This window comes from Rhinopithecus roxellana, chromosome 5, assembly GCF_007565055.1.
Source record: "Rhinopithecus roxellana isolate Shanxi Qingling chromosome 5, ASM756505v1, whole genome shotgun sequence".
Lineage (NCBI taxonomy): Eukaryota > Metazoa > Chordata > Mammalia > Primates > Cercopithecidae > Rhinopithecus > Rhinopithecus roxellana.
The window spans coordinates 67888324-67950640 of NC_044553.1; the positions used below are offsets into that span (position 1 = coordinate 67888324).

At 53.4% G+C, this 62317-nt stretch overlaps 3 protein-coding genes and 1 pseudogene across 8 annotated transcripts; 3 read left to right on the plus strand and 1 right to left on the minus strand.

Moving 5' to 3' along the window:
- The first annotated feature begins 4656 nt into the window (after nt 1-4656).
- CCDC9B (coiled-coil domain containing 9B) lies at nt 4657-14220 on the plus strand. Of its 2 annotated transcripts, none has more exons than XM_010359773.2 (11): nt 4657-4810; nt 5606-5716; nt 6010-6117; nt 6742-6897; nt 6985-7110; nt 7744-7913; nt 8215-8273; nt 8855-8908; nt 9000-9090; nt 9841-9883; nt 9967-14220. In XM_010359773.2, the coding sequence occupies exons 1-11, from the start codon at nt 4667-4669 to the stop codon at nt 10507-10509; spliced, it is 1605 nt and encodes a 534-aa protein (XP_010358075.2). In that variant the 5' UTR covers nt 4657-4666; the 3' UTR covers nt 10510-14220. The 2 variants fall into 2 exon arrangements, with proteins under 2 accessions (XP_010358075.2, XP_030787108.1); XM_030931248.1 differs by having other exon boundaries at nt 4698-4810; nt 5940-6117.
- Nucleotides 14221-18973: 4753 nt separating this feature from the next.
- INAFM2 (InaF motif containing 2) lies at nt 18974-21982 on the minus strand. Its single transcript, XM_030931185.1, has one exon. It carries the CDS (start codon nt 21640-21642, stop codon nt 21175-21177), a length of 468 nt encoding a protein of 155 aa, XP_030787045.1. The 5' UTR covers nt 21643-21982; the 3' UTR covers nt 18974-21174.
- Nucleotides 21983-22305: 323 nt separating this feature from the next.
- Nucleotides 22306-33919, plus strand: LOC115897654 (annotated as a pseudogene).
- A 3435-nt stretch (nt 33920-37354) lies between these two features.
- On the plus strand, nt 37355-58159 carry PLCB2 (phospholipase C beta 2). 5 transcript variants are annotated; one of them, XM_030930636.1, is made up of 32 exons: nt 37355-37742; nt 41240-41317; nt 41934-42002; nt 42681-42821; nt 42941-43020; nt 43102-43155; nt 43259-43334; nt 46741-46841; nt 47005-47171; nt 47262-47408; nt 47588-47745; nt 48012-48094; nt 48366-48450; nt 49062-49212; nt 49335-49447; nt 49576-49672; nt 50739-50823; nt 50965-51089; nt 51581-51735; nt 52275-52439; nt 52963-53062; nt 53538-53642; nt 53822-53916; nt 54056-54131; nt 54370-54414; nt 54533-54755; nt 54837-55002; nt 55225-55301; nt 55390-55485; nt 55988-56045; nt 56683-56769; nt 57119-58159. In XM_030930636.1, exons 1-32 carry the CDS (start codon nt 37659-37661, stop codon nt 57320-57322), a joined length of 3546 nt encoding a protein of 1181 aa, XP_030786496.1. In that variant the 5' UTR covers nt 37355-37658; the 3' UTR covers nt 57323-58159. The 5 variants fall into 5 exon arrangements, 3 of the variants coding, with proteins under 3 accessions (XP_030786496.1, XP_030786494.1, XP_030786495.1); XM_030930634.1 differs by lacking the exon at nt 54370-54414; XM_030930635.1 differs by lacking the exon at nt 54370-54414 and having other exon boundaries at nt 49062-49158.
- The last annotated feature ends 4158 nt before the right edge of the window (nt 58160-62317 follow it).

Consider the following 62317-nt stretch of genomic DNA (forward strand, 5'->3'; position numbering starts at 1 on the left):
ATGTTTACCCATGTTATTTCATTTCCTCTCCAGATGATCCTGTGAAGCAGGTACAGCTCATTTTATAGATGAGGGCCAGAGAGAGAAGGGACACAGCCAGTAAGGGGTGAAGTTCATTTGGAATCCACCCACTACTCATGCCATCTTCTGACAAAGCTGAGGGGAAGGGCAGGGGCCGGCTTGCTTATGTTTCATTGGTCCAGCTGCAGGGGCAGCATTCCGGAAACAGAATGAGGTCTGAGCAGTGCGGCTCTCGTGGGTGCAGCCTCTGCCAGGTCTGTGCTCCCAGGGGCGCAGTGTCTCCGTGTGTCGTTCGGAGGGTCTTGCCTCGCCTGCAGCCCCCTTCCCTCTTTCTCCTCAGTGAGAATCCCAGCTTGCAGCCATCTCGTCCTGAGGGCTGGCCCCAGGTCTGTGCTCTGAGGACCACGAGTGGGGTCCAGGTACGTCGCTTCTGGACCTCAGGGGTATCCCCTGAGCCAGCAGGTGGCCTGGGAGGGTGGGGGACCACAGGGAAGAGCCTGTGCCCGAGGTGCTGGGACACCCAGCCCAACCCCAGGTGGAGAGAGGGAGGGCACAGAGGGAAGGATCAGCAGAATGGCATTGGCGGGGCAGCTGGTGAAGGCGGCCTTGGCAGGAGGCAGTGCTCAGGTGTGTGGCCTCAGTGGCGTCAGAAAGGCTGTGCCACCTGGGCAGAGGGCAACACCTCTTTGGGCTTCAGCTTCCTCATCAATAAAATAAGTCTTCTACAACTGGATGGTTTCTCTAGTCTGATGGAGTTGGGAGGTGGAGGTTACAGGGACTTGGGGGAGGACCTGCCCAACAACAGAGGAAGGGAACTGCCTCCCGCACCCAGAAACAGGCTGTTGTCACTCTGCTGCCCCTTAGTGGCGACACAGAAAAACAGACACACAGTCTCATGGGGATGGCAAGCTGATCCTTCTCCATCTCTTCTGCTTCCTGTGGGCTTCTCCCCAGGACAGAGGGGGGCACTCTTAGGGCGTCTTTACCACCCACCGGCTCCCTGAGGGCTGCGTACGTTCTAGGTGGACAGAAAGGCAGTCACAGCCTATGCACAGGATACCCACAGCTATGCACAGGATGGCAAGCACAATTCACGCATGTCTTCATTCTGCAAGCCTGCAAGCGCTGATGGAGGTTCTTTAGTATGCAGGGGCACCGTGCCAGGGACTGGGGATCCAGAGGCACTTGGCATGTCATTGCTGCCCTCAGAGAGCCTCTGTGTAATGGAGAGCAGACAGGTCAACCGCAGACTCTGGGGAAAGTGGGAGACTGTGGGGGCTGCTCAGAGGTATGACGTCTTGTGTGAATAACACTGGGAAACACACAGCCAGCAGCTGCTGGTACCCCCCGTATGACTGTTGGTTTGTCTTGGGCACATACCCCTCCAGCCTGATGGACCAGAAGGCCTTTGCCCTGGGTGAGGGGAGTGTGTTCCTGCAGGCCCTTCCAGAAGAGCTGAGTGGCCATCCCATAGATGATGAGCCTGTGCCCATACCTTTACTCCCCTGCTGCTCTCTTGCCCCTGCTTTGTCTGGAAATGGGGGAGGTGGGTACACAGACCTTGCCTTATCCCTGTAGCTTCCTCCATCTACACATCTCCTCCCCAGACCTGGTCTGGGCCTGAGTTCTGAAGAGGCTGGAGAGCATTAGGTCTCCCTCCCCAGCAAGTGCTCCGCAGGCCTCCCACCTCCAACACAGTGCAGGGCACGTGAAGGGAAGTTTGAGGCCTCTGGAGGCTTCTGAAGCCTCCTGAGGCTGCCCTGGAACTCAGTCCATGTGTGGGGCAGGACGCAGAGCGGGTGGGAGAAGAAGAGAGAGAGTGTGTATATGTGTGTGAGAGAGGCACAGGGCACAGAGCCTGGGTGCGTCATGGTTGCTGGGAGAGGTTGACGAGTCTGACTCAGTGGGGACATCCGGCAGGAAAGGAAGGGAGAGCGCAGTGGCATTTGCAAGCAGGATGGGAACTCTGGGGTGGTGGAGATGGGGTGTGGGGCCGGGGTGCTGTGCGAAGGCCTGGACAGAAAGGAGGCTAAGCCTGGTGGAGCTGGGGGAGGGAGTGGGGAGGAAAGGGCAGTTCTGGAGGGGTGGAAGTTGGACCTCCAGCTGCCTGGGTGGGTCTGGGAAGAGAAAGAAGGCAGCAGGGTTTCTGCTCTGGAGACAGAGGGGACAAGTTGTGGCGTCTGGGAAACTGGCCTGGTCAATCAGGGATGTGGGGAATGCAGGGGCTTCTGATTCTCACCTGAGGGCCTGGAGGTCAGGGCCTTGTAGCTGAGGAAACAGACTCCACGAATTCCTAGTCCAGAAAGACCACCCTCCTCTCAGCACCCCCAAGCCTTGAGTCCCAGAGGCTCTAGGGTGGTACTGCCAGGCAGACCCTCCCCCTCATACCAGCCTCAGCTGTATGAGGAAGATATGGGGGAGGTGCTTTCCTGAGAAGGGCTGATTCCTTTGCTGGGTTCAGAGAGGCTGAAAAAGCCAGTCTTGGAGAGCAAGGCCAGGAAGGGCCCAGACATAGGGCCCGAGGGAGGAAGGCTGTTGACCAGCTCTGAGCTGCCATAGCAAGGCCCCTGGAGGAAGGCCTGGCTTGCCATACCAAAGGGCTAGAGACCCAAACAACAGAGCCTCCTGGGAGTGGCTGTGCTTTAAAACATAGTCACGCGTCTCCTAATGACAGGGCTATGTTCTGAGAAATATGTTGTTAGGTGGTTTTGTCATTGTGTGAACACCACAGAGAGCACTTACACAAACCTAGATGGTACAGCCTACTACACACCCATGCTGCATGGTGTAGCTATTGCTCCTAGACTACAAATCTGTACAGCAGGTTACTGTACTGCATACTGTAGGCAGCTGTAACACAATGCTAAGTGTTTACATATCTAAACATAGAAAAGATATAGTAAAAATATGGTGTACAAGGTTTAAAATGGCACACCTGTATAAGGCACTTACCATGACTGAAGCCTACAGGACTAGAAGTTGCTCTGATGAGTCACCGAGTGAGTGGTGAGTGAATCTGAAGGCCTAGGACATTACCATCTGCTATGATAGATTTTATAAACACTGTACACTTAGACTAAATTTATAAGAATGATTTTTTGGTCAGGCATGGTGGCTCACGCCTGTTATCCTAGTACTTTGGGAGGCCAAGACAGGAGGATCACTTGAGTCTAGATGTTCAAGACCAGCCTGTGCAACATAGCAAGACCCTCTCTCTACAAAAAATTTGAAAATTAGCTGGACATGGTGGCATGTGCCTGTTGTCCAAGCTACTCAGGAGGCTGAGGCAGGGGGATCCCTTGAGCCCAGGAGGTTGAGGCTGCAGTGAGCCATGATCATGTCACTGACCTCTGGCTTGGGTGACAGAGTGAGACCCTGTCTCAAAAAATGAAAAATTAAAAAAATATATTTTTCTTTCTTCAGTAATAAATTAACCTTAGCGTACTGTAACTTGTTTTACTTTATAAACTTTTTAATTAAAAAAATTTTTTTGACTGTCTTGGTAATAACACATAGCTTAAAACACAAACACATTGTACAGCTATACAGAAATATTTTCTCTTTATATCCTTATTCTATAAGTTTTTTGGCTATTTTGAAACTTTTTCTTTTTTTAACTTTTTAAATTTTTTTCTTAAAAACTAACACACACACATTAGCCTAGGCCTACACAGGGTCAAAATAATCAGCATCACTGTCTTCCACCCTACATCTTGTCCCACTGGAAGGTCTTCAGGGGCATTAACAGGCCTGCAGCTGTCATCTCCTATGATAACAATGCCTTCTGGAATTCCTCCTGAAGGACCTGCCTGAGGTGGTTTTACAGTACACTTTTTTTTTGTTGTTGTAAGTAGAAGAAATATACTCTAAAATAATGATAAAAACTGTAGTATAGTAAATACATAAGCCGGTAACATAATTGTTAATTATCATTATCGGGTATTCTGTACTGCGCATACTTGTATGTGCCATACTTTTGTATGACTGGCATGCCGTAGGTCTGTTTACACCAGCATCGCCATAAGCACATGAGTAGTGCCTTGTGCTATTATGGTATGATGGCTACAATGTCACTAAGCCATAAGAATTTTTCGCTCCATTATAATCTTATGGGACCACCATTATATATGTGATCCATTGTTGAGTGAAATGTCGCTATATGGTGCATGACTGCACAGAGAAGACAATGTCCAACCTAAAAGAATGAATGACTAGTGTTGTCATTTTAGGGATGTGGTAGTACTTGGTGGTCTAGGGGAGGTAAGCTTCTTGATCCCTTTGAATTACTTAAACCAAGGTTGATGAGGAGAAGGAGCAGGAGAGGGGAGCTGCGTTTGTGTGCTGTAGGCCTTTTCTACTCATGGGAGGCACAGAGGCCTACGCTGGCTGTCCATCTTGTCTGCAGGCAGGCCCAGGCTAGGGTCCTGCTGGGGCCCAGGCAGCCAGGCCCCCTGTGTGGGCTTGACCCACCAGGGAGAAGTCCTTACCAATCTGTCTGGGGACGCTGGGGTGGGGCAGGGAGAGGTGCTAGACAGGACCAGCCAGCTGCCAGTGCCCTGGTCCTCGCCCTCTGAGAGTGGAAGGGTGGGGGTGGCGGCCCGACGTTCCTGGCGGGGAGCCCAGAGGAGTCTTTTGTAATCACAACATGATCTCGTGTGCTGAGCAGCGAAGCCGGCAGGGAGAGGCCGGCAGAGGCCCGGCTCCGGTGGCTCCAGCTTTCTTCCCACTCTGGCTCCCCAGGGGCTGCTCTGGAATTCTGTCGGTGCCCGCTGTTGCCATGCACTCGGCTGTGAGTGGCAGTCTGCCTTTGGCAGGGGGCTTCTTGGGACTGGGAGGGGGCTGGGATACCAGGCAGCCACCCTTTGGGGGCAGCTGGGGACAGCTGGGGCTGGGAGAAAGAGGGCTGTGACTAGATGGGTCACAACAGAGACCCTGCATCCAGACAGGGAGGAACCTGGAATCTTGATGCAGAGACATGGCTTGCCCAGGGTGACTCCCGGGCTGGGGCCGCCAGGGGAGCTGGCTTTCTCCGCCCCGACTACCAGCAGCTTTCGGCCTGGAGAGGCTGGGCCTGTGGGAGCGGCTCTTTCCTCCAGGCTGGGCACAGGCCTGGGTGTGGGGTCCAGGGCCTGAGAGCCCAGGACGGAGCCAGGGCCTCTCCTTTTTCTCTGGTTGTGGATCTGGGAGTCAAAGAGCTCCCCCCTCGACCTCCCGAATCCCCTGGCAGCTTCCCAGTCACGGCAGGTTCCGCTGCCAGAGCCATTTATAACTCCCATTCCAGGCTCTGCTTAGCAGTGAAGCTCCCTGGAGAGCTGGGGGAGGGGCAGCCCAGTGCTGGGAGCTGTGGCTTGGGGTATGAGGCCCTGACCTGAGCCCCCTGAGGAGGCAGGGACAGGCAGACAGGCCTAGCTGGAATGGGGGCTTGGGGCCTTCTTTGGGCCATCTCCCCGAGCAATCCCCTTCCTTCCTGGGTGACCTTAGCTGTGGGTCTGGGATCTGTTCCTTGGGTGGTAAAAATGTGAAAGCTGGGGACTGGTGAGAGGGGGACCCGGAAGTCAGGGGCTTGGGTTCCCTGCCTCTGCAGGGGCCTGCCAGAGCTGAGTCCCCCATGAGCAGGCAGGAGAAGGACGCAGAGCTGGATCGGAGGATAGTTGCCCTGCGCAAGAAGAACCAGGCCTTGCTCCGCAGGTACCAGGTGAGTGGGCTGCCACAGGGCCGGGAGGACCCGCTTGGCTGCCACTCCCTGGTTGCCGCACACACACATGATGGTCTCTCCCTGCAGGCTCAGGAATGCGCCTCTGGGGCTGGGGCCAGGGGTAGGGTGGGTATGGTCCCTCTTAGAGGCTTGGTCAGGGTCCTGGGGATGTGTGATGTGGCGCCTCTGCCCCCTGGTGTCCCACTGGTGTCTCTCCGTGTAGGCCTGTCAGCGTCTGTGTCTCTGTGCACCTGGGGGGCCATGGCGTGTGCTGACCCCGGGCCCTCCCACAGGAGATCCAGGAGGACCGTCGGCAGGCAGAGCAGGGGGGCATGGCTGTGACCACACCAGCACTCCTCCGGCCCGATGGCCTCACCGTTACCATCAGCCAAGTTCCTGGTGTAAGCCTCACCCTGGGAGACAGGGCTCGTAGCAAGCAGGTGGAGGCCCAGACCACGTCAGGGGAAGACAGCTGCCTCTGTTCCCTTCTTCTACTAACTGTTCCGGGGTGCATCCGTCAGCTCCCAACCTCCTGCAGTAGAACCACTGCTGTCCCCACCAAAGGGCCACAGCTGAAAGCTCCCCTACCCCCAGTAGAAGCCTCCTTATACCCTTTTCCCGTCCACAGCCCTGCGCCTACGCCACAAAGCACAGGCCACTCAGCACACGTCACTCCTAAACCTCAAGCCCCAGGGGCTAAAACCCTGCAGGAAGTGGGGGACAGAGAAGTTGGGGCTGAATGCCAGGAGCAGTGTCTGAGGGACAGAGACCCATTGTCTGAGTGCTCTGGGTTTCCCAGCTCAGAGATGACGGGGGCCACTGTGGCATCTTGGGCCTCTGGGTGGCCCTGGGCCCTGGATAACCTCATGCCATTGGCATGTGAACAGCCTGTGGGAGTCAGCTCCTCTGTGGGGAATGCAGGGAGGGCTGGGGTTAGAACCCAGGCCTGGGGAACCACCGAGAGGACCCAGTACCCAGGTCCTGCCCAGCACTGCTCATGTGGCCTGAGGGTCTTCGTTCTGCAGGAAAAGCGGGTGGTTAGCAGGAACTGGGCAAGGGGCACCTGTGGACCCGGAGTGACCAACGAGATGCTTGAAGATGAGGATGCTGAGGACCACGGAGGTACTTTCTGCTTAGGGGAGCTGGTGGAGCTGGCTGTGACCATGGAGAACAAAGCAGAGGTGAGCAGGGTGGGTGGGGAGTGCAGGCATCGGCGGGCAGCCTCTTCTTCCCTGACTCTGCTGCACTGCCCATCTTCATCCTCCCAGGCCAAACGAATTGTAAGTGAAAAGCCCATCAGAGCAAGGAACCAAGGCACAGAGGGGTCACCTGGAGGGCGTGTGACCCGGAGCCCCCCCATGCAGGTGGCCATCAGCTTGGATTCTGCACGGAAGGTGCGTCTTCAAGAGGGGATGGGGACATGGATCTGAAGGTCCTCACTTAGGGGAGGCAGAGAAGCTGAGTCAGATATGTCCCTCATCTGCAGGGATGTGACTGAGGGAGCACCTGCAGGAGTTCCTGCTCCTCCTTCCTTTCTCCGGCCAGTCTCTACTTTGGGTGGGCCTTGAAGTGGGAGACAGTTTAAGCCAGAGATGTGATCCAGCCCCCTCCCCTATCTAGCCCTGCTGGTGGCACGGGAGTGGAGGAGGGGCCGGAGGGTGGAGTTGACTGGCCAAGTGCCAGGTGTGACCTCTAGGTGGCAGCAGCCCCTAGTCCTTGCCCTTGCTCACAGCCTCCAGGGCCCCTCCCACTCCGGCTCATCTACATATCCCTGCAACAACCCTGTGGGTTGGTGCTATGGAGATCCCCATTTTACAGATGAGGAAATGAGACACAGAGAGGTTAAATTACTTGCGCAAAACACACAACTAACAAGTGGATGGAAGCCATTTCCATGGGAGAGCTGGAACACATCTAATTTTTAGCTGGAGATGTGGAAACCTTGAGAGAGGAAGCACCTGAGTCTCCAGACCCCACCCCAAGCCTCTTCCTGCTTCTCCCTTTCGCTGAGTGTCTTCTCCCTGCAGGGTGCTTGGGAGCCCCGGAGCCGGCCGGTGGGGGAGCCCCCAGAGGCGGGCTGGGACTACGCCCAGTGGAAGCAGGAGCGGGAGCAGATCGACCTAGCCCGCCTCGCCCGGCACAGAGACGCACAGGGTGACTGGCGCCGCCCGTGGGACCTGGACAAGGCCAAGCCCACGTGGGTGGCTGGGTTGGGCAGCTTGCTGGGCTGGCGATCCTGTGGTGTGGGGTGGAGCTGGCTGCGGGCACTGCTGGGAGGGCTGCAGGGACTCTCCTCCGGGTGGAGAGGACCTTGCTGGGCTCTCTGGTCGGGCCCAGAGTTCAAGGCTCTGTGTGCACACTGGGTCTCCCATCTTTCTTGGGCCCACCATCTCCCTGCTGCCTTCAATTCTGGGCCTGGGCTTGGGGGAGAGGGGTGTCAGGGTGGGGCCCACAGCAGCTTCTGTGCACCAGCAACCTGACTCCATCTGTCTACACAGGCTACAGGACTGCAGCCAGCTGACCGGAGAAGGCCCAGCCAGGGCAGGCAGCAGAAGGGGTGAGCTCACACCTCCCTCATCCCTCCCTCCTTGGCTTTGTTTATCTGTCACCCCCTTGTCCTCTCTTTCCTCTGTCTCTCAGTTTCTTACTTATTTTCAGAGCTGAAAGGAAGCACTGGAGAACATCTTCCTTCCTCTCCCTCACTATCAGAGGAGGGCACCAAGATCTCCCATCCTCCCCTCTGAGCCCACAGCCCTTGTCCAGGTTCTGACCAGGAGGCCCCAGAAGGAGGCTCAGTGGAAGCCTGCCCAGGGGTCTCTTCGAGGCGCTGGTCCCTAATGGGTGAAAGTCCTGGTGGTCCTTCCCCAGACACACTGTAGAAACAACTGTGGATTTCTGGTCCCCTTGTTTTGTATATAAAGAAGCTGTGGCCTGAGAGTTGGGGCCAGACACCTAGCCACAGAGTGGCAAAGCTAGCACAGGACCCGACTCTCCTGACCCCCAGGCAAGGGCGCTTTTGGGGAGGCAAAACCCATGACTGGCCCTGAGGACTGACAGCTTCCTGAGGCTGGAAGGACCAGTGTTCCTGTTTTGGATCCTTTGTCACCCCACTTTTCCCCACTTTTTTGTCCCTGTCAGGTCCCAGGAGCCACCGGAAACTACAACCCCCACCATTGCTCCCTGATGGAAAAGGTGAGTTGGAGAGGAGGAGGGGCCGGGTCTCAAGATGGAGCTGGCTGCTATGGGCCTCTTCTCTCCTTGGCTTGTGAACCATCTCTTGCAGGTCGGGGCAGGCAAGCCAGCAGACCCTCTGTGGCACTAGCCACAGGCAGCAAAGCCCGGGGCAAGGAGAGGCTGACTGGCAGGGCCCGAAGGTAACAGGTGGCGGGGACAAAATCAAAACGGGCATCTGGGTGTCCCAATTTCCTGGACCAGTACAGGCCCAGGTGCCAGCTCCATCCCTGGGGCCCCTGCCTCCTGGCTGACTGCTGCCTGGCGAGAGGTTAATGAGATGCTGGGAGAGGCCATTAGCAGAGGCTGCAGCGAGAGCCTGGTGCCTGGGGAGGCTGGTGGTAATTACAGCAGCTCCCTTCCCCTGGGAAGTGAGGTATGCCTTTCCCAGGCATTGCAGGCAGGGACACGCCTGGAGTCCCCACAGAACTCAAGGTGCTGCAAGCTTGGCCATAAACAGCAGCTGGGGACCCAGGATAGGCCCAGAGTGCATGGCATTCAGAGGAAATAGTTGGATTTAGGGAACAAGGTCAGGCTTGGGAGGGAGAAGCATCCTGCAGCTACATTCTGGCTCTGATCCCAGTCTGAGACCCTTGGGCTTTGGCTTCTCCCAGGGATTTCTTTGGCAAGGAGATGGAGGCCCAGAGGAGGTGGAGGCCCCTCCTCTCTGGTCCTGCCATGGCTGCTCCTCTCTGCTGAGAGCTGTGGGGCTCTAGGGAGAGTCTGGATCACCCCTGGGATTTCTCCACTGCTCAATGTGAGGCCTAAACCGTGAGGTCCCAGCTCAGCCTTCCGCGCTGGCTCTCAACTCCACCCCACCCCTATATTCAGGCAGGGGGACATGGCTCTGGAGTGAAGTGGGGTGGGGTGTGCCATGAGCTGTGTTTCTACAGGTGGGATATGAAGGAAGACAAGGAGGAGCTGGAGAGTCAGGAGGTAGGTACTTGGGTATAGGATGGGGCAGGCTGGGGACGCGAGCTGTAGATTCATCAGCCACTGGGGCTGTTCTCTTGTTTCAGGGAAGCCAAAGCACCAGAGAGACTCCCAGTGAGGAGGAGCAGGAACAGAAGCAGAGCAGGATGGAGCAGGGCCGACTGGGGAGCGCCCCTGCAGCCAGCCCAGCCCTGGCATCCCCAGAGGGGCCAAAGCGGGAATCAGTGGCTTCCACAGCCAGCTCAGTCCCCTGCTCACCACAGGAGCCTGACTTGGCTCCTCTTGACCTCTCTGTAGGAGGGGCTGGCATCCCTGGGCCTAGGGAGAGCACGTGTGTGCTCAGTCTGAGGCCTGGAGCCCAGGAGAGCCCTGTGTCTTGGCCAGAGGGCTCTGAGCAGCAGCCCCTGGGGTGGAACGATCACCAGACTGAGCTGGAAGTCCAGACTTGCCCTGAGCCACAGAGAGGAGCAGGGCTCCCAGAGCCCAGAGAAGACAGGTCTGGCAAGGCTGGGGCCCAGCAAGGCCTGGCCCTGAGAAGCCGGCCCCCCAGAGGAGGCAGCCAAGGGCCGAGAGGCACAGCAGGTATGAGGCGCAGGACAGGGCGCCCTGGCCCTGCAGGAAGATGCTGAACACAGCTCCTGGGAGCTGCGGAGCCCCGGGGGAGAGGGAGAGGGAAGCACTCCGTTAAGAGCCCTCCGCATGACGGCCATGTGATTGCTGGTGGCTTGCGCCATTGTCACTGAGCAGTGTGGCAAAGTCTCCAGCACGGCGACCATGTGAGGGCAAGGAGTGGCCTCCCTGCACCTCACATGCTCATCCCCATGCACATGTGGGTTTTCACACACGGGCACAGCCCCTGGTGTATTCCCCTGGCATCTGAGGCTGGTGCACCCTGACCTGGGCCTACCGCTGCCCAGGCCACAAGCCCTCTCCACTATGACGAGAGAACAAGGCTTGGTGGCACCCAGCACCTGGCTCCCCTGGCTCCCTGTCGTCGCCCCAGGGCCTGGCCTCCCTCTCCAGCTGCAGGCTTTCACCTCTTGCCCGGGCTGGATTCCCCCAGTCCCAGATTCCCAGGATGCCCAACCAGGGGAATCCCAGTAGCCACGTGCTAGTCTCCTGCCTCTCCTGAGTGGTGGCTGAGGCCTGGAGGAGGGGAGGCCACACAGCTGGCAGGGTCTGGCCTGGGCAAAGAAGAGTAGAGCTCACGTCTTCTCAGTGAAAAGGAGGATCTCTGGAAAGTCCTCTCTGAAATGGGGTGGGATGGGGAGGGACAACCTCCTCTCCCACTGCAGGATGGGAGAAATTACTCCCAGGCCCCCACACCCAGGTCAGACGTCACGTGCACCCTGAATGGAGGCAAGGGCCTGGCCCTGCAGCTCAGGGTCATTTCCTGCCCTTTCCACTTCCTCTTTCCCCACCGCCCTGCACTAGCACCAGGGCCAGGCCAAGGCAAGAATCAGACAGGGACTCCACAGACAGAGAAACAACTTCCAGCTAAGTATGACATCAGGACGTGTCTTTCCTACAAAGCCTCCATCCCCACCCCTCCCCTGAGGCCCACGTCTGCTGAATTATCCGGACTCCGCACAAGCTGTGGCTTCCTCTCAGTTCAACAAACATTTCCTGAGCACCCACTACCAGTAATCCAGCCGGTAGGCGACGGAGACTGCCAGCAGGAGGGAGGGAAGAAAGCCAGTCATCCGGCAGATCTGGGCTGTTCTGGGCGGGAGCTGTTCTGGGCCATAGGTGCCCTACAGGGCTGGGGGCAGGATGGCAGTAGGAGCTCCAAGGGACCCTCCCACCTCTGCTTGGCACAAGCAGGTGCCCTTCTTTCTTGTTATGTGTGCCTTCTGCTCCTGAGCCCTGGTGTGGACCTCACCGCATGGTCCCCTTTGCCCCTCCTCTCTGGTCCTGCCATGACTGCTGTTCTCTGCTGAAGGCTGTGGGGCTCTAGGCAGAGTCTGGACCACCCTGGGATTTCTCCACTGCCCAATGTGAGGACTAAACTGTGGGGTCCCAGCTCAGCCTTCCTCACTAGCTCTCAACTCTACCTCACCCCTCTATTCAGGAAGGTGAGGGGTGTCTCTTTAGCAGACCAGACTGTTTTGAGACGTGTCTCTCATATTTTAACTGAAGAGTCATGCAGATTCTGATGGTCTGGGGAGGGTCTGAGAGTTTGTCTTTTTTTTTTTTTTTTTTAAGTTAGGGTCTTGCTGTATCACCTAGGCCAGAGTGCAGTGGCGCAATCAGGGCTTACTGCAGCCTCGAACCCTGCAGGCTCAGGCGATCTTCTCACCTCAGCCTCCTGAGTAGCTGGGACTACAGGCGTGCCACAATGCCTGGCTAATTTTTGTATTTTTTGTAGAGGCAGGGTTTCACCATGTTGCCCAGGCTGGTCTCCAACTCCTCGGCTCAAGCGATCTGCTCACCTTGGCCTCCTAAACTGCTGGGATTACAGGTGTGAGCCAGCACCCCTGGCCAAGAATTCATATTTCTAAGAGGCTTCAGGTGAAGCCCATGTTGGTTCCTGGACCATGCTTTTGAGTAGAATATATGTGTAGAATATATGCTTTTGACTAGAATATATGAAGGGCTGAGAGTGAAGACAGACTCTAGACTCTAAAGGTTGGTGGCTGGCTATGTAGGGGATGGGAGAGTGCTACCCCTGTCAGGTGGTGGGGGCTTCCTGGCTTCAGAGTTGGGTGGGAGACTTGGGGAAGATGCTTTGGAAGGCAGTGAGTGGGTGGTGTCAACTTCTGGTAGTGCAGTGGGAGAGCTGGTCAGGGATGGGGTGGGATGGAGTGAAGGGGGCAGAGGCATTTGGTATGGGGTTACTCAGAGGAATTTTGGAAAGGCTTGGAAACATTCCTATATACGTGAGACACACCTATGCCAAGGCGAAGACTCCAAGCTCAAGTTTTTCTCTTGCCTTCTAGTCACAAGAACATGGCTTTGGAGTGTGACACTGGCCTAGGAATCCATGACTCCCAAAGGATGGGGCCAGGGGTAGAGGAGGTTCAGACAAAGACCTTGGATTTTGGAGACATCAGGCAGATGTCTCCAAAAACGATTGTGATCAAGAATCTGAATTATAAGATTCACAATCTGCTCCCCAACCCAGTGCTGCCAAGTCTACAGCTGCACCTCCACGAAGGGGCATACGCCAGGCTTGTCTGACCCTGCGATGAGGATGTAGGAAGCAGGCAGAGCTCCGGTTCAGCCCTCACAATGGGACTGAAGCAGGAGAGAAGGCTGGGCAGAAGGGCTGTGGGGAAGTAGGGCTTGTCTCCGTGGAGTGACATCCAGAAGGATGTCAGGAGGAGGGATGTCACAGGAGTTATAGGCATTGGAGGGAACAGAGACTGGCACAGGACCTCTTCATTGCAGGAAGATGGTAGTGCAGGCAGGTAACTTTGAGCTCTTCTCAAAAAAGGAGAGCTCTTCTTCAAGATAAGGGAAGTGGTAGTTATGGTGGTAACCCCCAGCTATCTGTCCAGATGGTTGCCACCCCTCCTGCTCTAGGATGGAAGCAGCCATGGAGTGGGAGGGAGGTGCAGTAAGACACCCCTCCACAGACCTTGTCATCATGGGAAGCTGGTTCTACCTCTTCCTGGCTCCTTTGTTTAAAGGCCTGGCTGGGAGCCTTCGTTTTGGGTGCCTTTCTCTTCTCCAATGAACAGACAAGACTACTCGTCCAAGGTGGCGGGTCTTCATGAAACACAGCTGCCAGGAACCCAGGCATAGGGCTGGGGGCCCAGAAAAAGGAGGGCACACAGGAGGAGGGGAGGAGCCAGTAGGGAGATGCTGGCTTCACCTAAGGTCTCGAAACAAGCAGGGCAGAACAGGCAGAGGCCTCTCCATCCCAGGCCCATTCTTGACAGATGGCGGGAGGGAAATGCAATAGACCAGCCTGCAAGAAAGACATGTGTTTTGATGACAGGCAGCGTGGCCTGGTGGAACAAGCACAGGCCTTGGAATCCGATGGACTGAATCAGAACCCTAGGTCTGCCATCTGTCAGCCGGGTGACCTGGGTCAATTTTAGCCTCTAAAAGCCTCAGTCTCCTTATCTGCAAAATGAGGCTTGTGATACCTACATTGAAGGGTTGCTGAGAAAATTAAAGATAAGAGTATCCAAAATAGTCTACGGCCATACCACCCTGAATGCTCCCGATCTCGTAAGCTAAGCAGGGTCGGGCCTGGTTAGTACTTGGATGGGAAGAGTATGGAAAATATACCTGCCCGCAGTTGGAGTTGGATTCTCTCTTAACAGTAGCCTGGCACACAGAAGGCACTCAGTGAATATTTGTTGAATAAATGAAGTAGCGATTTGGTGTGATCTCTGTGTTCTTTGTTTTCTACCTTTTCTTTACGTTCTCTTCTAGCCTCATCTTTGCTGGGTGTGGGGGTGGGGGGCGGTCAATGCACTTTCAGGGAAACAAGGAATGGTCTGTAAAGTTTATCTGGCCCACCAGGTGAGCTTCCTTCAGTCCCATGGGGGGGTCCAGTGGAGTCGCAGCCTCGAGCAGTGCCCCTGCTTTACCAATGAGTGTTCTTTGACCTTCCTCACTGGCTCCATCACACTTACCCCCCTTCACCCTGCACGCTGTGCTGCGCTGGAGGCTCACAGGGGTTCCTCCTCTCTTCTGTCTACCTCAGTAGCAACCTCACACACTCACGCCACCGTTTCTTGCTTATTTTCCCAGAAACAAACCCCCTTGAGGAGTTTGCTCTGTGTGTCCCAGAGTTGTTTTGTCACCCAAAGGAGTAGCATGACTAGAGTTTGCTATGGTCAAGGGACAGGAACTGGGGATCCTTGGAAGCAGGAGAGCCTAGCTATCCAACAAGGCACAAGTTCGGAATGTTGGACCACCAGTCAACTCCAGCCCCAACCCTGTCAGGGACAAGAACAGGAAAAGATTGCACAAACCCCCCAAAAGAACAAGGAACTGTCAAAAATCCTAATATAGCTGTATTTTCTTATTTTAGGGACTAAATCAAGGGGAGGGGCCAAGGGAATAGGAGAACTAAAGACACCACGTCACTTTAGTTGCAAGTCACTTATCCATGTCCACACACCCCACACACATCTCTTTCTGAGCAAGGGTTATCAGGGCTCATAAGGAAGGGCTGACAGCGGTTGACCACAACCCCACCAAAGGGGGAGAACTCAAGGCTGGGAGAGGGAATGAAAGCAGCCAGCAGAAAGCATGGACTGCAGCTGCTTTCTCTCAAGTCTGCTGGGCCTTACGTCACAGCTGCTCATTAAGCACCCACTTGACGCCGGGGAAGTGAAATAGCACAGACCTGGCACCAGAGAGAACAAATGTGGCACCCAGTGCTCCTTTTAAGGACTGGCTCAAGAAGCAGCAGGCCTCAGGGCAGGAGGTGAGGCAAACACAGCAGTACCTTCGCGGGAGAGGGACGGGACTCGCTCAGGGCTGCCTTTTTAACAAGCTCTCCAGGGCAAGTTCTGCGGCAACTGTCAAAAATAATGGACAATGCAGCCTTTTTCCCTTTTCTTACAAGCACTAGGGACACTGTCTCCTCTTTCCCCAGCAGGGCAGCTGGCTTTAACCAAGAGAAAGGGTCAAAAGGCACCTCGATGACCATCTGTCAAAACAGAAATACCCTACCCCTAAGTTACAGCATCAGAGGAAAAGGCTGGGCCAGTGGTTCTGACTTCAGTGTGTACCAGCATCACCTGGAAGGCTGGTTAAAGCAGAATGCTGGGCTTTGCTTTCTGAATTTCTTCTTCAGTTGGTCTGGGATGTGGCCTAAGCTGTCATTATTCTAACACATTCCTGGGTGACGCTGATGCTGCTAGTCTGGGCACACTGGTGTAATGTTTACCACCTACCCCCTTCACATTTCTTTCTGTGCAGCATCATATTGCCCAAGGGACAGACATTCCCTTGAAAATATATTACTTCATGTGTACACATTGTACTTTTATTCCCAAGATCTCAAAGCCCTTTCAGATCTATAACCTCCATTTGCTCTCAGGAATTCCCATTTATTTAGCAGAAAAGAGAGAGGTCAAAGGCCTTAACCAACACCATTGTTGAGTCCCCAGGCTTCCCATCTTCCAGTTCAGGAGTCCCTCCCAAGAACACACAGTCTCCCTGCCCAGGGCCTTGTGATGCTGTGAGCTGTCTACACCTCTAAGCCTGGCTGCCGTGACTCTACACTACCCAGGCTACCAGCAGGGAGCTGAGGGAGCAGGTGGGCCTCCAGGACACAAGTGTGGGGAGACCTCAGCTAACGACTCTGAACACCGAGGTAGCAGAGAAAGGTATATATATTTCAAAGGAAATCCTTGGTCATCAATGCAATTTTTTTTTTTTTTTGGACAAGTTGGTTTTCGGAGTTTTGAGGTTCACTTAGAACACTGTAGACACCAAATAAAGATCTAAACTAAACTAAAATTCTTGAATTAAAGGTAATGGTTCGTGGAAAACATCCCTGCGGATATTAGCTAAAATCTTACTGCTATTTTACTGATAAGCTATTGCAAAAACAGAATACTGAAGAAAACAGGGTAGTTTGACAAGGGGAGTCTTGCGGGCATGACTGTAAACTCCTTGCGGATAATTTTCTGGTCCTTTAGTGGTAGCTTAACAAATGTTTATAGAATTGAATGGGGCACAGGATCCAGTGAGGAGCGCTGACCAGGTGGCTCCCATGCAGGGTGTTTCTGCACTGAGGGTGGAAAGCCTGGTAGAGTCTAGGTGAGTGGGAAAGAGAAGTTTGTTTGTTTGCTTTTTCAATTAGCCACTGGAGGGGACAAAAAGCATAACACAGGCTTTCTGGCAGCAGAAAACCACAGGCTATGTCAGCAAGTAAAACAGAGGTAACCAAAAAACTGTCGACAGAGCAGGCATGTTTATAGCTTAACATTAGGCTGCAGGGCTGGCACCTAGGAGACAACGAACAGGTCACATATCCTACGGCATGTCCATTAAGCACCATATGGAATACCACCGTGGACTTCCGGCAAGAAGTCCCGGAAAGAACAGGAAAGCCAAGGCTGAGTCCTTCGACTTGGAAATAAAAAAACTGAGGCCACAGAGATCAGTGCAGCTACAATTTGCAGGGGTTTTCTTTAGCAACCCACCTTCTTGAACCAGATTACGGGCTGTGGATACGGGCATGCAAGTAGATTACGACAGGGACACCACAGTGATACTAAGGTTGATTCCATCAGCACCCAGCACCCACTGGGTGCTGATCAACCCAGAGATCAACAAATTCTGAGTACCCACTGCCAGGCACTAAGTGAGTGCTGGTCATGAGAAACAGGCAAAGTCACTGCAGTTTCTCCTTCCACTGAGGGAGATGGAAAACAAAAAGTACAGCTGTGGCCCTTTTGTTACTGAATTGCAATTCCAGAAATACCTCCATTCTCTGTAGACAGGAAAGAGAGGACAATTATTACCCCTTTTAAATAGCTGTGGTAGCCCTAAAGCTTGTGACCTGACCTTTCAGCTCTCCTTAAAGAAACATGTAGAAACAAGTAGATGCTATGCATTCAGCATTTCAAGACAGGATATAAATACTCCACGAAAGAACACGCTATCTCAGAATTCCCCAGTGAAAACTGAAAAACAAGGTAGACAGAAAAGCTTCCAAAACATGGTCTCATACCATGTGGAAATCTAGGGCTGTCAGGAACAGAAATATTTCTTATGCTTAAAACCTCAGAGAAACACTTCACCGTACCTTAACATTAATGGGGAAAGTGAAGATACCCTCACAAACTCAGCCTAATGGGTTCCTTCCCTGATCTTCCACCCCTAAAACCTTCACTTTCAAAACAGGCTTCTCTCTCTTCAAGTTCAGGCTGTCAGGGAATAAATGAATGCACACCGTAACTTCCAATATAAGCAAACACCTAGAAATGGTCCTGGTAGTCCCGGTGCAAAGCCATGGAAGGAAAGTAACCCCGTTTGCACAGATCTCTTCTTCCCAGCTTAAAACTTGATGGACAATTGTGTAGCTGATTTCTAACCCTTGGAAATAAAGCTATTCAGACCACTGCTCCTCGGCCAACCAGGCTGTCTCGTCCGCTAGCAGGCTCCCACTGTACATATTGCTGTATGTGCCCAACATGTGAAGCCACCGTGGGCAGCTGTAGAAGCCACATGTCACTGTCTGCAAAAAGGAGGGGCCGACCAAAAAGAGCCTTGGAAACTCTCACTCCCCTTCTGCTCTGCCTTACCAAGCCCTCTCTCAGAAAGTCATTGTGTAGGCTGAAGAGGGAAATAAAAGAAGGGCGGACTTTTTCCATGCCTCCCCGCAGACTACAAGGTAATGTAAAAGAACAGTAGCTACCCCCCAACAGCTCTGCTGAAGTGCAGGCCTCAGGGGGCCCCAACGACACTGGCTTCTCACTCCAGATTTGTACCGGGCAGCATTGTCTAATAATGAGCTGAGCTCAATTGCTTACCATGTATTTTGCAGCATAACTAATCCCTTATATTTGTGCTTTTCACCCACATCTTTTTTATTTGCTTGAAGGGAAGAAAAAAGCCTCACCTTTGAAGCAACCTACACCTCTCAGCCATTTGGCTCTCTTACCTCCTCCACGGTAGACAAAACTCTGACCATGCACCACAGATGCACACTTGCCTTTCAGGTGTTAGCACTTCTTGAGTTATCTAGAGGCCAGTGGTTGAAAGGTGAGGACAGTGATGCTATCAGGCAGCTTATCCTCACCTCAGTGCTTAGCCAGCTAAATGTTTGCAGTAAATCTTAATATTCATGCTTACTGGGCCCTTAGCTTTGTCAGCTAGGCATTCGCTCCTGTAAAGCGGAACTTTTTCTCAGCCTGTTTAAGGTTGGCAAAAGGTGGCTGAGCTAGAGATCACTGTTCTTCCCACCCCAGGATTGCTTCCCAACTAAGATGGATTCTGCCATCCTTCACTAATCAATGCATTCCAGCCATCAGGCACTGAGAACAGCAGGGCAATTGTTTTTTCCTCCTCAACCTATTCATCACCATCCATCCATCACATCCCAGACCAGTTACTCTTCCACCTCTACTCCGTCCCCTTGAAGCACAGTAAGAGAAATGATCAACTTACACAGGCTTAGGCAGAGTTCTTAGGATGTATTTTTGTTCACCTGAAAAATAAAACTTTTAAAAAATATACAGGACTTTTTGAGTACAGGTATATCTTAAATGGCTGAATTATAAATAATGTCTCTGGTCATATTCACAGCTAGGGCTGGAGCAAATGTCCCAATTCCAGTGAAGGCTTTGGAGAGTCAGGAGGCCAGCAGCTGGAACTATGAGTGGCCTCTCTAGACTCTCTGATCCATCCCAAAGAGGATTTAAACAGTCAAGAAAGCAGGGATCAGGAAGAGGACAGGGAAGTGGATTCCCAGATGTTCTACAAGTTCAAAGGAGTCTTGGAATAAAGATCAATTTACAAATTATTAAAATATAGGACTAAAAATTCACACAGTAAATATAAATTACAGGCTATTATTGAAGTTATAAAGTGGCATTTTATGTTTCTTCCCCGTCTCACACCAAAAATGTAAAGGCCTCACAGGCTTCCCAATGACTGAAGTCCTAGTCAGCTGCTAGGAAATCTGCTATAGCCAAGAGACCTTGGAGGTGTTACCAGCCTGCTGGTAGGCTGTGACAGCTCAGTTGCTATTATCGTGCCCACAACAGGACATGGCTTAAAGCAAGGCTGTTGTCCTGTAAACTTGGATCAGAGCTAACCAGAGTATAGGCCAGAAAACTGGAGAGACAAACTGTTTCAGGACTCAGGTGGGTAAGTTGTCTTTTTTTTTTAAAAAAAATAGTGCCTCATTTCCCAAAAAAGAAACACTAAGGGGTTTGATATCTCATCACTACCCACACTCAATTGCCTAAAAGCAAGTGGCAGAAGGAAATGGAATCCAAATTGACGAAGTCTAGTTCTTGCTACCCCAGAGCTACACACATGTCCACATATTTCTCTTGATGTTTCTCATCTCCTTTACACAATTACAGGCTGCATTTAAGTAGGGCTTATCAGGAAAGGTAAAGACAGCCAATTCAGCCTTCCCTTGGCTAGTCTATTAGCTGGCTCTCAAAGCACAATCCTGAGTGTGAAGCCCACCTTCCAGCCTTTCTGATTCTGTAGCATTACTCAAAACCAGAGGATGTGTGTGTGATCAAAGCTCTGGGGTCACAACAGATTTCATCCCAAATCGCAGGGCTTTGTCACTACAGGCTCAGGAAAGAGGGGGGGCAAAAGTGATTGCCGGAACAAGACAACATTTTGAGGAGCAGAAAAAAAAAAGATAAAAACACTTGCCAGTCACTCTACTTACAAAAGCTTGCTCTTCCTAAAAGAATTCTGTGAGGGGAAGGCCAGGATTGAAGCACAGCAGCATTGCTCTTTCCCTTCCTTCCTCCCTGGCCCATATCCAGATACTGAGGGCTGCAACAAGCCTCTTTGGTGGGGGCACTACGATGGAAAGGGGATGAGTACATTCCCCACCCTCCCTAAATTGCTTCTACTTCTCCTAAGGCTTTCCACAGCCATGTCAACAGTCTAAGAATGATTATACTCTTTTGTGAAAGAACGTCATAAACTTATATTTCAGAAATAGGAGAGGAACAGGAGAACGTGAGTGATTTAAGAAGCCGTGTTTGTGCCCTTCCGGCCAGGTGTACTTTGGGGGACAGCAAATAGCCCTTGCTTGACCCCTTCAGTCAGTAGCTACCCAGGGTGTGGGAGGATATACATAGAATTCTATGTGATTATAGCTTCTAGTGCATATGTCAACAACTATATACAGGGATCTAGAAATTTAATGCATCTCTGGCCACTGCAACTAGGTTGACGTACCTGAGCTCCACTACTTTTGGTGCTCTCCTCCTTTCGAGAGCTTCAGCTTACTTAAAAAGAGCCCCTACAGCTCCATCCTTCCCCTGAGTCTTGGGGGAAAGCCCCAGTCATCCCTGCATGTAGGATACACCAGAGCGAGCAGCGCAGAAGGGTTTGGTGCCGGGATCTCCCCACCCCTCCCCCCATCCCCCTACGGCTCAGGGCCCTGGTGCAGCACGGTCCTGGGCAGCAAACCCCCAGCCCCCTGGCGAATCGTGGTCCCTTGGCTGAAGATCTGGCTGCGGGCCTCCCGCTCCGGGGCCAGCCGGCGATGGTGGGAGTGTGGGGGGTGTTCACTCCCGTGGGGGTCACTCCCGCGGGCTCTCCACCCCATCCTGCTGCGAAGTCCTGCCTCTGGGCTTGGGGAGGATGGTTCCCGGCTGCCCCCTGCGCGGAGGGCTTCAACGACTCCCGGGCGCCTCCACCGCTTCCTCCTCGTCCTCGTCCGGCCCCCGAGGCCGCTCGAGCGGCCCGGCCAGGGAGCTGTCCGCAGGGGGCTCCGGAGGCGCCGGCCGCGCCGCCTGCAGTGGGGGAGCGTCGCGCGGCGCCTCGCGGCGGGACGACCCGGTGGTGTTGGGCCCCGCCGCCGCCGCCCCCGCGCCCGAAGTCCCAGACGGGCCGGTGGCGTTGGAGCCGCCGGGGGGCGGGCCAGCGGCTCCCCCCGAGGTCCCGGCGCCCACCGGCTGCCAGATGAGGCTGTAGTAGACGGCGAGCACGATGGCGGCCAGCGACACGGAGAGCACGTAGGCGAACACGGTGGCGAGCCGGACCCACTTCTTGTTGGTCTTGGCCGCCATCTTCGCCTTCTTGTCCCCGGTGTAGGTGGCCGGCTTGCCCCGCTCGGCCGGGACCGCGTCGCGCTCCTTCATGGGGGGGCCCCGGCCTTTGCCCCGGTGCTCCACGGCCCCGGCTGGAGGGGGCCTGGCGGCCTGCAAGGACTGGGCAGGGGGCGGCCCGGCGCCCTCGGTTCCCGGCGACCCCGCGTTCCGCCGCCGCTCCTCACGCTGCCCGCCCGCAGCCCGCCACAGCGTCGCTGCAGCCGCCGCCGGGGCCTGGACCAGTCACCGCCGCCAGCGCCGCCGCCGCCGCCGGCCCGTCAGCTGCTTCCCTGCCGCCGCCACAGCCACAGCCGCCCGGCTCCGCGTCCCCATCCGCCGCCACGCCGCCGCGCGCTCCGCCGCCGCCTGCCCGGCCGCCGGCCGCCTGGTCTCCAGTGGCCGCGCGGACCGCGCGCTCGGCTCCAGCCCGGCTCCCCCGCCTCGCGCGCCGGCAACAGGGGGCGGGGAGAGCGCTGCTGGGGGCTGCCTCTTAAAAGGGCGACGCCGGGGTCCGGAAGTGCCGCGAGGGGAGGTGGTTGCTGCCGGGAGCCAAGAGTCCCGCCGGGAAGCCCCGTTAAGAGAGAGTTAAGGGAGGGTGGCTCTTAAACGGGCGACGTCGCCGCGGCCCCTTGCGGGCTGGCGCGGCGTAGACTGGAGCTCCGGGCACTTCTTTAAAAGGGGGAACGGCGTTGTGTTAGGCGGAGTGCGGAGCTAGAAGGGGGCGGTCGGAGCGCGAGCTGTCAACTCTGGCGCCTCCCAGTTCCGCCCCGAGGCTCCGAAGTGACAGGTGGGATAGCAGCCCGGGCTTCGGACCCCAGGCCTCAGTTTATCCTCTGGGAGGGGACGGTAAGAGGGAGAGGGAGGATACCACGCTCCAGCTCCCAGCTCGCGCCCTGCTCCACGTACCCCCTGGGCGGGTCCCCCAGGCCCATTCACAGCTAAAGAACCTGGTTGACGCCAGGGTCGGCAGGCGGTCCTGGCACCTGGAGCACCCACTGGGGCCGCAGCTGGTTGTGTTCCTTCTACCTGGTCCATGTTGGGCTTCGGAACTCTACTGAAGTCTTCCCAATTTCGTACCCCAGCCCGCCTCACCCCCCAACCCTGAGCCTCCGGGACAGAGCCACGGGACTGAGTTCTCCAGACTTGCCTAACACCTTAGTCCCGAAGTTCGCAGCAGGTCGCAGATCCCGCTTTTTGGGTCTTCCAGTTCCTGGATTTGGCCTGGATTTGGACCCAAGGGGCTGCACTGAACCTTGAGGAGTTTAACTCTCAGGGATCCTACTGCGTTTTCACTCTCAGATCCCCTCCAGACCCCAAGGCTTGGGTGGTTGTCCCATCCCCACTTTCCCATGTGAGGTTTGTCTTCTTTGGCTCCAGGCCAGGGGCCAGGCAATGGGCTCTGTGCCTGGTCTTGGGACCCCCTAGGTGCTAACAACCCTTCATGCTCAGACTCTCCCTTGCGGCTTTACTTGTGCCCTCCCCCTCCTACCGCTCTCCTGCTCTCCCTGCCTTCTTTCCTCCCCGTTCCCTCTCTATAAGCCTTTCCAGAATTCTGGTTCCCTCCTCCTTGGATGCTACTTCCTGTGTTCCCAGAACTGGGCATGTGGACTGCCTGGGTGTCTGAATGAGTGAGGGAGACTTGCCTGGGCGTGTATTGGGGAAGAGGACTGTGGTTCTGATGGGGTTCTGTAGGTGAACCCTCTCTCAAGCCCCTGCAAATGTGAGCCTGACCTGGCTTCTACCCTGTAGGGCAGGATCCCCTCTACCCTTCTCACTTCCCCCCCTCCTCCAGGAATCTTTGGCTTCCCGAGGACCCCCCTACACACACACACACACACACACACACACAAACACACGAGGAAGCCCTCCCAACACTTCTGCCTTGCCACCTCAGTAGCACGGAAGTGGCTACCAGAACTGAGTGTGCTAGTGGACTGCTGGAATCACAGGCCTTTAACCCAGTCGCAGTCTCAGTCCTGATCCAGGCGCAGGTGTGGGGCTGCCACTACTAATGCCTAGTCAGATGCTATTTAAAGGAAAAAGCTGCTTTTTTTACTTTTCTGAGAAATGTCAAGGATATTGGAAGTGTGGAGTGTTTATGGCCTTTTGTGGGCTGGTGGGGAAGAGACAACTCACTCCTCCACCCTGCTCCTAGGTCAGCCAAGGCAGCCTGTTGACTTAAAATTCTTGAATTGTCTCTGGAAGTTGTCTCTCTTCTCTCCCCTGCTCTAGGGTTTTCCTGGCAGGACACATCATACAACTATTCCATGGTGAATTATTCTTAACTATTCCAGGTGAGGCCAATACAAAGCTTCCTTCACTCCCCTTTCCTGAATGCACTCCATATTGCTTCGCCATATTTCTGTTGCAAATTAAATGCCTTTCTTCTTGCTTGGTTCCCAGTGGAGTGGGAAAACAGCATGTCACTCTTCTGTACCAAAGAATAATATACTTGAAGCCTTTATTCAATTCCTCTCACTCTATCTTCACTAAACGAAACAGTGCCAGATTCTTTAACCTGTCATCAATAATGTCTATTTATTATCTGGATTTACATAGTGTCTTTTACCCCAGGAACTAAGAATGCTTTCAGATATAATTGAGCCTGATCTCCCTGGTGCCTGAGCCATTAAGAAACCATTAGTGTTCTCCTGTTGCAGAAAACTAAATGGCCCCCTAGTGGCCTGAAAGTGAATATGCCTCCCCCCACTAAGAACAGGCAGGGATCAGAGAAATCAGAGAATCCAGGCAGCTTGGGGACAGAATGGGCCCAGAAGGTCATCTTTTGTGAATACCCCTGTGGACCCTAGAGCCTCCTCCACAAAATCCCTGGGGAGCACTCAGCAGCATCAGTCCAAAGACCATCTGGGATGGTGGCATACTTATTGTTTGCTCCCTGAGGCAGCCCTTTTTGGCTTTGCAAAGTTCTGACCAATTATGACGATAACAGTGCCCTTAGAATGTGCTATAGGCATTAGACCAAGCCCTTACATTCCTTGTCTTATCTGTCTCCCAATGACCTATCAAGTAGTACTGTTTATCTTCATTTCATAGATGAAGTCCCTGCCTCCGAAAGGGCCAAGAACCTGCTCAAGGTCACATAGCCCTAATGCCTTGGAATTCAAAAGCCCTAATGGAATTCAGACCCCTGACTCTAGGGCATTAGGCTCTTGATCCCGGCTCTGCTCTGCCTCATAGGCAAAGCTAGACTTTGTCTCTTCTCTGGGACTTGCCTTCTGACACCAAAGGAAGCTGCCTTTCTCTCCTGGCCTACGAGCCCAATACATAGAGCCAGATCACAATAAAGCCCAGTCAGAAATGTGCAGGGGCCCACTAGGGAAGAAGGCTAGACCATGAAGTCATGGTGGAAGTAGCCAATATATACTGGCAGGATCCAGGAGCAAATGTATAGGCTAGATCAAGGTGGGGTGTGGTGCCAAACATTAAGTTGAACAAGGGAGACGTTGTTGTTATAGGAGTATTCTCCTGTGAATCAGGATGTGAATCAGGATGTGATATCCCAACAAGGATCCTGGGAGACAGGAGAAAGGCAATGGCTACCAGAGTGTAATGGAAATGCCAGAACTACCACAGCAGAATGTGGAAGAAGGGTTCAAAAGCTCAGAGAAGTGGGTATATTCTGTGTAAGGCCAGAAACCACTTAAGTTCTGCAGGAAGGCCCAGAGGATACTCTGGTCATCAAAGCAACAAGGAACGCACTGTTGAGAGGGGTACCAGTATCCCTGAGAAGGTGAGTTTGGACCGTCCTCTGTAAGCCATGCCTGACAGCAAGAGGCCATTCTGGAACTGGCTCCAGATAGCAGTGGGGATGATAGGATGGTGAAATCATAGAAGCTAGACAGCACAACTGTTGTAATAAGCAGCAAGTTGGAGTGGCAGTGGGGGCAGTCCTGGCCAGTAGAGGACCGTGGTTGAAGATGGTTGATAGCATAGCATCCCTGGAGCAAGCTAGCTAGACAGCCAGTAACAGTACTGCTCAATCTATACCAGTGATTCTCAAATGTTTTAGTTTCAGGATCCCTTTACACTCTTAAATATTGAGGTCTCTAAGCCTGATGTGGTGGCTCACACCTGTAATCCCAGCTACTTGGAAGGCTGAGGCAGAAGGATCACTTGACCCCAAGAGTTCAAGATCAGCCTGGGCAAAATAGTGAGACCTCATCTCTACAAAAAAAAAAAAAAAAAAAAAAAAAAAAAAAAAAGTTGAAAATTAGCTAGGCAGGTTGGCATATACCTGTAGTCCAAATACTCGAGAGGCTGAGGCAGGAGGCTCGCTTGACCTCAGGAGTTTGAGACTGCACTAAGCTATGATCATGCTACTGCACTCCAGTCTGGGTGACAGAGTGAAACCTAGTCTCTAAATATATATTATATATGTATGTATATATGAGAGAGAGAGGTATCTAAAGGGATTTTATTTATGTGGGTTTTAGCTATTTTAATTTGACATATTAGAAATAAGACCAAGGGTTTTGCAAAATATTTATTAATTTATCTAAAGAATAATAAGCCCCACTACATGTTAACATAGATAATATATATATATATATATATATATATATATATATATATATATAATTTATTTATTTATTTATTTATTTTCCAAGATGGAGTCTCACTCTGTTGCCCAGGCTGGAGTGCAGTGGCACGATCTTGGCTCAGTGCTACCTCCGCCTCCCAGGTTCAAGCAGTTCTCCTGCCTCAGCCTCCTGAGTAGCTGGGATTACAGGCGCATGCCACCACACCCGGTTAATTTTTGTATTTTTAGTAGAGACAGGGTTTCACCATGTTGGGCAGGCTGGTCTCAAACTCCTGACCTTGTGATCTACCTGCCTCGGCCTCCCAAAAATACTGACATTACAGGCGTGAGCCACTGCACCTGGCCAGATAATATATTTTTATGACAAAAAATAGTGAAAAGAGTGGCTTTGCTTTGTAAATTTGCAGATTTCTGGAATGTGGCTTTATACTGTAGAAGACAACTGGATCCTCATATCCACTTTTTTTTTTTTTTGAGACAGACTCTCACTTTGTCACCAGGCTGGAGTATAAGTGGCATGATCTCAGTTCACTGCAACCTCCACTTCCCAGGTTCAAGCAGTTCTCCCACCTCTGCCTCCCAAGTAGCTTGGGACTTAAGGTGCGCACCACCATGCCTGGCTAATTTTTGTGTTTTTTTGTAGAGACAGGGTTTTGCCATTTTGCCCAGACTGGTCTCAAACTCCTGAGCTCAAGTGATCCACCTGCCTTGGCCTCCCAAAATGCTGGGATTACAGGCATGAGCCAACATGCCTGGCATCTCATACCTGCATCTACATTTAATCTGCTGGCAATTTGTTGTTATGGTTAAAATATATGAAGAAAATCCAGCCTCATGTAGACGTGTAGTTGGAAAAGAGAGGAGCATTTTAACAGCCTTTTCAGATAATTGTGGCTGTTTTTCTTTGATACTACACCAAAACCCAACAAGCAGTATTTTCTTAAATGGTAGTTGAAATGTAGACTATAAAACTATATCAGTGAACTTTTTTTGTATTCAATTACCTTAAAGTCCATTGATCTAACTTGCCCTTTGAATGGCACTTTTACCCATGCATGATTTTATAATATCCCACTTCGGTCATTTGGAAAATATTGGTTCACTGAATTAAACATATCTTTGCAATATTGATACATTTCATTATATAATAGAAAAAAATCACATTTGATAATATTACAAAAAGTTTAAGTATTAGGAATCTAGGAAGCTCATGATAGTACATACATGCTTTCTAAAATTCTAGTTTTTACTTGAAAACTCAAATTTTATAATTGGTAACAAACACTATCAGTTATTTTTCTCAAAGTGACAGGCTCACTTGGTTCAAATGTGAGAAAACACCTGCCAAATAGCCAAGTCTGCATAGCCATGGTTTTTCAGTTCTTCTTTCAAGTAAAACTGATGTTCCATGAAAAAAGTGGCTAGTTGAGCTCACAACTCAATCGCAAAAGTGCTTTTCCCCAAGAAAACCATTATACTTCCATATGCAGTAGAGTGCTTTTCATTTAATCACATGGAATATTAAAAAGACATCTATTTAAGGGTCATAACTTCATACAATTTAACAATTGTTATTGTTTTGTTAAAGATATTCTAAAGTAAAATGACTTTCTCTCTTCCTTTTTTGTTCCTTTTCTTTCCTCTTTCTTTCTGCAATGAACTACTAGTTCAGTTTGGTGTCACTGCCTTGGTTGTTTAAGATGCCAGAGGTAGGCCGGGCGCGGTGGCTCAAGCCTGTAATCCCAGCACTTTGGGAGGCCGAGGCGGGCGGATCACGAGGTCAGGAGATCGAGACCATCCTGCTAACACGGTGAAACCCCGTCTCTACTAAAAAATACAAAAAACTAGCCAGGCGAGGTGGCGGGCGCCTGTAGTCCCAGCTACTCGGGAGGCTGAGGCAGGAGAATGGTGTCAACCTGGGAGGCAGAGCTTGCAGTGAGCTGAGATCCGGCCACTGCACCCCAGCCTGGGCGACAGAGCGAGACTCCATCTCAAAAAAAAAAAAAGATGCCAGAGGTTTTACCCACCATTGCTTTAGCACCTTCAGTGCAAATGTCAACACAGTTAAAAAGGTAAATAACATGTTAGTATTATTATGAAAGGAATTTTGACCTTGTGAAACTCCTGAAGTGATCTCAGGGACCCCAAGGGGTCTGGAGAGCACACACTGAGAATCGCTGAACTATACAATTAAAATAAATCAAGGATGAAAGACCAGGAGGTTGATGGCAGCTGCTCCAATAAAAAGTCACAATATCTTGTTTGGTTTCCAGTCCTGATTCACTTTTCAGTTCAGGTTCCCAGGAGAAAGGTTTCTGCAATACTATAGCAATACAGTAATGATTTCCCCACTACTTCCCCAAAGGGAACTATGCCGTTTACCTGGGTAACTGTACACCGGGGAGAGTAGAATAGTCAAACACTTTAAGGTCTGCTGGATGCAGTGTCTGCATTGACATTGATACCTGACTGGGAACTGAATCATCAGCATGGCCCTGGTAGAGCAGCCTGAGGTGAAAATGTCTGTAGGCTCATGAGCTGTAGGCAAATGGCTTGACTAGTTGGTTAGAGGGCTAGAAAGAGAAATACTGGAAGATTGGGAAGAAGAAGGTCTTGGGAAGAGACATGTGGCTATATCTATTTGAGGGAGCACCAAGTGTGAATCTTTATTTTTTATTTTTGACACAGGGTCTTGTTCTGTTGCCCAGGCTGGAGTGCAGTGGTGCCATCATGGCTCACTGCAGCCTCGACCTCTGGGGCTCAAGCGATCTCCTACCTCAGCCCCTGGAGTAGCTGGGACCACAGGCACACATCACCACATCAGGCTAATTTTTTTGTGTGTGTAGAGATAGGTCTCACTATTGAAGATCTTTATATTGCATGTTAATACTCATCAGAGACCACCTGCCACAGGGGAGACTGCATAACCAAGTAGATAGAATGATGTGGAATTGATGTTAGCTTGCCTCTGTCATTGACCACCCCATGCTGGCACAATGGGCCCATGAATAAAGTGGCCATGGTGGCATAGATGGAGGTGACACATGTGTCACCTGTGTGTGATAGCAGGGGTGGCTCAACAGAATGGGCTCCCACTCACCAAGGCCAATCTAGCTATTGTCACTGCTAAAAGTCCAACCGGCCAGCAACTGATACCAGCCACGTAGTAGCAAGCTGGCTACCTTGGACCTGTTCCACTCCAGAAGGGTGAGGGACTGATCTTGACCCGAATTGCCATATATTCTGGATATAGATTTGTCTTTTCTGCTCAAAGGCCACTCTCTGGGGGCTAAAAGAGTGTTTGATTCACTGACATGGGATCTCATATACCATTGCAGAAGACCAAGAGTCCTACTTTAAGGACAGAATGGGCACATCATCATGGGATGTTTTAGGCCTATTACATACTTCACCATCCAGAAGCTGAATAGAGCTGACAGAGTGATAGAACAGCCTTTACAAGCGCAGCTGAAATACCATGTTAGATAATGGGACACCGTGCTCCAGGATGAGGTATGTATCCTAATCAATAACTATCATATATGGTGCTATGTCTTAACGTGTAGAATAGAGGTTTAGGAAACTAGGGGTAGAAGTAGGAATGACTCCACTTACCATCACTCCCAGTGACCTTTCTGGAGGAATTTGTGGTTCCCGTTCCTGCAGTTCCAAGCTCTCCGGGTTCAGAGAATCTGGTTCCCAGAATGGGAACACTTCCACCAAGGACAGAACAAGAACCCCATAAACTTAAATATGGCTGCTTTCTGTTCATCAGGCTCTTTGTGCCAAGAAACCAGCAGGAAAGAAGAGGAGTCACTTCCTGGAAGGGGCAATTGACCCCGATCCTTTGGAAGAGATAGGGCTGCTATTACATAAGGGGGTCAGGAAAGAATATGTTTGGTGCCCGTGATCCACTGGGGTGTCTGCTGGTATGCCCAATTTTGGTGGAAGGTGGGCACATCAGCAGCATGGTCTGAAGGCCATGGTGATTGGTTATTGGTTACCCCAACAGGCAAGCCACCTAGACCAGCAGAGGTGCAAGTTGAAGGTAAAAAGAATCTAGAATGAGTGACAGAGGAAGGGAATGATGAGTATCAGTTGTGTCACCAAGACTAGTTGCAGTAGTGGGGGCTATACTTTCTCCATTTAATGCTTGTAAGTTTCCCAGAATCCTGGAGGAGCTATTCCCAGGTAGAGTGAACTTACCACATAAATCAGTTAGGTCTGGGCCATGCATGGGGGTACTGTCTAGGTTGCTGTGGTGCACCTCCCAGATACTGCCTTTAGGACCAAGGAGCTTATCCCCGAAGTTGCCAGAAGTGTTGGCTGCCAGTGGCTCACACATGAGTCTCTCCCTTGGCCTTTCCTTCAGCTGCCAAAGGGAGCTGTCTTGCTGGACTTCACAACCCTTCCCTAGGGGTTGTCTGCCAAGTCAATGTGGAATTCAAAGGTACAGCCCTCTTATCCGAGTTGGGGCTAACTCTAAAGGGCCAGCTCAACCCCAGGGCTTCCTGTGGAAGCATTCTGTGTTGTGACTGCATTGTTCACCAATTTCTTCCTCTGGCTTGATTCTGATTCTTTCACTACTCCAGAGATGTTATCTCTGCAAGCACCCCCAATAAACTTCCTATAAGCAAATCTCTATCTCGGCATGTTTCCTGAGAAACCTGACCTAAGACAGTCTCCCAAGATTCTAACTTTAAAAAAATATATATATATACTTAAAAATTTTTTTTTTCAGACAGAGTCTCACTTTGTCACTCAGGCTGGAGTGCACTGGCATGATCTCGGCTCACTGCAACCTCTGCCTCCCGGGTTCAAGCAATTCTTCTGCCTCAGCCTCCTGAGTAGCTGGGATTACAGGCATGTGCCACTGCGCCTGGCTAATTTTTGTATTTTTAGTAGAGATGGGGTTTCGCCATGTTGGCCAGGTGAGTCTTGAGCTCCTGGCAAATGATCTGCCCACCTCAGCCTCCCAAAGTGCTGAGATTACAGGCGTGAGCCACCGCACCTGACCTAGAGTCTAACTTTTGGGACCCCAGAGGACAAGTCTCATCCATGTGAAGTTGGGCCTCCTGGCCACCTGTGTCTTCTATAAAGTGGTTCCCTTCAGAGTGTTGCCTGCATCCTGCAGCCTGGCTGCTTTCCACCAAATAGCCTTCAACTTATGACCTTCCCTGCAACAAAGCAACCTAAACTGAATTCCTCAAGTATTTTGGGTGTGGTCTGTTGTGCTGAGAATGAGAATGGGCCTGAGTGTTCCTTGGTTCAAAAGCCCTGGGTGCATCTTGGAACGAGGGGGGATACTCTTTAGAGACAAACAGCAGTGACTCATGCCTATAATCCCAACACTTTGGGAGGCCAAGGCATGAGGATTGCTTGAGCCCATGGGCTTGAGACCAGCCTGGGCAAAAGAGTGAAACCCATCTCTAAAAAAAAAAAGAAAAAATGCAAACTCCTCACCTTCCTTTCCCTCTCTCAACTCATCCCAGATCATGATTCAGAGGGTCTTGGTACAGCAAGGAATATGCAGTGTTACCAGAGCTTTGCAGGTGGTTCTGGTGTGATATCAAGATAGAGAACCACAGGGCTCAGTACCCGACTTCAGTTCAGCAGCCTGAGTCTGTCCGTTTTTATTGGCAGCTCTGTCATTTGACTGAGATGGAGCTGGCTGTCAGCAAAAACCCTCAGTTTTATTCACACATGCTTCTGCTAAGCTGCCACTTCCCCACCCTGTCCTTGTACAGTCGGTGTCTTGGCACCAAGCCCAGATCTCTCAGTTAAGCCCTGTTCATTTCACCTTGTGAGGTTTAGGCCATCGCTCCAGAAGGTTAGGATGTTTTTGGATCCTGAGTGTGTCTCCCAACATATTCCTGTCCTCACTGACTCCTTGCTATTCACAAAGTTGAGGGGCTTGTTCTCTGTGGCTTTGCCCAGGTCTTGATAAAAAGGTGGATCAGATGCCAAGTTTAGTGGTATATGCCCGTAATCCCAGCTACTGGAGAGGGTGAGGTGGGAGGATTGCTTGAGCCCAGGAGTTCAAGACGAGCCTGGGCGACAGGGTGAGATCCTATCTTACATGTTTTTTTTTTTTTTTTTTTTTAAAGCTCTCTCTTTGCGTCCTTGTGAAAATGATCTTGTCTTTAAACCCTGCGTGGCAATCCTTGATGCACCGCCGTGATGCCCAGGGAAGACAGGGCAACCTGGAAGTCCAACTACTTCTTTAAGATCATCCAGCTTTTGGATGATTATCCGAAATGTTTCATCGAGGGAACAGCAATGTGGGCTCCAAGCAGATGCAGCAGATCCGCATGTCCCTCCGAGAGAAGGCCGTGGTGCTGATGGACAGGAACACCCCGATGTGCACGGCCATCTGAGGGCACCTGGAAAACAACCCAGCTCTGGAGAAACTGTTGCCTCATATCTGAGGGAATGTGGGCTTTGCGTTTACCAAGGAGGACCTCACTGAAATCAGGGATATGTTGCTGGCTAGTAAGGTGCCAGCTGCCACCTGTGCTTGTTCCATTGCCCCATGTGAAGTCACTGTGCCAGCCCAGAACACTGGTCTGGGGCCCGAGAAGACCTCCTTTTTCCAGGCTTTAGGAATCACCACTGAAATCTCCAAGGGGCACCACTGAAATCCTGAGTGATGTGCAGCCGATCAAGACTGGAGAGAAAGTGGGAACCATGCTGCTGAACACGCCGAGCATCCCTCCCTTCTCCTTTGGGCTGGTCAACCAGCAGGTGTCTGACAATGGCAGCATCTACAACCCTGAAGTGCTTGACATCACAGAGGAAACTGCATTCTTGCTTCCTGGAGGGCGTCTGTGATGTTGCCAGTGTCTGTCTGCAGATTGGCTACCCACCTGTTGCATCAGTGCCCCATTCTATCATCAGTGGGTACAAACGAGTCCTGGCTCTGTCTGTGGAGACTGATTACACCTTCCTACTTGCTGGAAAGGTCAAGGCCTTCTTGGCTGATCCATCTGCTTTTGTGGCTATTGCCTCTGTGGCTGCCGCCACCACAGCTGCTCCTGCTGCTGTGCCCCACTGAGGTTGAAGCCAAGGAAGAGTTGGAGGAGCTGGATGAGGATGTGGGATTTGGTCTCTTTGACTGATCATCAAAAAGCAACCAACTCAGCCAGCTTTATTCGCAAAACAAGGAAATAAAGGCTTAACTTCTTAAAAAAAGTTTAAGACAGGAGTAAGAACAGAGTCAATTGGTCAATACTGATGACATTCCCTATATGCAATGCACTGCCCACCCAGAGAAGGATATCACACTTATTAAAACTGGCCCATTTCACAGACGGATTGACAGAGGCAGAGAAGTGATTGTGCCCAAGAATCTTACACTGGGGTGAGAGCTAAGCCTCTCCTGCCACCTACAGCTCTCATCTCTAGGTTTGTCATCTCTCAGAGGAAAGGCAGGAGAGAAAACTGACAAGATTGGACCTTCTGAGTGGAAAGAGATTTTTAGAGCTGGAAGGAATCTTAGAAATGATCAAAAGTTTGACAGATTCAAGAGCTCAGGTAACTTGCTAAGATCACAGAACAAATCTTTGCTCCAGTGGGGACTAAGCTTTGGGTGTCTTGAAGATGGACACAGGTAAATTTGATCCAAAATGGCACTTCAAAGAGAAACATACATGGACTGATGGTTTTCCACCTTTATTTATTTATTTTTTTTGAGATGGAGTCTCGTTCTGTTTCCCAGGCTGGAGGCAATAGCGTGAACTCAGCTTACTGTAACCTCCACCTCCTGGTTCAAGCAATTCTCATGCCTTGGCCACCTGAGTAGTTGGGATTACAGGCATGTGCCGCCGTGCCTGGCTAATATTTGTGTTTTTAGTAGAGACAGGGTTTCACCATGATGGTCAGGCTGATCTCAAACTCCTGACCTCGTGATCTGCCCGCCTCGGCCTCCCAAAGTGCTGGGATTACAGGCGTGAGCCACTACACCCAGTCTGTTTTCCACTTCTAAGTCCCGGATGGTTCCTCCTGGGGTTCTAGAGGTATTGGAATGGGAGGACAAGCAACATCTTCCTCCCGAGCATCTACAGGAGCCTTGATTGCCTCTCTCCTCCCCGAGGGATCAGTGTTGGCCACACAACCTTGCCCATGCCTCCACTTCTGCTTAGCTCTCAGTACGCAGAGGGTGGCTGGAGCTGGGGCCACAGATGGACGTACAGCTGGGCAGCTCAGCACTCTCACCTGTGCCTCATCAGCTGGGGGGCTGTGGTGGCATGAAGCTGGTGGGAGGCTGGCACTTGCCCAGGATTCTCGGAGCCCTTGTGCTCATCACTTCATGAGTTCAGGCTGTGTGGGGACAGCTTGCTTCAAGTCCACAGTCAGGCGCAACCCTAACTCAGTCTGCTCTGCAAAGGCGGGCCCAGCCCCTGATCCACATGAACTGCCGGAAGACAAATCCAAAGGGAAAGTCAGTGAAGACATTTCTGGAAAGAACTGTGGAAGAAGGAATAAGAACCTACCATTTTCCTGCCAGTGTCTGCTAATAAGTAATAATAAAATAACAATGATAACTCATGATGATAGTGATAGTATTATTGAGCTCTTGCATAGGCACTGTATTAAAGTACCATTCATTATATTATTTAATCCTTGCAACATCCCCATGAGGCATTATTATCCCCATTTTACAGGTGAGAAGGTTGAGGCCCAGGAAAGTTAAGTATCACAAGATAAACCAGCTAGTAAGTGGCTGGGTTCCTAGAGGGGTGAGTGTGGCTCCCTTTGCCAGACTGGGAAACAGATACCAGAAGAGCCATCTTCCCTCCAAAAGACAGCCAGCCCTTGGCCAAGATGGACAACAGGGTTCCATGCTCCTGAAACCCCTGCACACATCCTGACCTCCTGCAAAGCTAGCTCCAAAAATGCAGAAAATCCAGGCAGTCAGGACAGCTGCTAGCTTTGCAGGACTGCTTCAACAGCCATGGCATCAGATAAGAAACCGACCTAGTCTGATTCTCTCATTTGGCTGGTAGCTGTGGTACCTGAAGGTCTGAGTTCAACTTCTGCCACTAAACTTCTCTGATGAGCAAACTGGGAAACCAATGCATGGAGTTCCCACATAGCACTGGCAAGTAAACAAATGAACTTGGGACATATGTGCTGGGGTCCAGGTCACAAGCATGCCCCTTGTGGGAGGGAGCACCTGATTGAATATAAGTTCTTACCACGTTCTATGGCCCAAGGCTCCCACCTGCCAATCTCTCCGGCATAGGTGTTCCCGTGGGTCACAAATGACAGACCCACCAGCAACTTCCAGGACATGCATACTTTGAGTGCACCCAGCAGGGGGCGTCCTTGCCCTTCCACTGCCTGCCCTGGGGGTAAGACTGGCCCACTGCAGGGGGTGCCCTCTACCCAGCTCAGCCCAGGAGCCCAAGGCCACATTTCCCAAATGGGGCATTCATGTAACTTCCCTGATTTTCTCTACTAATATTTACATAACATTTTCTTTGTCAACACGCATTTTACAACCTAAATGTATTTTTAAAAGAAAAAAGCCCTCTTTGATGAAGATTTTCGGCTCTCCTGACTGCCTGGATTTTCTGCATTTTTGGAGCTAGCTTTGCAGGAGGTCAGAATGTGTGTGGGAGAGTACAGGCCCCCACTGAAGCTACAACTGGGGTCCCAAGAACAGTGAAGGCAGTGTCATCACTGAGTAAAGATGGTCAAGGCTTTTGGAGCTGGAGATGGAAAGGAAAAGAGTGAGGAGCCCTGAAATCCTGCAATGAGGAGAGAAGCCTGTCCCTTTCCTCCTCAGGCTGAGGGGGAGGAATGGATGGGTCTCTCCAGGCCCAAAGTGGAGAGGGGGCTGATGGCTACAGGACAGATGAAAGGGAGGGACTTCGGAGCCGGGACCAGGGTAGCGGCAGGTGACAGGTGCAGGGGCTTTGGGAAGGGACAGGGATTTGCCTTGCAAAATCCATTCAAACAGGCATCCAGGGCACCTGACCCCAGGGAGGGACCCAGAACAGCATGGGCTACCAGATGGCCCCCAGAGGGGCCCCAGACTGGAGGGAGGGAGAGAGAAGAGATGACTCTGAGGGGTTGGGGAAAGGGAGGAGGAAGAGTCCTCCAAGTTGTTACCATTTCCAGGAGGCTTGGTCAGGCCCTGTTCCAGCTCCATCCCTCTGGCCCTAGAATTGCTCTTCTGCAGATGATTTCTGTGCTGGGAATTCCCTTAGCTCCAGCTTCCACTTGGCAGTTTATTGTCTTAATTCCTCAAGAAGAGTGTCCTCCCTCACCCTCCATCCTGCCCTGGACCAGACCTCCAGCCGAGACAATTCTAGGGCCTGGGTGAGGGTCTCCACCGTTGTTGGGGATATGCAAAGCCCCATGGCGGGGAACTCAGGGCAGAAAGCCAGGCCCCAGAGGGGAAGGAAGTCATGGGTAGAGCTCCCTACCTCCCCAGTTGGGCTAAGAAGGGCGATAAGAGGAGCAGATTAGGCAAGAGGAAGTGGGCTGGGTTGAGCTGGGCTGGTGCTGAACTCCCTGGGCTTGGGGCAGAGTGTGGGTCAGGCACCTGAGCAGCTGGGGCTGAGCCTTGCCAACCAGAGCAGCCATCCCTCCACCCCAGTCCCGCTGCAGGCCAGGGTGCAAAGCAGAGGCGGGCACCCGGAGGAGAGCGCGGTGGAGGCAGGGGCAAGGGCTGCTCGGTGGGGGTCCAGGCCCCAAGCAGTCCCAGAGGCCCAGAGGTGGGAGTCTGGTGAGGAGGGTGAGGGGGTGATTGCCTTGCCTCATGTGCACCTCATTTTCATGGAGAGGAAGCATTGAGAAAGAGGAGCCGTGTGTTCAGCAAACTTTGCTTATTCAAAACACTCCATTCCAGCTGGGTCCTGTCCCCACCTGACCCCTGCCTCTGCGGTGGTCCCAGCTTTTGGGGTCAGACCCCCATGCTCTGGCCCCTGCCCAAGGAAGTCCTTTCTCCTAGTAAGCTCCCTGCGCCTTTCCTCCGTCCAGGCCTGGGCAGCAGTCTCCCCAGTTGATTTCCATGTCGTCCTTCTCCAGCCCTCCTGGGCCAAATCTGACCGGGCCCACCGCAGGGACTGAGAGGCCCTGGCTCCAAGGCGGCTGGGCCTCATGACAACCTCTCCACCTTGAGCAGCGCAGAGGAGGAAGCCCAGAGCAGGAAGTGCTGAGAGGCACAGGGTGGGGGTGGGGGCGGGGGCTTCCAGAAGAGGCGGGGGCTTCCTGCTTCTGCCTCCTTGGGCAGAAGCAGTGACCACAGGCCCCCATGGCAGGCAGGGCGAGTGGGAGGAGGGTGATTTACAAGGCAGATGGGTCTCTGGCTAGAGCTCAGCCCTGCACTCAGCCAGGGCCACCCCAGGGGCTATAAGAGCACCTAGATTTCTGGAGCAGCTCAGGGACGGGTGCCATGTGAGCCCAGCTTGGCTCCCCCTCCTGGCTGGCCTCCTTCCTGCCCTTCTTCTGCCCGCCTGTGTCTGCCCAGACTCTCCAAAGAGGAACACTTGGCACCATGTCTCTGCTCAACCCTGTGCTGCTGCCCCCCAGGGTGAAGGCCTATCTGAGCCAAGGGGAGCGCTTCATCAAATGGGATGATGTAAGTGGGGCAGGGGCCTTGACTTCTGGGGCACCTGGTCGTGGGGGCCAGGCTGCTCGGGGGCTTTGCCGGGGCAGGAGGATTGGTTTATGTCTCCTAGGATCCAGGCACCTGTGTGGTTTGGCCAGGCAGCTGACACCACTGCCTGGATAAACAAACCTGTGGTTAAGGGTGTATGTCCCCAGCTGCAGGGCTAAGTCTCAGTGTCTAGGTGTGAGAAGTTGGTAAGCTGCCTGGTTGGTCACTGGAGGTAGTTTATTTGGGTCTGCATCTCTTCTCCTTCAAACCCCCAAGAGAACAGGAGGAAAGTACAGCCCAGAGCTGAGGGAGGCCAGGAGGAGAGGTGAGCTCGTCCCTGCTCCCAGCACAGATGCTTTGCCCTTGCTCTGGCAGGGCGCTTAGACCCAGCTCCTTCACCCCTCCATCGGGCATTGTCCCATCCAGGGAAGCCTTGCTCTCCCCTGCGCTGCTGTGGGGGCAGCCACGAAAGGCCCCTGGACCTAAGTGAGAACTAGAGGCTTCTGCTTCCAGGGAAGGAACTGATTTGACTTCTGCTACCCCTTGCTGGACTCAGCATTGCTCCCCGATGCGTGTCTGCAGGGAAAGGAAAGGCGCTGCTGCACCCTGCAGCCCTCTCTCTGCTGTGTCTGTTCCTTCCTACATGGGGCTGCTCCTAGCCTCTGGTTCTCCTGGCCCCTGAAAATGTTCCCTTAGGCCGGGGATTGTCTTAGGCTGGGGAGAACAATATGGAGATCCTCCTTCAGGGAGGGGAGGCTGCTGGGCTGGCCCAGTCTGAGAGTTAGAGTGCTGGGCTGGTCCCAGGAAGGGAAATGAAGACTGGGTGGGGGAGGGAAGACGGCCCTTAGTGCTAGCGTGGAGGGAGGTGGGATGAGGGGGTCTGGGTCTAGGCCCTTTGGGGCTGGGCTAGGGGATCTCACTGCTCAAGACTACAGGTAGGGGCCCTGTGGTGAGAAGCTTCCTGCTTCCCTAGGAGTGATGTGGGGTTGGTGTAGCATGGTGATGGTGGCATGGAGGTGACATGCCCCAGGAGCCTGTGGAATGAGGGAAGTGGCTCAGAATGAAAAGCGAAGTGGCCTGTCTCAGTTCCTCTGGGCAGTGTGTGTAACTTGACTGGGCAGAGGGTCACAGGGTGGCAGTGGAGGGGCGGGTTGGTGGCTAGTGGAGACTGTCCTTCTTCCTAAGCTGGCACCTGTGTACCTGGCTGTTCCCTTCCCCTCTCCAAGGTAGGGCATTGGATGTTCCCTGGATCCTGACTTGCACAAGCAAGAATGTCCCAAGCCTAGCCACAGGGCCCATGCTGCTGTGTGACAGGGCTCTGCTTTCAGGCTGCTTTCAGCACAGTTAGTGGATGACATGGGTACGCTGTGCCATGTTGAATAGGCAGAATACATAGGATGTAACCAAATCCCAACTTTATTTCATCCCCATGGCCTCTTTACAGTATATTTGGTAGGAGAAGCTCTCCTCCTGGCCATGGAAAGAAACTCTGCAAGGCCACAAGATATTACATTTACTCTCAGGTAACACAGTCCAGTGGTCACTTCTCATCACAAAACCCAGTCGGATGTCAGAAACTGGCTATAATCAAAACTCCAACCTTTATTTACATTAATGTCTTCTACCCTCCTCCTTCTAGGAATGGTTTCAGGTAGGCTGGAGGCCCCATGAAAAGGGCCTTGGTGGGATTCCCTGCTGGTCCTGCTCAAGGCCCCTCTAGGCATGAGCTGTAGGGAGGGGGGTGGGAAAGGGGCAACCAAATTCTATTTAAATAGGGGCTGTCATAAATTGGCTCATGCTTTCTGAGCCTGGCAGAAGTTTAAAGCTTATTCTTTCTCTGAAGGACATTTTTGAGGATTCTTGGGGGACCCTCCCCTTCGAATGGGGATCTCTTGCTTGAAGTCACCCCAGCATTTCCATTTTAGAGGTCACTCACAACTATGTCTTCAGCCCCTTGTTACTACCTTCAGCTTCCTGTGGCTTTAGGCCCTTTGCCCCCACTCTCCCATGGGCCCACCCTGGACCCCAGCAAATACCCACGCATCTGCTGTCCCAAGGGTGCAGGTTCGTCTGACAGGCCAGCACCCCCGCTCTGCCTCGCACAGTTAGCCCACTGTAGCCCACTAGGTCTCCTGGGCAGAAGTCCGACCTCTGTCTGTTATGCCTACAACTTCAAGGATCACAGGGGCCTGTTGTGGGGTTGGGGGCAAGGGAAGGGAGAGTATGAGGATAAATACCTAATGCATGTGGGGCTTAAAACCTAGATGACGACAGGTTGATAGGTGCAGCGAACCACCATGGCACATGTATACCTATGTAACAAACCTGCACATTCTGCACATGTATCCCAGAACTTAAAGTATAATAATAATAATAATAAAAAGAGATCACAAAAGCTCTCCAAGTAGAGTTGAAACTCCTCACTAGGCTTAAGGTGGGGGATCAGGCACTCCAGCTCTCCCTTGGGGAGGTAAGGGAATGGAGCTCACAATACAGCTTTCTCAAAATTGACTTCCCCACAAAAATTTTCTCTTTCCCCTGTACTCTAACCACCCCTGATCTGAGAACATTTTTTGGATCATTTACTTTGTAAATGCTGCATTTGGTCTGTTTTAGTGTGTGGCAACTATTGTGCCTTGCTGGAAACCTTAATTTTAATGTCTTGTTATATACATACAAAGACCATTAAACTAAAAGGTAGCCTATGTGCTCTGTGAGTGAGTGGAACAGGACTTTAGAAGGTGAGTTCATTCATTCATTCATTCATTCATTTACTCATTCAGCAAACACCACATTCAAGTGCCAAGCACCAAGCACCAAGCTCAAGGTCTAGCACAGGCTTGTTGTCCTGGAGTCCATGAGTCCCTGGTGATTTTCTAGGTGGGCTTCTAGGTCTGTGACCCACATCTCCCTGGTTACTATAGCACATTTCAGGAAGCGTTTTTGGAAGCTGGGGGGCTCGGGTTGTCCTTGAAGTTATTTCAAGCAGAGGAGATTTGGGCACTTAGGTTTGGAGGTGGGAAGGCTTGGTGTCTTTATGGGACAGTTGAATGGATGGAGTAGGAGGTGTTCATGGAGGGAAGAAGGGGCATATGGAAAGTTAGGTGGCATTTGGATTGTGCAGAACCTTAGATGCCGGTGCAGGAGTTTGGACTCTTGGCTCTCGCTGTGTCAATCTCTCCTGGGTGGCAGTAGGGAGTCTCCCTCTATGAGGTGAGGTAGGTGCCAAGATCCTGTTTAGGTTCTAGAGGGAGAAAGTCTATTTGGGCTTTAGAAGGGAAAATTCTTCTCTTCCAGAAATGGCATCCCCAAATCCTCTGTCCCTCCCGGTGCTTAGCTCTAGACAACAAAAGGAAATGCCTTCAGATTTCTGGGATGGGCACCTCCTGGGAAGATAATGAGCTCTGAAACCCCTGGCCTAGACCAGGGAGGCTTGGCCTGAGGTCTCGGAACAGAGTGCTGGCTCCTTCTCTCTGCAGGAAACTACAATTGCCTCTCCAGTTATCCTCCGTGTGGATCCTAAGGGCTACTATTTATATTGGACATATCAAAGTAAGGTGAGAAAACCCTTGTGTGCCATGGCCCTGGACTCCCGCTTATCCACTGAGGCATGGATGATGGGGAGTACAGAATGGCCTGGAAGGATGGCTCCAGGGGCTCCCCTGTGGGTAGGGGCTGTTTGCTCTGGAAAGGAGGATGCAGTCACTCCAACCTGTGGCTACCCAAATGTTCCATCCTTAGCATCCCTTGGGGAGAGAGAGAGACAGGCAAAAGCACTGCTGCTGAAGGCTGATGCTCTGCCTGTGGCTGTGGGTTGACTTGGGGCTCTGGGAGATGAGAGATAGGCCTCAGCCGCTGGGCAGGAGGACGGGAAGGGGAAGCCGAAGAGGGTCCAGGATGGTGGAGGAGACACTGCAGGCTTCAGCTCCCTGCCAGGGAGGAATGGACAGAGGGGAAGGGAGGAAAATCCGCATGAATAGAGAGAACCTGGGCCATAGGAAGGGAAGGTGGGGTCCAGGTGGAACTGGGCAGCCCTGGCATCTAGAGAGAGGTGTTGGCCAAGATTTGAAGGGCGTGGAAACTCCCTTCTCCCTGGTGCTCATTCTTAACCTGGACTTTTTGTCCCACATCCCTTCTTTGCTCCCACCGGGATCCCCCGCCCCCTACCCCCAGGAGATGGAGTTTCTGGATATCACCAGCATCCGGGACACTCGCTTTGGGAAGTTTGCCAAGATGCCCAAGGTAGGTGTGTCCAGTAGCAGCCCAGGTTCAATCACAGCTACTAGGTCCATGGGGCAAGGGCAGGGGGTCCCTGTGGGGGTGGGAAGCCTGACTTCTGGAGCACAGGGAATGGTTCCTGGGCTGGGCAGCAAGGACCGTGGCCGGAAGCCAAGGAAGGGGAGCGGCTGCTCCTGGGCTCGCCTGGGCTCTGAGCTTCAGAACTGGGCACAGTGAGCTGAGATGGCAGGGATCTGGGAGGAGGGGTCAGCTCCTGCCCCTAAAGCACCCCAGCTTGTCTCGGAGGGGTGGCTTACACCCCCACCCCTGGACTAGTTTGCCTATATTTGTCTAATGCTGGTAGGAAAATTGGAGGAAGGGATTGGTGGGAAGCGGGTTTTCTGAGACTGGGAGCTAAGAATCCATCTTCAAACAAAAGTGGCAACCAACACACACAGGACTCCCAGGGCTGCTCCCCCGCCCGCCTGCCACCTTGGCTAACCTTTTCCTCAGGGCTTCTCTTTTCCATCCCAGCCACTAGAGTCAGGGACAGGAAGATGCTAAGGCGTGTGGTTCCTGGGATGGGGATGGGATTCTGCCCAGTGGGCCACAGCCCAGGTGGCTGAGGGGAGGGCCAGAGAGAGCCACGCTGGGCAGGGAGGGAGCATACCTCCATCCTAACCATGCCACCACGTGCTGCAGAGCCAGAAGCTCCGGGACGTCTTCAACATGGACTTTCCTGACAACAGCTTCCTGCTGAAGACACTCACAGTGGTGTCTGGCCCGGACATGGTGGACCTCACCTTCCACAACTTCGTCTCCTACAAGGAGAACGTGGGCAAGGTGTGCCAGGGAACACTGGGCCTGGGTCTGGGCCCCTGGGATAGCCTGGACTTCCTGAGAGACACAGGCCTGGGCTGGGGGGCTCAGGAGCCTGACTGCTACTCTCTGTGGTCCTGCAGGTCTGGGCTGAGGACATACTGGCCCTAGTCAAGCATCCGCTGACGGCCAACGCCTCCCGCAGCACCTTCCTGGACAAGATGTAAGCGCCCCCTACCTGGCCTGAGCCCTGGTGCTAAGTGTGCCAGCCCTGGGCCTTGACAGGCTGCTTTCTGCCCCCCAGCCTTGTGAAGCTCAAGATGCAGCTCAACTCTGAAGGGAAGATTCCGGTGAAGAAGTGAGACCCCCAACCCCTCCCCAGGCTTCCAGGGGCTCCCCAAAGCTTTTCTTTTCTAGTCCTGACTCCTCTCTCTACCTGGTGCCTTTCTCTGTCCCTTCAGCTTTTTCCAGATGTTTCCTGCTGACCGCAAGCGGGTGGAAGCTGCTCTCAGTGCCTGCCACCTCCCTAAAGGCAAGGTGAGTGGATCCGCACTCCCCCATCCCCCAGTATCCTTGTCTCCACCAGAAAGCAACTTGGCCAGGAATAGTGGGTCGGGGAGCAGAGATGACATCACAGCCCCAGCCAAGAGCCTGGAGAGCCAATCAACCCTGGAGCTGCTGGTTACTGACACTAGGCACGGGGGTGGAGCCAGGGCAAGGGGGTAAGACACTGGGCTCCAAGCAGGTTTGTCTGTATCCCCTACCCTGGGTGGTCGGGGTGCTGGGGCTGTGGTTGACGGACTGTGTTCAGGGCAGGCAGCAGAAACAGCGTGCATTCCCAGTCTAGTGTTGAGAATGGGAGTTGAGCGTGAATGTTTTCAGCTTGGAGGAGCGAGATAAGGTCTGTGGTGGCAGGAGGCAGTCTGCAGGGATCTGGAAGTCTGCAGGGTATGGGGGAGAGGAACTGAACCAAAGGCGGAAGCTGCCAAGATGCAGACTTCTGCTCTGTACAGAAAAGCATTTTTTTCCCTGTCTTTTTAGTTAAATAATTAAATTTTAATTACAAGTTGTAAGCAGGGTCACCCCATGAGGCACCTTATGTGAATTACAAAAAGGAGTCCTCTGGGCTGATACGGCCCTGAGCCAGGGTTCAAGCCTGGCTAGCAGAAAGGACCTCAGCCCCTGTCCCTGCTTGGCCAGTCCTCTTGTGTGGGTCCCAACCTGTGCCCCATGGAGCATTTTCTCCTGGTAAGAATTTGGAATATTATAAATAAATAAAACTAAGATCCCCATTGATTACCTACCCACATGAATCCTAGGACCAGCCTTTACCCCACAGCCACAGCTCTGTGGAGCTGGTGACTCCTTGATGCAGTCAGTCACAGGGATCCAAATGTGTCATTGGGGAGAGGTAGGAATGGGCTCCTGCGGCTCCCCTACAGCCAGCGCCACTTACCCGTGGTCAGCACACATCCACCTTCCCTCTCTCCTGCCGCCTGAGCTCCTCACTTGGCTCAGTCCTCCTTATCTATCTGCTTTCCTTGTGTCTCAGTAGAGGATACTGACCCAACTTTGCTTGGAGCTGAAGCTCCAGAGGCAGGGATGGGTCTGGGGAGATCCAGTTAGACTCTCCTGCTCAGACCCTCTGCTCCAAACTAAGACTGATGTTGGCCTTCCAGTGTGATTCTGAAAGACATTTAATATTTTTTTGGGGGGAGGGAAGGAATGCAAAGGCGCAGAATCCATGAATACCACAAATGTACTTTTTGTTTCTATTTCTGTAGATTTGCCTATTCTGGTGGTAAAGTAAATGAAATCATAAATATGTGCTCTTCAATGTCATAATTCATTTGTCATAATGTTTTCAAGGTTTGTCCATGTTGTAGCATGCATGAGTACTTCATTCCTCTTTATGGCCTAATAATATTCCATTGTATGGATATACCGCATTTTGTTCATCTGTTTATCAGTTGGTAGATGTTTGGGTTTTTCGTACTTTTTGGTTATGAATATTTGTGTACATGATTTTGTGTGAACATGTTTTCAATTCTCTCGAGTATATACTTTCAATTCTCTCGGGTATATACTCAGTGGTGGAATTGTTGGGTCATGTGGTCACTCTATATTTAGCATTTTGAGAAACCACCGAACTGTTTTCTTTTTTTTTTTTTTTTTAATTGAGACAGAGTCTCACTCTGTTGCCCAGGCTGGAGTGCAGTGGCCGGATCTCAGCTCACTGCAAGCTCTGCCTCCCGGGTTTACGCCATTCTCCTGCCTCAGCCACCCGAGTAGCCGAGTAGCCGGGACTACAGGCGCCTGCCACCTCGCCCGGCTAGTTTTTTTGTATTTTTTTTTTTTTTTTTAGTAGAGACGGGGTTTCACCGTATTAGCCAGGATGGTCTCGATCTCCTGACCTCGTGATCCGCCCATCTCGGCCTCCCAAAGTGCTGGGATTACAGGCTTGAGCCACCGTGTCCGGCCCGCCGAACTGTTTTCTAAAGTGAGAGCATTGTGTGGGGATTTATTTATTTATTTATTTATTTTTGAGACGGAGTCTTGCTCTGTCTCCCGGGCTGGGGTGCAGTGGCCGGATCTCAGCTCACTGGAAGCGCCGCCTCCCGGGTTTATGCCATTCTCCTGCCTCAGCCTCCGGAGTAGCTGGGACTACAGGCGCCTGCCACCTCGCCCGGCTAGTTTTTTTTTTTTTTTTTTTGTATTTTTTAGTAGAGACGGGGTTTCACCATGTTAGCCAGGATGGTCTCGATCTCCTGACCTCGTGATCCGCCCGTCTCGGCCTCCCAAAGTGCTGGGATTACAGGCTTGAGCCACCGCGCCTGGCCTATTTATTTATTTTTGAGACAGAGTCTCACTTTGTGGCCAAGGCTGGAGTGCAGTGGTGCGATCTCGGCTCACTGCAACCTCTGTCTCCCAGGTTCAAGCAATTCTCCTGCCTCAGCCTCCCAAGTAGCTGGGATTACAAGCATGTACCACCATGCTGGGCTAATTTTTGTATTTTTAGTAGAGATGGGGTTTCACCATGTTGGCCAGGCTGGTCTTGAACTCCTGACCTCAGGTGATCCACCCTCCTTGGCCTCCCATAGTGCTGTGTGGGGTTTTAGTTTCGTCACATCCCACTAACACTTGTGATTGTCTTTTATTTTAGCCATCCTAGTGGGAGTGGTATCTCATTGTGGTTTCGATTTGCATTTCTCTAACAACAAATGATATTGAGCACCTTTTTGTGTGTTTATTGGTCACTTATATATCTTCTTTGGAGAAATACCTATTCAAATTCATTGTTCATCTTTCAATTGGGTGGTCTTTTCGTTGACTTATCTCTTATCCGATGTCTGGTTTGCAAATATTTTATCCCATTCTGTGGGTTACCTTTTCACTTTCTTGATGGTGGCCTTTGAAGCACAAAAGTTTTTAATTTTGATGAAGTTTATCTTTCTTTGTCCCCGTGCTTTTGGTGTCTCCAAATATTATTGTTGAATTGTCCTCCTTTCAATTCTATCAGTTTTTGTTTCTTATATTATGGGGCTCTGTAGTTAGGTGCATATATGTTTGTATGTAAATTGCTTCTTTTTGAATATTTTTGAATATTTTTTGAATATTTAAAAAAGACAGCCTACTACCCTGACAAGCAGCACCATTTCTTCTGACCTCTTTTCTACCTCATTCTGGTCATTCTTAGTTCTGATCCTGCCCCAGCCGATGGAATAGCCACTGTACAAAATCAGGGTCAGAGCAAACCAGCTAAGCATGCTCTCTGCTAGGCAACCAGGGCCTTGAGAAGTGGGTGCTTGGGTGTCCTTGAAGTTCTTCTGTCTGCCTTGAGCCTGCCTTCTGACCAGGTCCCCTTGACCAGGGCTGGGCCGAGTTTGTGGTTCTTAGCTCTGAGAAGGTGAGGGCAGGGGCAATAAGGTGACTATGCCCCCAGAACGATGCCATCAATCCTGAGGACTTCCCAGAACCTGTCTACAAGAGTTTCCTCATGAGCCTCTGTCCTCGGCCAGAAATAGATGAGATCTTCACTTCTTAGTGAGTTTCTTGGGTTGTGCTTGTCGTGGGAAAAGGGTGGTGGCCAACAATCCCCTCCTCCCACCTGCCATGCCGGGAATCAGGAGGCTTCACTGGACAAGGGGGTTGTCTAAGCCTCCAGGCCCAAGGGATGTGGACCTGCACTCTTCTCTCTGGCCTGCAGCCATGCTAAGGCCAAACCCTACATGACGAAGGAGCACCTGACCAAATTCATCAACCAGAAACAGCGGGACTCCCGGCTTAACTCCCTGCTGTTCCCGCCAGCACGGCCTGACCAGGTGCAGGGCCTCATCGACAAGTATGAGCCCAGTGGCATCAATGTGCAGAGGGGTGAGAACTAAGGGAACCCCTTGTCCCCTGTGGTCCTGTCCTGCCTTGGCAGTGGGGCTGCAGCCCTGACAGCTATCTCCTGTCCCCCAGGCCAGCTGTCACCTGAGGGCATGGTCTGGTTTCTCTGTGGGCCGGAGAACAGTGTGCTGGCCCAGGACAAGCTGCTGCTCAACCATGACATGACACAGCCACTCAATCATTACTTCATCAACTCGTCCCACAACACCTACCTGACAGGTGGGCTCTGATAACCTCGGTGCCAACCTCTGCTTTCACAGGGGTTCTCTGCATCCTCCACAGGGGTTGCCCACATGCTGCTGGCCCTGAGAATAACACAGACCATGATGGAGTGGGGTGGGGGAGAGCTGGGCTGCCTTTGGGTGATGCCCTCACCTCTTCCCCATCCTCTGGCTCAGCCGGCCAGTTCTCAGGCCTCTCCTCGGCTGAGATGTACCGCCAGGTGCTGCTGTCCGGCTGCCGTTGCGTGGAGCTAGACTGCTGGAAGGGGAAACCCCCTGACGAAGAGCCCATTATCACCCACGGCTTCACCATGACCACAGACATCTTCTTCAAAGTGAGACCCAGGGCACAGAGGCTGGTGGTAGTGACAGTAGGGAAGGGCTCTGGGCCAGAAGCTTTGAGGGGTTGGAGGGCTGAAGCTAGAAAGGAGGAATGGCTGGAAGGCCTCAGACCAGTGGGGACCAGAGGGGATTGGGGGCCAATGGCGGCTATCCAGTTATATATATGTGTGTATTGAAACTAGGCAGGGGGGAAAGTGCCATCATGGGATAGGCAGTCAGAATGCTGACTTTCTGTTCATGGAGTCTCCTTCTCCTCCAGGAAGCAATTGAGGCTATTGCAGAAAGCGCCTTTAAGACCTCCCCCTATCCTATCATCCTGTCATTTGAGAACCATGTGGACTCGTGCGTATCCAGGCCCATTTAGCCACATTCGCACCCAGTCCCCAGTCTCCTGCCTGCAACTGTCCTCCCCGCAACTGCCCCAGCCTCTAGCCATCGCCTGGAGCTTCTCCCATGTCTCAATATTATCTCCCTAAGGCCCCATGTTCTCCTTCTCGAGTCCCTCCCTCCCTGACCTCCTGGCCCCTGATCTGGGTCATCAAGGGCACAAAAGGATACACAATAGGGTTGGTGCTGAGTGACTGAACCCCACCCCCACTTTGGCTCCCTGCAGACCCCGCCAGCAGGCTAAGATGGCTGAGTATTGCCGGATGATCTTCGGGGATATGCTGCTCACAGAGCCCCTGGAAAAGTTCCCAGTGAGTGGGCTTTGCTGTGGGACATTTGGGCCTTGGACCTGGGAACCTGGGGCAGGGTGAGGACCAGGTTAGGGAGGGAGACACTCCTAAGGATGCTAGGGTTCACTTGGTTAGATGTGAGTCTGGGATCCTGTCACCTACCACGTGTCAGGCTCTGTGCTGGGCTTCAGGGTATGCTAGTGACAAAGACACAGTCCCTGCCTTCAGGTGTATTACCCTCTGGTGAGGAGACAGACAAGTAACCAGGCCATTACAACTCAGTGGTTGTTATGGGAGCACCTAGGGAGTTCTGATCTGGTCTTGGGGGATCCGGGAAGGCTTCCTGGAGGAAGTGATGGACAGGGCTCCTAGATTAGCCTGTTAGGTCCTCCTGGTGCAGATGGCCTTGGGCCAGGGTCCTATACTTAGGGACAGCTACAACAAGCGCCAGATGAGCCGCATTTACTCCAAGGGATAAGCTGGATTTATCTTGGTGAGAATGGGATGAGGAGCAGTAGTGAGAGGTGGATCAAGAGGAGTGGTGGACACCAAGGGAGCATGCTTGGTATTAAGGAGCTCAGGCTATGCCATGAAGGTGAGAAGATGGTGCTGACCTGCTCTCCACTCCATAGCTGAAACCAGGTGTCCCCCTGCCCAGCCCTGAGGATCTCAAGGGCAAGATCCTCATCAAGAACAAGAAGAACCAGTTTTCCACCCCCACCTCCTCCAGTAAGGATCCTGGTGGGGAGGCTGAGGGCAGCAGCCCACGCAGTGCCCCTGCAGGTGAGGGCACAGATGAGTCAGGGAAGACTATGGTGGGGGTATTAGGAGCAGCTGGAACAGGAGAGGGGCTGGACCTGGAGGAGCCATGCAGGAGCCAGTACCGACAGAGCTGTGTGTGGCAGTGTGGGCTGGCGAGGAAGGGACTGAGCTGGAGGACGACCAGGTGGAAGAGGAAGAGGAGGAGGAGTCAGGAAACCTGGACGAAGAAGAGATTAAGAAGATGCAGTCGGATGAGGTGTGTGGGGGTAGCCCTGGGCCCCGCTGTGTCATCCTTCACTGCTGAGCCCCTGGGTGGGGGCCTTGGGCCACATTCCTGGGCTCTCCACCGTCCTCCTCTTCTTTGCCCTCCCCTCTCCTCCTTAGGGCACAGCAGGCCTGGAAGTGACAGCTTATGAGGAGATGTCCAGCCTAGTCAATTACATTCAGCCCACCAAGTTCATCTCCTTTGAGTTCTCTGCTCGTAAGTTAGCATGAGTGGTGTTGGCAGGTGGTCAGGCTAGCCTCAGGAGAAGCCTGTTCCCAGACCAAGCAGCTTGACCGGTGGGTAAGAGGAAGGCGGATCTCCCCCTTCCTTGGACTTGGGGCCCTGCCTATAAATACCCAGCCAGGGAGTCAGGCAAAGGGCTTGCTTAAGTGGCAGTGGCTCCCAGTTTCTCTAGTGAGGAACTTGGCACCAAACAGAATGCTCTGGAGTGTGTCAGTGACAGGCTGGGCGTTATGACAGGCCACCTTGGCTGGGATGGCCTGGGGCTCCTGCAGCTGCCTGCAGGCTCTGTGATTCCCAGGGCTGAACTGTGCTGTGGGCTGGGCCAAGTCCAGAAGCCCTGGCCCTGGGACATGAGACTTCCTGAGAGGGAGTGGAGGCAGAGAGAGCCACCAGAGCATACCGCGCCATTGCACTCTTCCCCTTTCGTGCACACCCCGGCTGTTTACCTTTATCTTCTCTGGATACAAGCACAGTACGTTCCTCTCACTCTCTGTGCATGTCCCGCACATGAGCACCTCTTTCTGTCTCCTCCTGTGCACAGTTGGACTTCTGTAGCATCGACTTCTCATCCCTGAACCCACAGCCTGCATCCCCGCCTGTGCACACTCATGATGTGTACTACACTTAATGTGCCCCTCTCCCCAGTGACATTCAGCCATAGCTTACACACCTCACTCCCTGTGCACATCAAAGCACGTGTTCACATTTCATGTGTGCACAGCATGTTACTAACCCCCTAGGCTCAGCCTGGCATGTTCCCCATGCCCTCTATGTCCATCTATGGCATGTGGGCCTCACTCTCCACATCCACGGCACACACCCCACCCCTGTGCACACACACTGAGAACACCTCTCACCCCAGCAGGCACTGTGATCCATACACTTCTCCCAGAGGTTGGTCCCTAAACCTCAGGCCTCAGTGGCAATGTGGGTTGGAGGCATTTCCATAGGCTAGACGGAGCTGCCCCAAAGGCGAGGCCAAGACTGAGGGAGGGGACAGCCTGATAAGACTCCTCCCCTCCCTTTCTCCCCTATATAGAAAAGAACCGAAGTTATGTCATCTCGTCCTTCACAGAACTCAAGGCATATGACCTGCTTTCCAAGGCCGCGGTGCAGTTTGTGGAGTATCCTTGAGGCTTCAGTGGCCAGGGTCCCTGGCTGGGGTGGGGAGCTAGAGGAGGGCCTGGGGACAGGGCCCCCAGGGTAAGCTGTTAGGTCCTCCTGGTGCAGATGGCCTTGGGCCAGGGTCCTATACTCTGGGACAGCTACAACAAGCGCCAGATGAGCCGCATTTACCCCAAGGGAACCCGCATGGACTCCTCCAACTACATGCCCCAGATGTTCTGGAATGCTGGATGCCAGATGGTTGCCCTCAACTTCCAGACGATGGGTGAGGGCATTGCCAGGCCCCTAAGAATCCTTCCCTGGTCCCTGTGCCCCCTACCTTTATATCCCTGAGGGGTCTTTGGAACAGCCTGGGGAGTCCTGCTGTTTGTGTACTCTGAGAACATGCCCAGGTATGTGAGAATTTGGGGGTAGAAATGCATTAGCCTGTGTGCCTGCGCATACATGATGGATGTGAAGATGCCAGGCTGGCCGCTCCACCCAGGTGTGTCTGTGGGCCACCTGCCCCAGCTGCCCCAGCTCCCACCACAGGTGCTCGGCCTGGCTATGGCTTTGCTCCTTGCTGCCTCCAGTCTATGGACCCTGCCTAAGAGAGGAGACACCCCAAGGAACCAGACTGGGACAGGAGAAGCCCTCATCCTCATGGTCCACCCAACCTCCCCATTCACCAGACAGCAAAGGCTGGGAATGGAGGAAATGGAGACGGGCACAGCTACAGAGCTGGGCCTTCCTCACTGAGTGTCCTTGTCCCTCCAGACTTGCCCATGCAGCAGAACATGGCAGTGTTTGAGTTCAATGGGCAGAGCGGCTACCTCCTCAAGCACGAGTTCATGCGCCGGCCGGACAAGCAGTTCAACCCCTTCTCAGTGGACCGCATCGACGTGGTGGTGGCCACCACCCTTTCTATCACGGCAAGGCCCTGGGACAGACAAGTGGCCGGGAGGCTGAGGTCTTGAGTAGAAGGGCACAGGAGCCCACCCCTCAATCAACTCCCAACCCCCTCCCCTGATATCCTGGAAACTTCAGCCCCAGCCAGTTCCTGCAGTAGCAAGTTGCCTTGGAAACTGCCTCCTCCTCAGCACTGGAGGCTGCCACTTGGTCCCCATGGAAACCAACGGGAAGGGCTGAGGCTGGGGTGGGGGAGGGGAGGAAGAGTGGGCAGAGTGGGGCAGCCAGAGCCCCAGGTCCTGGGGGAAGGCGTTGTTCCCTCTTTGACTGGGGAGGGAGGTGGGAGGCCCGCCTCTTCCCTTCATGCTAGAAACACCCTGGTCCTCAGAGCTTAGCTGTAACCCGTGGGCTACACAGCCTCTACTCGTGGCCAGAGCTGAATGAGGTTCTTCATAACACCCAAGAACGAATGCTTCAGCTCTAGGGAGCCAGGGGCCCCAGATGCTTGGGGAAGAGCCTGGGTGGGGATTTGATGCTGGTTTCCCTGGGCCTCTGCCCCCAGGTGATCTCTGGGCAGTTCCTGTCAGAACGCAGTGTGCGCACCTATGTGGAAGTGGAGCTGTTTGGCCTTCCTGGGGACCCCAAGAGGCGCTATCGAACTAAGCTGTCACCCAGTACCAATTCCATTAATCCTGTCTGGAAGGAGGAGCCCTTTGTCTTTGAGAAGGTGGGGGCCAGGGCATGGCAGGGCAGAGTCTGTCTACTTCTTGGCCTCTACTTACAGACAAAAGGAAGTAAATAAGGCAGCTCCTTGACCTTCCTCCTCCTCTTTCTACCCCTCACCCTGGTGCAAAACCCAAGTTTACAGAAGTTTACTTGGTAGGCAGAGTGTGTGTGTGTGTGTGTGTGTGTAGATTAGAGGCAGAAATGTGAACTCAGGGTTGAGGGTCCCATGGGGGTCTTTTGCCCCACTGGATACCCACTAGGAAAGCTGCCAAGTGCTGTCTGCACCAGGTCCCCTCAGCCCTGGGCTGCACATCTCGCCCTCCTCCCCTGTGTGGAACCAGCCATGGCATGAGCTGTGGGGATGTCTTTGTATATGGCCTAGAGTGTGCTCTCTGTCTGTCCTCACCAAATCTGGTGACACTCACCATGTTCTCACAGTGATGCTGAGACTTCTGGAGCCAGGGAGGGGGACAGCTTGGCTCCTTTCTCCCCTCCCAGCCTGTCATGTCCCCACCTCTCCCCAGATCTTGATGCCTGAGCTGGCCTCTCTCAGGGTGGCTGTGATGGAGGAAGGCAACAAGTTTCTTGGACACCGCATCATCCCCATCAATGCCCTAAATTCTGGTAAGGAGCGGGGTCCTTCTTCACTGTTCCAAGATCAGCAGCAGGAGCCTGTGCACAGGGTGGGGCAACTTCTGGAAGGGCGCCTGGAGTGAGGCCTTACCTAAGCCCCCACATTTCAAGGAGTAGGGCAGGAACAGTACCTCTCCAGGAACCTGACAGAGGCGGGAACTCTGCCCACCTAACAGAATTGCTGTAATTTTCTGAAACGGCTGGGGCAGTTTCTCAAGTAGCTGACACTTATGGGCATTTAAAATGTGCTAAGGGCTTATAATACATTCTCACAATAACCACATGAGTAGACACTCATCCCCTCTTCACAGATGAGGAAAGTCTCAGAGAGTTAAAGGAACCTGGCTGAAGTCACACAGCCAGGATGGTGCAGTGCCAGAGTCAGACCCTTGGGTCCTGGGCTGTGTGTGCACAGCGCTGGCAGGAATGGGCTCTGGCTCACTGCCAACCCCGTCCTGTCTGACAGGGTACCACCACCTGTGCCTACACAGTGAGAGCAACATGCCCCTCACCATGCCTGCGCTCTTCGTCTTCCTGGAGATGAAGGACTATGTACCTGGTGCCTGGGCAGGTAGGAGCCCATGGCATGCCAGGAGCCCCAGGGTGTCTGTTCCCCCTTCCTTCCCATCCAGCCAGCCTCCAGAGTGGGGTGAGATCCAGATGGGGCATCCTGGAGTGGGTGAGGACAGGGGAGACTTCCAGGCACATCTCCATATACACCATGTTGTAATGTCCTGTGCACCCACCCAGATCTCACTGTGGCCCTCGCCAACCCCATCAAGTTCTTCAATGCCCATGACAAGAGGTCTGAGAAGCTCAAGGAGGCCATGGGAGGGCTGCCTGAGGTCTGTGTTGCCTGCACTGCTGCCAGGGGCTCACCAGAGCTCGGCCCTATTTGTGGGAGAGGATGGGGGGAGGGCCTAGTCCCAGGCTCGGGGAGAGAGGGCTGTCAAGCCCCCTTCCTAACCTGCTCTCCCTACACAGAAGCCCTTCCCACTGGCGAGTCCAGTTGCCAGCCAGGTCAATGGTGCGTTGGCCCCAAGGAGCAATGGGTCACCAGGTATGAGCTCCGGTCTGCACACCTACTGGGGGCACCTCCACCTCTGCACCCACAGACACTTCCCTTTAAAAAATTTCACCTGGGGAAGGAAGGGCTGTGTCTGAAACCTCAGTGCCAGGAAAGTGCGGGGCAGGGGGCACATACTGCGACTCCCAAGGGGCGGGGTGGGGTAGGCGAATGGAGCCAAGGGGCCCCCCCGGAGCACCTGCCAGCCCAGCCCAGCCCATGGCTCTTGCAGCAGCCAGGGCCTGGGCCAGGGAAGAGGCTATGAAAGAAGTTGCGGGTAAGGCGTGCTGAGCCCGGTGATCTCCGGGATGAGCCTGGGGCGGGTCCGGGGCTCCTTGGGGGTTGGCCAGGCAGGGCGGCCTGGCTGGTGGTGTGCCTCATCCCGGCCTCCGCAGAGCCACGGACCGCCAGCCTGGAGGAGCTCCGGGAGCTAAAGGGCGTCGTGAAGCTGCAGCGGCGGCACGAGAAGGAGCTGCGGGAGTTGGAGCGGCGCGGAGTGCGGCGCTGGGAGGAGCTGCTGCAGCGGGGCGCGGCGCAGCTGGCCGAGCTCGGGCCGCGGGGCGCGGGGGGTGGCGGGGCCGGCAAGCTCGGCCCGGGCAAAGGCTCTCGCAAGAAGAGGTAAGGCCCGTGGCGGTGCCCTGCCCTCTGCAGCGCGGGCGGCGGAGGATCTCAGGGCCTGTCCCCACGTGGCCTCCCCAGGAGCCTGCCTTGCGAGGAGAGCGCCGGAGCCGCGCCGGGCGAGGGCCCTGAGGGCATGGACGCGCGCGTGCGGGAGCTGAAGGACAGGCTGGAGCTGGAGCTGCTGCGGCAGGGCGAGGAGCAGTACGAGTGCGTTCTGAAGCGCAAGGAGCAGCACGCGGCCGAGGTGGACGGGAGGGGAGGGGAGGGGAGGGGAGGGGAGGGGCGACAACCCCACCAGCCCCACCGACCCCACCCCCGCCACCCCATCCACTCCTCCCACAGACCCCACCTCCCTACCGACTCCCCGCCACCGACCCATCCCACCCTCCCACCGACACCCCCCCTACCCTGAACTCCCTTTGCACAACAAAGGGCTTCTCGCCAAACCTGCTTCCTCTCCCTGCAGCAAATCTCCAAAATGATGGAGCTGGCCAGAGAGAAACAGGCGGCAGAGCTGAAGGCCCTGAAGGAGATGGCGGAGATGTACGACTGCCTCCCTCCCACACCTGCCTCACCTCCCAGCAAGGGCTCGGCCGCCCAAAACAGCTCCTTCATGCCTGTCTCTCTGCAGCGACACCAAAGAGATGAAGAAAAAGCTGGAGACCAAGAGACTGGAGCAGATCCAGGGCATGACCAAAGTCACCACAGATAAGATGGCCCAGGAGAGGTGAGCCCTGGAGGGGAGGCCCAGGGCTGGGCAGACCCCACTTCAGGTGGAAAGGGGCCTCTCTACAAGTGGATCCTGACTCACTTCCCAAAGATTCACCTGTCCCCTGGTTCTCCAAAAAGCGGATCCCACCTGTCACCTTTGATCAGAGTGTCCTCCTCAGACAAAACACGGAGGCGGACACTACAGGGGCAGAGCCCTGGAGGCAGCCGAGCCTGCAGGGAGGGAGCTGAGGCCTTGGGACCGCAGCCTGTCCACTGTAGTGTCACTGTTTCCCACGGAAGCCTTAAAGGACAGCGGGTTTTGGTGGGGAAATGGTTCCCTCAGAGGGCCCCATGACTCCCAGTGGCCCCTACATACTCCTTGGGTCCCCACGCCTGCCCCCAGCTGCTTCCTGCCCTATGTTGGATTTCTCATTTGCCTGCACCCTGCGTAGACTGCATGTTACCCTACTCTCCCTAGGGCTTTTCTCCCTTTTCTAAAACTCCAATTACACCAACAGGTTGAAGAGAGAGATTAACAACTCCCACATCCAGGAAGTGGTGCAGGTGATCAAGCAGGTGTGTAAGGGCTGTGTTCTTCCTAAACACACACACACACACACACACACACACAATCTCTCTTCACGAGTGGGAAGGGGTGGCCCCAGGCCCTGACTTTGCCCTTAGGAGATGCACTGTCCAGCACTGTCCATGCAGCTGGGGTGGAAGGGGACATCCTGGGGTTCTGGCCTGTGTATGGAGGTTGGGGTACCAGCCTGAAGGGGTCTGTCTCTGGCCAGTTCTCATGTGTGGAAATGGTATGGGCTAACGCCCGTATCAGGGCCGGGGAGGCTGGGACTGGCAAGGGTCGGGGGATGAAGAGCGAGTGAGGAGGCTTCCTGAGGTGCCAAGGAGTTAGAAGAGAGAATGGACCTGAAGCTCCCCTGGGGATTAACCACAGAACAGAGCTGCCACCTACTGGGTCCTGACCTGTGCCAGGCACTCTGCCAGGTGCCTCACATGAGCTGTCTTGTATAATCTTTTACAGTCCAGTGAGACAGGTGCTGCTATCCTTATCTTACAAATTTAAAAAACTACCTAAATGTTAAGGAATTTGTCCAAGGTCTTACAACTAGTTAGCTGGGATTACAGCTGGATTCTGACCCAGCTTGCCCGTCTGTGCTGTCCTGATTCTCTGCCATCCACTCCCACCCAGATGACAGAGAACTTGGAGAAGCACCAGGAGAAGCTGGAAGAGAAGCAGGCTGCTTGCCTGGAACAGATACGGGAGATGGAAAAGCAGGTAACAGGTTCACTACTGGGGCCCCCAGCAGAACTGAATGGGTTCTGGGGTGTAAAGGGGCCCTGCCCCAGGGAGCTGCCGGTCAGAGGGCAGGGAAGGGGCCATCATCCTTCACTGTGGGGTCCCGAGGCCCTTTCAAATGAGGCAGCTCTGCAGATCTCTGCCTGGCTGGGATCCCTTTCTTGACAGGCTCCTGATGGGCTCCACCACTCCCCCACCCCGCCTCTCACCCCAGTCTCCTAGGAGCTCCGAACATGGATATTGGGCATCTCCTTTTCCCACTGTCCAGGGAGCGAGGGTGGACAGGGGGCCCTCCTGAGCCAGGCAGGGGTCCTTGCTGTCTCCACAGTTCCAGAAGGAGGCGCTGGCAGAGTATGAGGCCAGGATGAAGGGTCTGGAGGCAGAGGTGAAGGAGTCGGTGAGGGCCTGCTTCAGGACCTGCTTTCCCTCTGAGACCAAGGACAAGCCTGAGAGGGACTGCGAGTGCCCCTCAGAGCTGTGTGAGCGGGACCCAGTCATAGCAAAGGCAGATGCCCAGGAGAGCCGCCTTTGATGCCCCCATCCCAGTGGGATATTTAGCAAGGATGTTCAGCCCCTTCTCTGGGATGTGGCTCTATTCCCCCAGGAAAAAGGAGCCCCGGCCTTCTGAGGCTGTGGGAAGCTATGGCTGCCTTGGACGCTGCAGCCGCCTCCTCAACAGCCAGGCCAGAGGCCGAGACAGGACTTAGGCACCCTCACAGCAGGGCCTCTCTGGGGCCTAGAAGTCTTCTCAAGCTGACTTCCTACCCCCACATCTCTAGATAAGTGTCATATATTTGTTGAAGGCAAAAGATTATGGACTGGGAGGCAGAAAGTGGGGTCCTGGGCCCGCTCTGCCTTTTCTATTGAGCAACCAGTGGTACCCCACTCTGGGCTCAGTTTCCTCACCTGGAGGGTTGGACCCACCCACCTGGAACCTCCACTCTAGCCCCAAACCCTCCTGCCCCAATGTTAGCAGCTCTGCCAGGCTTCCAGGCCCCATCAGGCCTGCCCTGAGTTGGCCCTTGTCCACTCCTTGAGGCAGAGCCTGGCACTACCTCACAGCTCCCTGGGGACGGCCACTCCCCGGCTGAGGGCCCTCCCCTCCCCTCTGCCTGTCCAGAACCAGAGGCTGAAATGGAAAAGCTGCCTCCACCCTGCTTGGCTGAGTCACGAGGGGCAGTGGCCTCTCGGGTGCTCTTCTACCCTGAACCTGGCTCGCCCCTCTTCCTAGGCCTGGGGGCAGACTCTTCCTAGCATGTACCCCTCTCAGGCTGCCTGCCTGACGTCGGCATCATTTGCTCTCCTGAATTTATGAGGTTTATTTATTTTTCTCCTTCCTGCTCTTATTAAAGAACCTCATCCCAGTGTTTCCTGCTTAAGCTTGGTCTCTATTCTACAGGTAGGAAATGGGGAGCAGGGTAGTGGAGTGCCCCTGAAATGAAACAGGCTGGGGAAAAAAATTCTCTTGGGAGCTGATCCCAGGGTGAGGTCCTGTCCAGAGTCCAGTGAAACGGCCCTGCCTCTGGGCTTGAAGAGGATTCATTTCCCCTTCTGCTGGCCCTGATGCCACGATCACTAGAAAATTATGTCACCCCCTCTTTGCCCCCACACAGATGTGGCCCTTCATTGTTTCCACTCTCAGGGTTGGAGCAGAAGAGCTGAGTACAAAGATGTCCCCTATTTTGGGGGAACTCCAAACTTTTAGGCAATCTAGGCCCCTTTAGGAAGACAGAGTGGTTGGATGCTCAGGCCCCTATGGCAGCTTTGGTTGACCTCAAAACTTGTTGTAGAGGGGCTGGTGGGCAGCCACTCACTGCACCGATGACATGATCCCATATCCCAAATAGGGATAGGCACTGTCTTAGGAGAGGCAGAGGGGGTTGATTCTGGGAAGAGGTTGTCTTCTTATTAGAGTTACAGCAGATGCCATTAGCTGTGAGCACCTGTTCCTCTGGAAGGTAAACAGGTCCTCCTGCCCCCACCCTGCCATCCCATCCCTCTGGGAGTCTGACCTCTGGGATTCTACCAGGCCCTGGCTGTAGGGTGAGGTGAGGGGGCCTGATCATTTACTGGACTAAGGCCTAGCATTGATCAGCCTGCTCGCTACATCACTACAGACTGGATACACTGGGGCAGACCACCTACACCCCAGGGCAGTGCCCTATGTTCAACCTTTCTGCCAGGCACTGGGGTGTAAAGGTGAGGATTCAGGCCTAGAGGAACTCACTGACCCAGGCATGTACACGTGGGCCAGAGCCAGAGCTCAGTGGAGCCCACTGGGCAGCCCCCAGATTTTGCTGATGACTGTTCAGAAGAAGGAAAAGCTGCCTTCCCCTCGCCTCTGGGCCAGGTCATGCAGAGTCTCTGGGCTCCCAGTTTGGAGCTGGGTAGCCCAGGAATGGGGAAGGCGATGCAATTCTGCCCCTGGAGACGCCTCTGCAGAGCAGACTGGGGCCTTCCCATGTGGCCAGGCCTGGATACCCGCCTCCCTGCTTTCCTCCCAAAAAGGCAAGGTGCCCCTTGGGCAAATGCCATCTCTGGGCCTTGGAGATGAATTAGTCTCTTGCTGCAGGGGATGTACAGAGGAAGAGCTGATGCCCTCCCTTGGGGTACTGGGGCAGGTGAAGGACACCTGGGTTCCATCACTGCTATGTATCTATGGGACTGGGGCAAGGCTCTCTTTCACCCCTCATGCCTCAGTTTCATCTTTTGCACAAAGAGAAGGGTCTCTACCCTTTTCCCAATCCCATTGCTGACTCAGACTCAAGTCCCCTGCTGACTCACCCCACCCCCTGCATCCCCTGAGCAGCCCTCGGGATCTCCCAGACACGTGCACCAGGCCCAACCCTGCCAAGCTGGTGCAACGTGACAGTGTGAGGGGGCTGGTGACACTTGAGGAAAGAAGGGGCCCAGAAAGGAGGCAGTTGCAGACACAGTGACAGACCACACTGAGGCATCTTGGGGAGGGAGCCCTTTTGCCAGCCTGAGGCCTGCTGGGGGGACAGGCCCAGCCGGTGGGATGGGAGGGGAGAAGAGGGGAGGTGAGTATGACGTGTCTGCCTGCCCTCTGCCTGCCTGGGCTCCATCTCCTGTCAGCCTTCAGCTCCCTAAGCGACAGCTTCTAATTCCGGCTGTTGGTGCCTCTGTGCTCTGCAGCAAAGTCTCAGCTTTTTTTCAGCTTTGCTGTTTCTTTTCTGTTCAGAACATACTGAGCCCACAGGGAAGTCAGAGCAAAGGCTCCAGGGCTCGAGACCTGGCACCACCACCCCCTTCCTGCCATGGGAACCAACTGCTCCTTCCAAAGGGTACCCAGCACAGCACTTTCTGCCCCAACTCTTCTTCTCTGGAACTGTCTCAATCTGCCACGGGGAACAGGGACAGAAATGAAGCTCAGTTGTCTCAGGGAGGGGGGCTCTTCAGGACCAAGAAAGTGCCCATTCGGGGTTTCTACTGTTTCTCTCCTCCACCTGGGGGTGCGAGTCATGGCTCGTCAGGCTGGCGGGCCACACGCAGGTCCCAGGGTTGCTCCCGCCTCTGACCTTGGAAATAGAAGGGAAGAAAGCAATTTCCCTCACACTGCTGAAAAGAGAAGTTGAGTCATAAAGGGAAGAAGGCCGGGCGCGGTGGCTCAAGCCTGTAATCCCAGCACTTTGGGAGGCCGAGACGGGCGGATCACGAGGTCAGGAGATCGAGACCATCCTGGCTAACATGGTGAAACCCCGTCTCTACTAAAAATACAAAAAACTAGCCGGGCGACCTGGCGGGCGCCTGTAGTCCCAGCTACTCGGGAGGCTGAGGCAGGAGAATGGCGGGAACCCGGGAGGCGGAGCTTGCAGTGAGCTGAGATCCGGCCACTACACTCCAGCCTGGGCGGCAGAGCGAGACTCCGTCTCAAAAAAAAAAACAAAACAAAACATAAAGGGAAGAAAAGCCTTTCTTCTGCTGAGTAAAGAAGGAGAGCATTCCTGCCCAGTTATCGGGGGTGGAGAGTCTGTACCCATTCCTGGGGGCCACCCCAGAAGGGGGCCCTAGCTCTGGGGGCGGGAGCAGCTTTGAGGGTTGCACTCTAAATAACTATGCAGTTCTAGAAAAAACAAAACAAAACAAAAAAAAATTGAAATAACTATGCAGCTCTTTCCCTGACACTCTCTAACTTGTTCTCGTGTAAAGCAGGCAAGGCTGGTATTTATCAGTCTCATTTTGCAGCTGAGAATATGCAGGCTTGGAGCCACAATGCTAGTAAATGCCTTTAAGCTGGGACTTAACGCTGATGTCAGATCTGTGGCCTTTCTATGACACCAGGAAAGAAAACTGGCAGAGCCCTGACCAAAGGCTTAACAAACGCAAAAAGAGAAAAGGGGGGCTTCATAGTGGGTGCAGGTACACATCACATGCTCCTCACGTGACAGAGGGGAGTGGGAGCCTCTGCTCCACGGCCTGGGCGCCAAATTCAAGATAGACATCACTGGAGCCTAGGAGCTGGAGAGAGGCAAGGGGCTCAGGGTGCAGGGCCATGAGCCCACTTGCCACGCCCATCTATGCCCAGTACCTTTCCCCAGGCATCTCCTACTGCAAAGCATCTGCTCAGGCTGAGAACACCATCATTCTTTCCTTATTTCCCGTCTCTGATAGGAAGGGACCCCTTAAAGCAGCCCTCAATAGTGTCCCCTGAAGGTTTATCCTGCTTCCAAGTCTTTGCCTCCAGAACCCGTTTGGAATTACTTCCTTTTTTTTTTTTTTTTTTTTTTTTGAGACAGAGTCTCGCTGTGTCACCCAGGCTGGAGTGCAGTAGTGTGATCTTGGCTCACTGCAACCTCCGCCTTCCAGGTTCAAGCGATTCTCCTGCCTCAGCCTCCCAAGTAGCTGGGACTGCAGGCGCGTGCCACCACGCCCAGGTAATTTTTGTATTTTTAGTAGAGACGGGGTTTCACCATGTTGGCCAGGATGGTCTCCATCCCTTGAACTCGTGATCCGCCCGTCTTGGCCTCCCAAAGTGTTGGGATTACAAGCGTGAGCCACTGCGCCCGGCCTGGGATTCCTTCCTTGGAAATAGCCCAGATCCCGCACATCCTCGAAGTCCCATCTTTAGAAGGCCCCAGAGCCCTCTCCTCCCCACAACTCCATCTTTTCATCCAAGGACTGTGTTGGTAGGTATTTAGCAGATGTATTCAGCCCTCAGATGACAACGTCCACTTTTTAAGTCCCAGTGTTGTCTTCTTAAGAGGGGGAACGTCTCGCATCCAGAACCGAGCTTCTGCCTCTCTCTTACCGCTGCCGGCAACAAAATGTGCGGCTCATGAAAAGTCTCAGTCAATTCTGCAGCTGATACCTGCTTCACTCCTTTACAAATATCCATTCCAACCCTACTCACTCCCCCCCCACCACCCACACCCAGGCTCTGATGCGCCCTAACTCCGCTCCGCCCAGGCTTGTGTATCATCCCCCTCCTCCAGGACCGAGGGGGACCTGCTGGCCGGAGGGAGAAGAGATGCAGTGGTTTCTCTAAGCATCTTACAGCAAATGGAAC

What these genes read in the sequence shown, in the direction of transcription:
- PLCB2 (XM_030930636.1), top strand. Translation starts at nt 37,659, where the DNA reads ATGTCTCTGCTCAACCCTGTGCTGCTGCCCCCCAGGGTGAAGGCCTAT. An exon ending in AGCCCCTGGAAAAGTTCCCA is followed by an intron (nt 48,451 to 49,061) that starts GTGAGTGGGCTT and finishes TCCACTCCATAG; the next exon opens with CTGAAACCAGGTGTCCCCCT. An exon ending in CCATGGGAGGGCTGCCTGAG is followed by an intron (nt 53,917 to 54,055) that starts GTCTGTGTTGCC and finishes CTCCCTACACAG; the next exon opens with AAGCCCTTCCCACTGGCGAG.
- INAFM2 (XM_030931185.1), bottom strand. Translation starts at nt 21,642, where the DNA reads ATGAAGGAGCGCGACGCGGTCCCGGCCGAGCGGGGCAAGCCGGCCACC.
- CCDC9B (XM_010359773.2), top strand. Translation starts at nt 4,667, where the DNA reads ATGATCTCGTGTGCTGAGCAGCGAAGCCGGCAGGGAGAGGCCGGCAGA. An exon ending in CCATCAGCCAAGTTCCTGGT is followed by an intron (nt 6,118 to 6,741) that starts GTAAGCCTCACC and finishes TTCGTTCTGCAG; the next exon opens with GAAAAGCGGGTGGTTAGCAG. An exon ending in CCATGGAGAACAAAGCAGAG is followed by an intron (nt 6,898 to 6,984) that starts GTGAGCAGGGTG and finishes TCATCCTCCCAG; the next exon opens with GCCAAACGAATTGTAAGTGA.